General features: G+C 25.9%; 4 protein-coding genes across 4 annotated transcripts; all 4 read right to left on the bottom strand.

Moving 5' to 3' along the window:
* Positions 1 to 2,816: 2,816 nt before the first annotated feature.
* On the bottom strand, positions 2,817 to 11,107 carry LOC145833301 (uncharacterized). The gene is made up of 15 exons (XM_082940489.1): positions 11,050 to 11,107; positions 10,857 to 10,978; positions 10,711 to 10,799; positions 10,232 to 10,379; positions 10,027 to 10,080; positions 9,309 to 9,449; positions 9,102 to 9,200; positions 8,745 to 8,792; positions 8,296 to 8,499; positions 7,735 to 7,944; positions 6,970 to 7,086; positions 5,012 to 5,104; positions 4,286 to 4,440; positions 3,797 to 3,903; positions 2,817 to 3,067 (listed from the first exon to the last, which is right to left on the bottom strand). The coding sequence occupies exons 2-15, from the start codon at positions 10,930 to 10,932 to the stop codon at positions 2,833 to 2,835; spliced, it is 1,776 nt and encodes a 591-aa protein (XP_082796615.1). The 5' UTR covers positions 10,933 to 10,978; positions 11,050 to 11,107; the 3' UTR covers positions 2,817 to 2,832.
* Positions 11,108 to 22,035: 10,928 nt separating this feature from the next.
* Positions 22,036 to 25,380, bottom strand: LOC145836997 (Fanconi anemia group J protein-like). The gene is made up of 2 exons (XM_082944768.1): positions 22,944 to 25,380; positions 22,036 to 22,637 (listed from the first exon to the last, which is right to left on the bottom strand). The coding sequence occupies exons 1-2, from the start codon at positions 25,378 to 25,380 to the stop codon at positions 22,036 to 22,038; spliced, it is 3,039 nt and encodes a 1,012-aa protein (XP_082800894.1).
* A 668-nt stretch (positions 25,381 to 26,048) lies between these two features.
* LOC145845851 (uncharacterized) lies at positions 26,049 to 26,853 on the bottom strand. The gene has a single exon (XM_082952878.1). It carries the CDS (start codon positions 26,851 to 26,853, stop codon positions 26,128 to 26,130), a length of 726 nt encoding a protein of 241 aa, XP_082809004.1. The 3' UTR covers positions 26,049 to 26,127.
* Positions 26,854 to 41,783: 14,930 nt separating this feature from the next.
* LOC145842983 (kelch-like protein 21) lies at positions 41,784 to 56,463 on the bottom strand. Its single transcript, XM_082950489.1, has 11 exons — positions 56,213 to 56,463; positions 52,185 to 52,350; positions 50,195 to 50,395; positions 49,896 to 50,002; positions 49,425 to 49,612; positions 49,092 to 49,265; positions 48,711 to 48,847; positions 47,959 to 48,136; positions 47,099 to 47,231; positions 45,926 to 46,153; positions 41,784 to 42,826 (listed from the first exon to the last, which is right to left on the bottom strand). The coding sequence occupies exons 1-11, from the start codon at positions 56,404 to 56,406 to the stop codon at positions 42,724 to 42,726; spliced, it is 1,809 nt and encodes a 602-aa protein (XP_082806615.1). The 5' UTR covers positions 56,407 to 56,463; the 3' UTR covers positions 41,784 to 42,723.
* Positions 56,464 to 72,089: the final 15,626 nt, after the last annotated feature.

Genomic DNA, 72,089 nt, shown 5'->3' with positions numbered 1-72,089 from the left:
TTATCATCAATTGAACTTGTAGTGTAAGTTTCAGATCTTGGCCTTATATCCCCCTATGGCCCCTTTACTAGTCACGCCCTCACTTTAGCCCCTATGCAGTTTATGGCTTACTTTGGAAAACCCTGGTGTAAATTATCTAACAATAAAGAAGTATTAAAAACATCAAATACTTTTATCAAAATGCATCAAGCAAAAATGATTTTAAATACAATTTGTCTAAATTATCATTTAACTATAATAACGACAATAAAAAGCAAAAAAAAGAAATTATATGTATTGAAACATCTTATAGTTAGTAAGTACAAACGAAATCTTTTAAAAAAATTCTAAAGTTATTAGAAAAGTTTTTAGCAAAATTAAATCATCTTATTTCAATCTTAAAATAATAATGCAATAAAATCTTTTATAGGTTTTACTCAAATGTTGTTGCACTCATAAATCATTAAATAAAGCAAATGAAAATGATCATCTAAAAACGTTTGAAGTTGAAAAGTTCATAGTTAACAACAAAATCCACTTACCTACTTAGTATGGTTTATCAAGTATATTTATTATATTTAGAAGCGACTACAAGGTTTACATAGTATTTAACAAAATAAGTTTAAAACAAGATACTATAAACAAAAAGCTTGGATACTATAAGAGTAGTAAAACATACCAAAACATTTTACTCAATCATTAAATAAATAATGGAACTTAAAAGAAAATAACACTACACTTAATTATTAAAAAGACCATTAATTTTTTAAAAACAATACCAATCATTTCAATTTATGTACTTAAAGACTCTATGTTGCAAAACCATATTTAGAAAAAACTTAGAATAAAAAAATCCGCATTTATATTCATTTTTACTTTTGCATAATTTTTTACACTGTTGTTGATAATAGTAATAAGATTATCTTTTTAGTTTTCTTTTTATCTACTAATTTATGTATCAACTTATCCAGAACATAATCTGTGTTGTTAAATTTCAAATAAGTCTTTTTAAATTAACAATTATAATAAACAATGAACTTCACCGCACGAACAGCATCCGAGAGAACCTACTACCGGTTTGCACTTAAGTCCGCTTAGTTAGTAAATTAGGACGAAAACGGTCGTAGGTTGTCTCGGATGCTGTTGTTGTTGATCATGCAGTGAAGTTCTTTGTTTATTATCGATGGCCGAAATAAATATTGAATAAACAATTGTAACAGTTATTAAGTCAACAGAAGTAGACAATTACCTACCTCAAGTTTAAACAAAGCTAAAAGTATTAAATACCTTTAATTAATACTATTATATACTTTTAATAACCTTTATTTTTGAGGGTAAAAACTTTACGAAACTTACAATAGTATTTGTTAATTTCTTTATTAACTTTTTAAAAAAGTAATAACATTTTTACTTACAATGTTTTATAATTGTTTCCATTAGTTTTGAAATTAAATTATTTATACTTTTCATATTAAATTATTTTGTTTATACAGCTTTTTAAGTTATAAAGATGAGATTCGCAGTGAAACCGGTAAACTAACAAAATCAAAAATAAAACATCCGTAAACTTATATATTTCTGTTGCAAAACCATTTTTTTGTTTGGATACTAATTATAAATATTTTTTTAGATTTATTGAAAAACTTTTCTGTATAAGTTTTAGATAAAAAACTTTTTTAAGTTTCTTATTTTTTTAGTACAGTTATTCTTATAAATCAATAAAGTTTCAAAGCTTCTGAATACAATTTAATTTTGTTAATAATAAAATACTTCAAGCTTTTTCTATAACAAATTGTAGTAATCTTTAAATAATTATTCAATTTCAACTAAGATGATTTTATATGTATTAACAATCATTTGAATAAAACTTTAAGATAAAAAAAAATTAATCAAAAATTTTAAATTTTAAAATTGATGAAAAAATTGTTTTTTATGTTTTATACAGAAATCTAAGACAAAATTCATTCAAAAACATCTTTATTAAAGCAACAAACAAGTAAAATCGATTTCGGCTAACGCTTTTCAATTACTTTAGTTAGCAACTAATTTTAAGATTAAATTTTGAGTATATAAATAGTTAGAGGTTACATCAGAAAAATCAATTAACACTAATTAGCATAATTGAGCAAAATTAATTAGACATTCACAATTCATAAATGCATATATAAAACAGTTTATCAGTAATTTAACTAAGATAAGCAACATTAAAAATAAAATAAAAATAAGCGACAAAATTCAAATAAAATCTATAACAACTTATAAAGATTAGATTTATAAACGTATTGTTGCTTACACAATTTAGATTTACATGTTTTTATAAATAGAGATTCTAAAACACTTAGGTGATAATCGTTACGAGCTTTACTTAAAATTGAAAAGTTACTATCACTATAGTTCTTTGCGCAATCTGAATTGTTTAATAAGTGTTCAGCTATCGCTGATGATCTATTAGATGGATTTATGTTTTAATGTTCTTAGCTGCTTTTAATACAATTTTAATTTCGTACATTAGACATGCGTAAATAAACTTTATAATCTGAACATCTTGTAACTAAGGATAAAAAACTACTTAGATATTGAATATTATTTTTAGACTCAACTTTGAACTCGAGTCTTACATATTAGAGTCGATCTAAGCTGGTACGTCTTTATCTAAGTACAGTAAACAAAAAAGTATTGTTTATTTCTTTTAAATTTTAGTTACTTATAAATTTAAGAAAAGAGAGCGGATTATTTTTAGTATAGTATTAAAACTAAGTATAAACAACAACCTAAATAACATAGCATAACTTTAAAAACTGTGAGTGTTGATAAATGGTTTTTTTTTGCTCAAAAAATATTTGAAAAATTTTATTACGTATACGAAAGACAAAAGTTACATAAACCAATTCCGCTAAGAAATAACGACTCAAATGTGTTTACATAAATAAAGAGCTTTCTTGTATTATTTAAAAACGAAGCATCGACTGTTTTGACTAATTCACTATTTTTTCTGATTTCAACTTCATTTTTAAGCTTGTTTAACACGAACGTAATCCTTCCACTACTATCGAACAAGTTTACTGATGGTCCATTGAATCCGTTGACGCTTGAAATTTAAAAATGTTTTAAAATGTAGCAATACGATGATTAGTTGTATTTAGTTGGGTTATAAAGATTTAAAAATGTACTATATTTTCATAAAAGTATAAATCAGATTATTTTGTAATTTTAAATCATAAATTATTGCTTTGTTTATAGTTAACTTAGCTCTAGTTAATTTTACAAAAGTTTTGCTGTTATATACTTTTATATGATTGTTTATTGAACGATAAAAAAGCGCTCAAAAAGTTTGGTCTAAGGACCTGGTGTACATAGGAAACTTTCGATTATTGAGTCGTACGCACATGCTTATGAAATTTCTTACGAGCTATTGCAAAAAAAATTAGCATCTAAGTATTTAAATCTTTAGTAATAAAACAATCAATTAAACGAAATGAAGTTATAGGGTATAAAATTTATCTGTAAATTATGTATTTAGAATTTGAAAAGTATTTAACAATTTAGTTTATTTCCTAAAAACCCAAAAGTTTTAAAAACAAAACAATTTTAGATAAAATTATAAGAATTTTACAAACTTTTATCATTTTACAAGTGATGTTTAGTTACTGAAAATTAATAATTACTTCTATAAAAATTAAAAGTTAGTTAAAGATATATTTTTTTTTGATATGCTTCAATTTTATTTTGAAAATTGCTATTTTTTTGTGTTTAGATTTCGAAAAAGTTAAATGTGTTTCTTTTCTACATATTCTTTCAAAGTATTAAGATCACTTACTATAAAATATTATTTGCTGCTGCTAAAACATACTCTCTGTTTTCGTTCACAACTGCAAAGTGGTATCCTATTCCTGGTGTTTCGTAAGTCGAAGACAATTTTAATCCCTGTAAAAATTAAATAATGTTTAAAAGCTGTGAGATAACATTTTGAAGCAACAATAATTAAAATCGTAGTCTAATTGCGTAAACTTACATCTTAATGTGAGTCTGGTCATACAATTTGTTAAAAAAAAAAAATGTTGTTATAATATAGCTATAAAGGTTTTTATGTGCTGAAATAAATTTATGACATAATAAAGGACATTTTCCTTGGCATTTGATATTATTTTTAATTGTCTTATTTGAATTATAAACATTTCAGTAAAAAAAAAACATATAAAAATGAAGATAATTAAGAATTTTTTTTTGTAATGATCAATGATCCGAGCAATTTATTTAGATAGAGTTCTACAAAATTTGATAACTATTAATAAAATAAAGTTATTACTCTAATATTTTTGAGATCAACTTCGAAAACTGATCTTTTTGTGCATCTTCCTTGATAGATATTTGGTAACTTGTTTGATTTCACAACACCCTTGACTTTGCTATTTTTTGAAAACTTTCCGCTAGTCGAGTCAAAACTATAACCACAAGATTCAACTGAAAGAAGAAAACACAACTGTTTTACTGATAATATTTTAAACTTGTAGGTAAATTTAATTTTAAGTGTTTTCATAGAACTTGAAATAATGAGAAAAATAATCTTTTTTTTTATTAAACTCATGTAAAAATATTAAACTTAGTTCTTTTACCAGGTGGTTACTTTTTTTAATCGGTGATTAATTATTGAGAATTAATTTAATGTTTCTTTTAAATAATTTGTCTAAGTTTAAAACATTTTACTAATTATAACCTTACAAAAGTGCAAATAGTACAAATTAAAAATAGTTTTTTGTAGTTTTGTGTAGACTCTTGTTTAAAAAAAATCGAAATAAATGTTTAAGTTAACATTTTAAATATTTAATAAAAAAGTAATTTTATTTGAAATGAAACAACAAAAGCAAAATAGAACAAGACAAGTCATTGAAATGTTTCATAAGAACAAACCACAGATAAAGCTGCTAAAAAAAAGTATTAGTTTTTTCGATACTTAATCGAAAAATTTTCAGAGCTAATAGTATCATTTGTTATAACTACAGTTTTGTATAGTTGTTTCATACTAGTAACTAACGATGGTAGCACTCCCTAAACTGTTGGTCGTAAGCACATCCTAACTGGGTACAGCTTCGTTCAGGTATACCACTCCATGAGTTTTTACAGTGTTCTTTCAAAATAAGTTAGTACATAAAACCTAATATAAGTAATCACAAAAATAGTTATAATTAAAACTGGTTAGTTATAGTTTATAGTTTATTCAACGACAAAAAAGCGACGTTAAAAGTCTGTCCTAGAAGCTGGTGCACGAAGAACCATTCGGTTATCGAGTCGCACACCAAGGATACCTTTATAAACATGAGAAAAGTTTTTCCTTAAAAAGATATAAATAAACAAAATACAAACTTTAGAAATAGTACCTAAAAATCAAACGCAATTGATTTTTAATGTCGCTTACAATGTATCAAAAGTATAGCAAGTTTAAACACACAATTTTATAAACTTTAAAGACTTGAATATATGTACTTCAAACAATTAGAATATAAAAATAACTTTTTACGGAGTTTCATTTACAGAAAAAAAGTATAAATAATGATGTTTAGAACATGAGATAGCTCACTCTGAACTTTTTTTTATAAAATAAATACATTTTAAGTTTTACTTTGTAAGAGAGTATGTGTATTTGTTTAGTTCGATAGTGTTAATTTTTAATTAATATTTTTGAATTTGTAGTAATTTGTATTTAGAAATGAAGTTTTTTTTTACATTGTTCAAAGTTTTGTATAAGTTTACATATATAATATAACATACTGTTTAGAGTTTTTTTGACTAATGTATTAAAAATAATGATAAATTAAAAAAATACTTTGGAAAATGTTTCAAAAAACCAAATCTAACTAAATTTTCCGATAACTATACATTTATTATCTTTGAATTTTGTAAAAAAGGTTAATATTTTTTACTAACACAAAAACAAAAAAAGTGAATTGCAAACTAACAAAGCAGTACTTAAAGAAACAAATATTATGTCATATTTTATAATTGTTTTTCGTATGCAAATGAATATTTCGACTTGACGACGAGCTTTTTTTATATGTAGTGTAGGTTTTTTGCTTTGGTACTTGTTTTAGAAATATATATAAATATATATATAAAAAAAATTTGTTTAACATATATATATATATATATATATATGTTAAACAAAATTTTTTTTTAATGTTTTTGACTGTAAAAAAGTGGACATTAGCTTCATAAAAGAGCAAAAAATATTTTTAGTAGCTAAAATAGATTGTTTTTTAGTTGAAGTTTTTTTTTATAAATAGAATAACCTTAATGAAAAACAATATATAAAATACAAACAATTGTTCAAACAATGTTTTATTTACTGCGGAAAACAATAATTTAATGGTTTTCCACGACATCTTAAAGTAAATATTTGTTATATTTAAGATGTTAGTGTATCAAGTTTGTAATTGTTTATAAAACTTTTTTTTTTTAATTTTACAAATAGATTAATCACTTTTCAAAGATTTTCTGTATCTAATCAAGTTAATAAAAAACAAGTAATTATCAGTATACTTTATACTTAAGCTAACTATAAAAGTGTTTTTAATTTTTTTTTTTTGTTTAGTTTAACTTAGTTAGCAGTTATAGCTTTTTTTATAACTTGTCTTTAACAGAACTTAAAAACGAAGCATGTTATTTACAAAAATTACTTTAACAGTAAGTTTTTTTAATAAGTTATTGTTATACTATTATTAACGATACTTTAAGGTTATATTACAACATAATAATAGTAATAACATCTATGCATTTAAAAGTTTCGATGATACATTATTTATATTTGGTATTATAGTGATTGATACTTTAAAGATAAATTAACAAAAATAAAGTTTAAAATATGTAATAATACTTATGACATTTTAGTATTATTTTAGAAGATAATTTTACTTAATAATAGAATAAATGTTAATCTAAGTCAATAAAAAGTAATTAAGAATAAAATTGTTAATAATAACAATTAAAATAACTTACTTTCCATACATTTTGATGTTTGACTGTTCCAACAGCAGTTTATTTTTTCGCACATATTTTGACTGATGCCTCTAAAGGAGTTCAGGCAAGGCAAATTTGAACATGTATCAATTTTTTCTACAAACATTTTATAAACTTATTTTTATACCCTGCAATATCAATAATAAAAAAACTTTTGTTAAAGCAGTACTATTGTTTATTATGATTATCTAAAATTTTTCAAACAAAGTCTCTATAACACTATATGAAAAAAAGAGTACAATCAGTTTGGAAAATTATTTATTAATACTAAATACAAGTCAAAAATAAGTTTTGTTCTAATAAAGATTTATAGATTAGTTTTTTATAAAAATAGTATGTAGTGACAAAATTAAAACTAAGACAAGTATACAAATAGTAAGTAGTAATTAAACAAATTTACGACAGTAAAAAACTGTAACTAAGACTTTCATCGTGAATGCGATGTGCTGAATATACAAGTACTTGTACGTAAATAATAATGTTTAAAACAGCTAGCAATTCGGTTTAAATCTTAACGATAAAAAAGAAGTTTTTAATTTATCTAATTATATATTTTTGAAAGTTTAAGTATAAACTGCAAGATTTTACGAACCTGTTTTTAATTTGTGTGTTTACAAATTTTTTTTCCCACTAGTTTTATACCTTTACCATACTAAAAGAATTTTCTAACACTTATTCAAAAAAAAGTTTGAAGTTGATAAAAATCGATTTAAAAACAACTATAAGAAAAAAAAGGTAACTAACTTTCACAGTGGAAATTAGTGACATCGACATTTTTCGAGTTTTCAATACCCCAACGTTTAGCTTCACATGTTACTGATTCTTCACCTATGTACTTGAACTTTTGAGGATTTTTGCAAGAAAATGTACACTGTGATCCTAATTTTCTTCCATTTGTGCAATTTGTAACCAAGTTTTTGTCAAAGTTTTTTAATATAGGACATTTTGGAGGAGCTAAGATAAAAAAAGAGCTTCAAAATCATAAAAAATACTTTCTAATAGTTTATTTTTGTTTTGAACTTTATACTTTAAACTTGTTTAGACATTTTCGTTGTTAAAATTTAAGTATGATACAAAAAGAATTGCTACTTAAAAAAAAATCTTAAAATGTTTATTCAGATACAAAAAGAATTTTTATTTTATATTTCATAACCCCCGATTAAAACCAGTTGTATGAAAGGATACTGAATAAATAACTAACTAATCATATTTTAAGCTTCAACTAAACAGATTTCATTAACTTTTTTCTTTTAATTACATGAAAATTATAAAACAATATGCGAAAATTTATTTAGCAAAACTAACCTTCACAACGGAAATTAGTGACATCAATGTTTTTATCTGAAGTTATATCAATCCATTTTTCACGTAAGCAAAATATTAAACTTCTACCGATTAACTTGTGCTTGTTTTTACATGAAAATGTGCAAATTGATCCAGGTTTTTCCCCATTTGTACAGTTTTTAATCAAGTTTTTGTCATCGTTTTTCAAAGAAGGGCACTTTGAAGCTAATAAAAACATGTTAAAGACACCGTTAATTATTATGTTTATATTTAAAACTAGTATTCTAAACTTATTCTCAAATCAAATACGCTATTATCATCGGCGTCTAAAACTAAATTAAATAAATCAAAGTTTAATACTAAAAAGCTGTTATGCTTTAAAACATTCCTAGATATTTAGCAGGTGTTTCAACATTGCATATCGCTAAATAAAAGTTTTAAACAAAATTAACATAATAGATAAAACTAACTTTTTGAGAAAGATCTCGATAACTTAATGTTTTTAGTATCATCAGAATCTGTTTAAAATATTTAAAACATTAGTTGTATTCAAAAGATAAGCTTATACTTTTAATTAAGTTTCAAAACTTTTTTACTATTTATTACATATAATATTTAGAAAACAAAAGTTTAGAAACAGTGATAACTTTCAAGAATTTTAAATTTAGCTTCGAGTATGAAAAGTTTCATAAAAACAATTACTTTTTCGCTTGTTAATTCAAATCTATATCATAATCAGTTTTATTTTCTCCTATATAAAACAACTGCCAAAAATTAAACATAAATTATGATAATTGCAAACTAAAATAACAAAATTAAATATACACCTTTAATGTAACAGTCGTTAGAACTTGCATCATAAGCGCACCCGTAATTAATTTCGCACAGCGGCTGTTGTATTCCTTTGTAAGTGTTCTTACATCTAGCTGTTGAAATTTCATTATTTTAAAGTTTAAAGAATAAGTTTCAAGTACAACTCTCAAGTTCAATTAAACTGTTGAATGTTGAAGTCGTTGTAGCAAGATGTAACTCACTTTCACTGCAAGTATTAGTATCTTCGTTCCAACAGCATCCAATATTTTCACAATCCTTTGAAGAAATACCATTCCAGCTTTTACCACATTTTATTTTCGTACATACTTTTGCATCATTTTCATCAATTATATTTAGATCGCCTAAAGGAACATTACATTTTAGTTAAAATTTTATATATAAACATGTTCATAACTTTCTTATTTTTTAATTTTTACAATAACATCAATTTGTTTTAAATTTCTTAAAACTACTAGTTTTATATTATTAAAGTTTATTAATATAACTGAGTCTTTTAGTTATATTCTTAATTTTTTAGTTTCCGATAAAACTAAAATTTTAATAAACTTGTTTACTTTTTAAATGAATTTCTTGCTTGCATTTTTTTTGTAAACTTATTTAACTAGTAAAGCTTCACGAAATTTTATAAAAGCTATACATTTTCGATCGTAATAAATAATTTGTGAAGTTAATTATCAGAGTTTTAAATACATGTTATTTGTAACTAATATACTTAACACATGTTTACTTATTAAAAAAAAAAGATTGTATTTAATTTTAAAGGATGTTTAATTGAAATTTACAAAAAAATTTAAAGTTTTGCAGTTTTTTTTGTTTGTTTTTGTCGCTCGCTAAAATCTTTTAAAGTTATAAAAGTAATAAATAGCAGTGAAAATTTAACTAATATTTTTGATCATTATAAATTTTTTTTCAACTAACTTGATAGAATTCTACCTGAAATAATACCTCCAGAATCTTCTTCAATATTTGTACCTATGGTATTATAAACTTTTATGATTAAATTTACTTAGATTCTGTAAGGATGTTTTATTTTAATGTTAAAAATGATTAAAAGTATACATAAGAAAACTTTTTCAATAAACTATGTTCAACTTCAATAAAATTATATCTTTTAATTCAATACTTTCTATGCATTTTGTACTATCGTCATAAATGGAGCTTTGTATTAGTCCAATTTCTTCAACTTTAGTTTCGTTATACCACTCTCCATTATAACAGTACAAACTAACATATTTTTTTCTTGTATCTTTCTCATCAATGTCATAATTCTCCTGTTAATTTTTTTTAATATAAAACTATGTTTTTTTTTAAATGCGTGCTTGTTATAACAGTTTTTATTTAAAATTAATTAGTAATAAGTTTTAAGTACCACTTTTTTACAGAACTTAAAAACATAAGTTAAATTTTTTTAGACTGAAAATTGATTACTTGTTCTTCATACAAAGCAGTTAAGAAGCGTTAATAATTAAAAACACATTAAAAAACTTTAAGTGACAACAATGAAATTAGTAACTATTTCTTTTTTATTTCTAGTCTTTTCATTCTAAAACTTTTACTATTTTACAAGTTTATTGTATTTTCTAAATAAAAGGTTATTTTTACGTTGCATTTAATTTGGCAGCTTTCCATGTGATCTGAACCTTCTGAACATGTTAAATACCCGTTCCTTATTTGAAACGGTGGACATTTTTCTGAAAACAAATTGCGTTCAATCATCTCTTAAAAATAAAGTTTAATAATCAACTTACTTGATTGTTTTGCACTAATTAAATCTGACTTGAAAATAAACATGAATATGACTGAAGAAACAAACAAAAGGTTCATTTTGAAAACACAGCGTCGTTCGAAAAAATATATTTTGTTATATCAACTAGAAATAAATGTAATATAAACTTGTAAATGTAGAACACAATAAACAGTTTGAAAAAAATATTTTATTACCTCAAAAAAAATTTTTGTTAAAGTTTTTACATCTAGAAAATTAAAACTTCTTGTTTAATTATCAATAATTGTAATAATTGTTGTATTAATAATTATGATATTTTCAAAGCTTTTTCTGACCTAAATATAAGCTTTAAAACATTTTTCCTAACCTTTAAGCTGTAAGTGCTACATTTTTCCATAAAAGAGAATTGGTATTTAAAAGCAGACGAAGTAGTATATACGCCAAGCCTTAGGCGGAATTACGTAATAATTTGAAAACATTGAATATATTTCATTTGAAAAATTATAAGCTTTAAAAAAAACTTACCATCTACCCAATTTATAGTTATTTATCAAGTTTGTTCTTCATTTTTTTATTGTCCTCCCTAATTTTTTTATGTACTTGTTATATAAAATTTTTTACTAAAATTATAAATCAAAATAATTTCAAAATATAAGTAAAAATAAAATTGTAGTAATTTTAAAATATTTTTTATTTTTTAAGTGTTTTTATATACACATTTAAGTCTAAACTGTATTAAAAATAGTGTCATATTAAAAAAGATTTTTTTGTCAAAATCTGTTAATAAACACTTTTGGTGTCCAGGAAAATACGTTAAAAGGTATCCAATAGGACCTATCGGAATAGGTGTACGACTCAATAACAGAAATTGTTTTTCATACATCAGGTCCTTGGACCAAACTTGTTGAGCGATTGCTTGCCGTTCAGTAAACAGTAATTTGATATGAGCTTACTATAGTTTAATAATAGAAAAGATAAACACTTGTAAATTTTATTACATAATTTATTAGTTTTTTAAAATAGTTTTCAAAAATATAAAATTTAACAAAGTTGATCACGTATACACTTGTAAATTCAAAAGTTTATAATTGTATTTTTTTAGGTCTAAAATCTAAAACCAATAAATAATTGTTGACTAAATAAAACTTAACTTAGGATTTAGAAAAAAAAGTCTGATTACATAATTAATTCTTTAAATAGTCTGCGCACTTTCTTTTAGAGTTGTCTATATTAATGAAATTTATGTTGTAAAATAAGAAAGGATGTAAAATCAATTGAAATTTTTTGAAAGTGTTTGTTATAAAAAGTTATTTTTATATAGTATTATGTTTTTTTATGATATATAATGTATTAGTTTTATAAAAATAGAAAACTAACACTAATCAAATTTTAACTTAAATTTTTTTTTTTATTAAAAAGTTGTTTTAAGAACAAGTAATAATGTGCAGTGGTTTGTAATAAAAATTGTAGTTCTACACTATTTTAACAATTAAATATTTTATAGAAATACCCTTAAAAAAACTATTAGAGTTATTAGATATGTTTAATATATACTCTAAACATATCATAACATATAAAAATTCTCATTATGTTTTAATGAATTTATATTTTTGTAAAGTATAATAAATTTTTATATTGTATTTTCCGCAACAATTACTCTAAACTGTATCCAGGTACGGCTCGATAACCGAAAGGTTTTTTGTATACCCTAGGTCCTTAGACCAAATATTCTGAGGGCTTTTTTTTGTCGTTCAATAAACAATACCGTTGCCTGAAGGAAGAGAAAGTTTATGTTATTATATAAACTAAAAATTTAAATAAAATTTGTTTATAGAAAGATAAAAAAATAGCATAGGCTGACTATATTTAAAAACGATTGAATATATTACTACCTAAGTATTCTCAAAAATTTTACTTATCTATACTTGTATTTAATTTTTATTTACTTTTAAAATGTTTTAAAATATTGCTACAGTTATTGACTTTTTTAGTATCTTTTTTTCAAACTTTTTTTGCTTAAGATCGAAAAATCTTAAAAAGAATTGGTTTAAAGTTTTTTTTTCTACTATAATATTTGTAAATAAATGCAGCCCGCAGATGATAAAATTATATATAGTTAACCCTGCGTGCACTCTCTTTTAGAAATTCTGACCAACGACTTATAAAAGGCTGCCGACCTTTATTTCTAGTATGTTGCCATTACATTAGTTTTTGATTTACAAGAATTTTTTAATTTAAGTATTTATCAAAAAAATCAATCTAAATACTTTCATTTATATTTAAAGAAAGTTTGAGTACTATTTCATCCTTAATTATACTTTCTAGCAGTTTATTAGTTGATTACTTTTTTGGTTTTTTCATAAATATCTCAATAAGTTTAAAACAAAGCCACGATGAAAAATATAAAGTTAAATTGATTAATGCTAAAATGTATAATTATTTTAAGGCACTATTAAGCTTTGTACTTTTTATTTTAGCACTTTATAAACATTTGTAATTAAACCAAATAAATAAAATCATTTCAAGTATGTATAATATTAATTTGTTACAAAAATGTTATATAAGTTGAACTTCAACTTAAAAAGTTCACTTTAACTATTAAAGGCTCTACATAAAATTTAAAAGAGTTTTGCTATAAAAATATGTTCTACTTTTCAAGTCTATTTTAAAATACATAAATACAATTTTAGATTAGGTTGAATTTTTATTACACTGCTTTTTTGTTTAAAAACAAAATAGTTTCCATTTTCGTTTATTCTTTTGTTCTAGTTTATTTTTGATAATTTCATTCTCTTTTAATATAAGCTGATATTTTTCCTCTTGTTCTGCTATTTGATTTTTCAACGCCGACTTTGTAGTTTCATTATCTTCAGCTAATTTTTCAAAATCATTATTTGCGGCCTCCAACTTTTTAAGACTTTCTAGCAGGCCTTGCTTCTCAAACAAATTAACTTTTAAGTCATTACTTAAAATTTTCAACTTTTCAACAAAGTCTTTCTTCTCCTCTTTGACACAAGTTAGCTCTTGCTGAAGGCTTTCTACTACATTTTTCAACTGGCGACACTCTATTTCATAACGCTCATTTTCCTCCAGCAAATTATCAGTAACAGCGTTTTTTTTCATTACCTTCTGTCTTGTCCTCAGTTTTTTCTTTAAGTTATCGTTTTCCTGGGTCAGGTTCGCGTTATTGAGCTTTGTCAAAGACTTTAACTTTTTGTCAAAACCTGCTTGTTGTCCACTAACCGCAGACATAAGTTGCTCAAAGTTTACCATTGCATCCTTCATTTGTCCGCATTCTTTTCTAAAGAGGTCATTTTCCTTCAGCAAGTTTTCTGCAACAACCCTGTGTTTTTCATTTTCTTTTTCCAAAGAAGCCATTTTTATTTTCAAATTGCTCTTGGATTTTGTGATACTTTTTACTTTTATATTCAACAGCTTGTTTATATACTCAACCCGATCATTCTCCTTCAATAACTTATTAGCTTCGCTCTTCACCTGCAAACTCTCTCTTTCAAACTTATCGCACTTTTCAATCAAGAAGTCATTCTTCAATTCAATTTTTCTGTTTCTCCTCTCACTCTTCTCGTACATCTCCCTCAATTCTTTCACCTCTCTTTCCAACTTTTGAATTTTATCTTCGTCGCCTGCCGATGTATTCTTTGAACTAAGCATTTTTAGTGTTTTTTCACCAACAATTTTCTGTTGTTTAACTAGTTAATAAAAATATAAAATAAAAAAAGTTTAAATTTTAAAAATATCAAACGTCATAATTAAAAAGTTTGCATTAGTTGCCAAAGAAAAAAAACTTTTAAATGAAAAAACTGAGTAAATTTTTTTATACAAAAACTATTATAAAATCTTTATAAAACTATAAGATGTAACATTAAAAGGCGTTAAACTTTTATCTTTATAAAACTATTAAGATGTTTTATTATGTTTTTTGACAAAGATAGTACAACTTTTGAAAACGTTTGGAACTTTTATGAGCAAGAAAATTTGTAGATTTGTTTAAGAATCATTCAGCATTTTTCTAGAACTATTAAGCAAATTACCTGCCAAGTTTATACAATAATATCAACTTGATACTATCAAGTAGTAGTTTTTAAGAACTTTTTATTTTTTTTTTTACTAAAAAAACAACGTTTTTTTTTCAGAAATAATCTTATTAATTAATCCTACATAGGCGTTTAAAAATTTTTGTAGTATATATGTAACTGTTTGTGTTGTAGTTTTAAAACAAGATTTGTTAATAGTTTAAAATTTCAATTGTCCGAGTTTTAATTGTCATGTAACCCAGATGTCTATATCTTTTAGAAACTTCCTTTTTCAAATATAGCGGTTTAAAGGGAAAAAGGAAACAAATTGCTAAGAGAATCTGAATCAAACAAATGCAATATTTTAAAATAAGCTGTGAAACATTACATACGTTTCAATTTACTTTCATTGCTAAGTTAATTGAAAATATATTTTCCGGCATTTCAACTTTTCGATTCACCACTTTCCCAACAAAAATTATCACAAAGATTTACCTTCGTCAAAAACTTAAATCTGAAAGTTTTAACTATTGCATTAGAGCGAATAAATTAAATCAAGTTCAGTGATTGAGAAAGTTGAAGTAGAAAAATGTACGAGTTGTGTTGCAACAAATAGTCGCTTCAGAAGGCAAAGTGGTAATTTTTATGGTAATAAGTAAAAGCTATCTTACTTACAATACACATAAAATAGCTAACTTTAATTTTTAAATTATTTTTTTTATTACAACAATTATGTTACACTATAATACCATGATTTATACATATTTTTTTTGTTAAGTTGAGCGCATTTGTAATTGCTGTAACATATGTTAAAATATAAAATCTGCCTGCAGTTTTTGCTACCCATCTAATTGAAAGTATAAATCTAGAACTAAAGTTTATTATCCTGATCTGATTTTTTAGCTTTTATGTGCTGATCGAGTTTGAACTTTTGAATTATTGTGTTACACTTTTATAGTTTTTGGTGACGCTTTATGTACGAGCATGCAAACTATATACCTAAAGTAACTATTGCAAGTTCAAAATCATCTAGTTTCCAAAAATTAATAACTGTGCTGAAAAAATAATACGAACTATCAAAAACTCTTAAATTAAATGGTATGTTAATTTATTTCTATTTTGTTTTTTTCATTTTCCTGTCCTGGACAAGACGTTAAAAGGTATCCGTGGTGTGCGACGCGATTACCGAAAGGTTTTTTTGTGCACCAGGTTCTAGGAACAAATATTTTGCCGTTCGTTCCTTGTAATGTCTTTTTTAAATTTTTTTTATGTAACAAATTAATCGTTTTTTTGTTTCAAAGTTCATCAATAGTTTACCATTAAGATAATACAAGTATTACGCATTCTTTCTACTTAGTTTTTTACATTAACATTTTAATTATGTAGATTAGAGAGATTAACTGTCTCTATGAAAAGGTTTAAAATATAATTATAATACTTATAACACTTTGAAAAAAATCATAACTTTGTTTTTATAAGTATTTTATAGCAATCGGAAATTTTATAAAACACATGTTTTTAATTGTTTTACATTTCTCGTATAATAACCCAACTTACTGTTTAGATAATGTGTTTTAATATTTTCAACAGTACTTAAATTTTATAAAAGTGAATTTGTGTTTTTGTTGTTTATTTTTGTAATCGACTAAATACAAAGTTTATCGAATGTTTCTTGAACAGTTACTGTTATATTACTAAAATGAATAAGGTTCAAGTAAAGTAAAAATTTTATGTTGAACAAATTTGTTATAAATGTTGGTATTTAGTTTATTAATTCTCAATAATTTTAAAATCAGGCAGCATGTTGTTAAGCAATATATTAGTAAGTTCAAGAATCAATATTTAAAAGTTATTAAAACATCCAAGTTGTTAAACAACAACTATGATCTATTGTTTAGATCAGGGGTCGGCAGCCTTATATAAAATAGGCCAATATTTTTCACAATATTTTGCTCGCGGGCCGCTCTATTCAAAAAAAGTCTCTGCTGGCCGCAGTTTTTAGAAAATTATTGTAATAGTTAATACAAAAATACTATTTCAAACCAAAAAATGTGACAAAACAAGCTATAAAAGAGCACTATTAATGCGTAATTACTTGAAATAAACCCTAGTTGCCAGTTTTTACCACTAAAACTTTTTTTTTCTATTGTTTTAAAAAAGTATGCTTTAGCTGAAATGTACCTCGCAGGCAACAGATTTTGTCTTCGAGGGCCGCATTTGGACCGCGGGCCGCAGTTTGCCGACCCTTAGTTTAGATATATAATTTAAAGTTAATATATGTTATTCTGATTACACTTGGAGCCGATAATTTTTAACTTGGATCATTGCAAACTTGGTCATTTTAAATCAGATTGTTTTAAACTTGCTCGTGTCAAAACTTTAAAACTTAATAATTACAAATTTTTATTTTTTTAACTTAATAATTCCAGTTAGCATAAGTTATTTCTAAATAGTTTTCCAATAAAATCAACACTCAAAGCTATTGGTTTTTTTTTCTAGAGCAAGGATCGGCAAACCGATGCAGAAGAGTAAACCTGCAACTATCATTTTATAAACAGCCTGTAAAAAATGAAATACGGCACGCAAAAGAAAAATTTTAAGTCTAACCTAGATATTTTACAGTCTGTTATGAAGGCTAAAAACTACAACTGCTGCTCGCGAATATTTTTGTTTTGAAATATATCCTATAACCATTAAATGCCTGATGACCCCTGCTGTAAAGTAATTTTTAAATATTCTTAGAAGATATAAATTTGCACAAGTTGAACCATAAAAACTTCGATCACTTACATTATTTGGAAACTAAATACAAAAGGTTTAGAGTTTAAAATATTGCAATTTATGTTTATTAGTTTTTTAACTCAGTTGCTAAAAATTTTATCTATCAGTAGAATGCAACACTTGCTAACTAGGATATTAATAAAGGTGAAATAAAATTAACTAATGTGTATTTATATCCCTCAGAAAGTATAGTCTTTTTATTTAATTATTACAAAAAGTTCTATAAGCTCTGATTGTAGTTACCTCAGCCTTGTGCATTAAAAATATGTACATAAAGAGTTTAATGTAATTTTTTTTTAATTGTCCAAGTGGAGGTAAAGCTTATTTTGCAGTTTGGGAAAAATAGCAAACCTTGCAAACATATTAATCATAGATAATCAAAAAAAAGTACAACAAATAAACAGTTAAAAAATCGTTATTTTTAATATACAACTATATGTATGATTTTTAAATTAACATATCTATGTAATTGGTTTCAACTCAGTTTTTGTATAAGGTAGTGTTTTAAAAAGAATTTTCTATTAAAGGTAAAATTTTTATAGGGTGATTGGTTTAGTTTTACTATCGAAGTAGAAGCTAAAAAATATTCAATTACCAAGTACAAACTTTTTATATACAAATAGTAAAAGCATTACATATGGTTGTAAGTTATATTTGTAAAAAATAAGAAAACTTAATTAAAGCCACCTCTCGAGAATCTTTGTTCTCGTTAAGTTACGCATTTTAGATTTCTCAAGACACACTAAAAATAAAAATCTGAACAATTTTTAATATTGTAAAATTACAATGCATTTATTTTCTTGGTTTTTTGGCAAAAATAATATAAGAATAATTTCAAGAAAGTTTTAAGTAAATATTTTGAAAAAAATAGGTGATAGATTGTTAACAAAATTGAAATTCTGTTTTTTAGTTTGTGTCTTCATTAGGAGCCTATTAAACTCTTTATGTTTTAAAATTCCTAGCTACCCTTTATATCTTTAAGTCGAACAAGGTTCAATTTTCAAATCCTCACTGTATTTGAAACATAAAGTTGTATTTCAACCCAAACCCAAATTTTATTCAAATAAAACAATTAGGAAAGTCAACATTTGTATTTTATCAAATGTACTGTAAGAAAACAGCCTATAAAGTAGGTATATTTGCTACCTTACTTTTAGTTACGTTCTCAGTTTTAGTTATGTCCAGTTTGTTTAAATTAATTTGTCCTGGACATGACATTAAACTATATCCTGGTGCATGACTCGATAACCGAAAGGTTTTTTTGTACAACAGGTCCTTGCAAAAATTTTTGAGCGCTTTTTTTTTTGTTCAATAAACAATATATATGCACTTTTGCTGTGGACACCATGTTCGTAGATTCGCGAGAGGTTGTTGTAATAACAAATTTACACAGTACTCTTTCTTCATTAAACTAACATATGTTTCTGTGTGTTAACAACTTAACACATTTCAACAGAGCTATGCAAGTCCAAGAGAGTATTTTAATTATATACCATCAAGAATTATCTTATGCAAAAGAGTCATTAGCACCTTATTTTAATAATAAATAGTTACTAGTATTATGCTATAGATATATATTCTTAAATACATCTGAGCGTGGTCAAAAATTATTTATATTTTTGTTTATTTTTTAAAAACTACTAATAAATTGTACTTATTTATTGTTATAATGGATAAACCATTGTTTCAATATTTATTAAATTATAAAAGGGTACAAAATTCAACAGAACAGACATGACAATAAATATTATGTTTTTAAGTAAAGTTTAGAAAATATGTCTTCATATACCGACTAGTTTAGTTGGGATGATTTATTGACAACGAACGTAATTTCTAATCTTTCTTCATAACACAGGGTGTATACCCTACCTATTTTGCTTTGATTGACTTTATATATTATCTCCCATTAAATATTGTTTTTCATCTTATGCTCGTTGAAGTTGTAAATATGAGTAAAAGAGCTTAGCCTTGTAGATTTCATCAGGTTTTTGATTCTAAAAATTTGCATATTCTCCTTATATCTGGTTATGAAATCTTTTGCAGTTGCTTTATAGAGTCTTTTAAATGTGATCATTGCCTAAGCGCATGAAACACTGTGTTAAGTAGTAAACTCAAAGTTTTAAATAGTCTTATTGTAGAATTTTTAAAAGTATTAGTCTTTTATTTGTTTATAATTATCATAATTAATGCTTTCTATGGTTTTATATCTTAAATACATGTTTAACTGCTATTCTATAACTGGTGATTGTGGCAACAGTAATGCAGTATATTATATCTTAAATAGTACGAGCTAAACAAATTTATATAGGCTTTTACCAGTAAATTAAAAAACTAATAAAAAAGAAGAAAGTAGAACTGAAAATAAATAACTTTACATCAAAACTAGTTGAAACCATATTCTTTGAGGCCAAGTTTATAAAAATAAATAAATTAGTGTAGTTCGTTAACGTATTCTTTAAGCAAAATTATTAGAAATCTTTTTGAATTAACTACGAATTTTCTATCATACTTAAGTTTAAAAACTTTCATGTTTGTTATAGAAGCTCTTATTGTATTTAACTTGTTTAGTCTAAATTTAAACATTTTTTTGTTCAAATAAAGTAATACAAGATTCAAAGTTTACTTTTTACAAAATACTGCAGTAGCTGTTGAATTTATTGTCTTTACTTAGTAAGGATTTTTTAGCAGTTTCATTTTATAACAAATTTCTTTTGATCAATTTGTTTACATAAAAAACTTTAGGAACTGTTTGGTAAAAAAGGGTACATAAAAATTTTTTTCAGACAAATACTTTTTAATATAAAGATAATTACAGATAAAATAAAAGTAGTTATGAAATTAACATGCTGTTGAGAAAAAATTTAAAGTTTACAATTTTAAACTAATTTTGAATTATACTATTAATATCACATATAAAAATTGAAAAATAAATTTATTAAATAAAATTAGATTAAAAAGCAACTTTAAACTTGTTTTTAATTAATATCAGGGTGCCAAATGCTCTTTGAGAAATTTATCCAGGTTTTCAAAAGTAGAAGTTTTTGTATAAAATTGAATTTAAGTTTGAAAAAAATGTATTTAATAGTATAACAATATTAGAAAAGATACTGTAAAACTACTTTAAATGTAGTTTTTTATTTAAAAAAAACTAATGATGACACAAATTTTTCATTTTTATGATAGATTTTTTGTGTCAAATCGAAATTTCACTATTTAAACATGTAGAAATTGCAAGTTGTTTCAATTTTCTCAAATTCAAAGTTTTTTAGCTTAATGTGTAAAATTCCAGGCTTTGCAGGACTCCCAGATTTTTTGGCAACCCTGAAATATACAACAACATTTAATATTTTGCGTGTTACACTTTTATGTATTTTTTTTACAAAACTGCCATTTAACCATCAACTTAGTGTCAGGATCACCAAAAAAAAATTTATTGTTACAAAACTACCACTTTGTGTTGTCAACACAATAAGTTACAAAAAAAACAGATCAGTTGTCGGAAGACTACGGCCCGCATACCAAGTATAGTCCCCCAAGAAAAAAAACTGCGTACTGCGACGTACTTTTTAGCTTTATAAAAAATAGTTTGAATAAACAAGTATTGACCTTTTTGTAGTAATAGTTTTATGTTCTCAAATTAATATTTGATAAACAGTTAAGATAATTAAATTGTCATTTAATAGCAACTATGCTTAGGAAGTATTTTTTTAATTAGACTTATAAAAATTACGACGGTTTGCAAATACTTTTCTAGTTTATCTGGCACGTTACTTATAAGTTACTTATACTGGCACGTTCTAGTCGAGCTCTAACACAGATTAATAATAGAGTTAAGTTAAAGTGCCATTTTAAGAATTAGTTGCTTTTATTAACCAATAAATTCAATGATTATACAAAGCTGTGTTTTTAAAAAGAACTTACGAAAATAAGTAAACTTAGGATATGATTAGCTTTTAAAGTTTTTCTATTCAAAAACTACTTTAATACTGTTTAAAAATAAATAATTATCAAAACTATGTAATAAATTTTCTAAAAAAATTAATAAAAATAAAATATGGAAAATTAAATGTCTAAAGTTCATATTCAAATTTGAAAAAAAAAACAAAGCAGCTTCTTATTCTATAAACAATCACACAGTTAAAGTCTACAACAATCCTAACATAAGGCGACTTTTTATACAACTCTTAGAAATAAACTGTAGTAAGGTTTAATTAAACATAAATCACTAACTAAAATGACTTAATAAACTTTAAACGACGTATGAAAATTTGAAAATGAATACAACATGTAAAATAATCATGATTGCTTATTTTGTGAATTATTACTACATAAGAAAAATATATTTAGTATTAAGTAAGCTCAAGACATACAGTTGATACTTAAACTTTAAGATCTCGAGCAAACAGAGTTGAAAACTATGAGCTTGTCTGGATTTAAATTGTTTAGATTTTTTACTTGAAAACCAATTATTTTGTCGCAGCTAGGGCAGCAGTGGAACTGGTACGCGAAATTATCAACCTCACACCATACACAGTCAAAGCTTAGTTTAGAGTTATACTTTTTTAAGGCTTCGGCCGTAACTTTTACAAAGGATTTGGCATCACAGGTTTTCAACTTGTCGGATTCGCCGGGGAAGTTTTGTGAAATGTAATTGAATTTGAGGTTGCAGCTTTCCAAATCACCTACGCTTTGGCAGCAAACTCGGTAAGCTTTTCTTGTTTTCTTCTTCTTTTTCGGCGTAAACCCATCATCTTCTTCAAATCCAAGTTTCTTGCTGCAGTTTTGATTCTTTACTAAAGCTTCACTGTTTTTCCTTTTCGACCGTTTGCGCTTGGTGAAGGGCGTAAAGTCGTCGTCATCACTGAATTGGTTTTGTTTAGAGGCGCTGTCAGTAACTATATCCGGTAAACTACTGTTAATAACCTCCTCAGGAGACTCTGGAACCATGGTTATATGAAGATCTTTATTAGGAGTTGTTTTCTCATTTTCTATACAAGTTGTTTGGTCACTATTTTCTGTTTTTATCTCTTTCTTAACATGTGCGTTTATGGAACCTTTTACATCATACTTCGCAGTATATTTAGTGGGACTGTTTGGTTCTTTTTTGATGATCACTTGGTTTGGAACTTTACTTTTTAAACTGTAGTCTTGTTTTGGTTCTTTTTTAGATACTATTTTACTTTTTAAAGAAGTTGGCAAAATAGACCTTTCTGTATTAGATACATTATTGTAATTAAAACTACTTTTATTAAAATAAGCTGAAGTAACTTTCTTGTTTAAACTTTGATTCTTACTTTCTTCCTGATCTTCTTCATCAAATATTGATTTTTTCTCAACTTTTACCTGGTCTATTTTCGACTGTAAGTTTTCCTTTCTGTCATCATAAAAGCTATGTAATTTAGTTTCAACATTGTTAAAGTGATGACTATTTGAGCGCGAAATAAGAGGACCTACTTCTTGTTTCATTTTTGGTGAAAAAAATTTGTTGACTATGGGCTTTTTAGAGCTTCTCTGTTTCGTTCTATTTAACTTGCTAACTTTGTGCTCGGATTTAGTCAACTTCATCTGGTCGCAAAATTCCTGCAGCGATGCAATTGCAGTGTCAAAGCGACTGTGTATTTTAAGCTTATCACGGATCCACTTGGAAAGTCCTGAGCAATACCTTTGAGGATTGGTTACAAAACGTTTGTCAACCATAATAAGAGCTCCCCAGTCATTTCGGTGACGAATGCACCTACCAAGCGCCTGGTTAATTGCTCGGTACGCTTGAATTTCATACCACTTGTCCCCAGTAAGTAAACCTCGCATTGTATTAGCGTTGTTGTATTGCTTCTTCAGCGAAACTTGCCTGTCTTTGAAGTTAGGAAAGGGGATTCCTACGGTTATCACAGCGCGAGCGTTGTCATCAGAGAAGTCTAACCCTTCACTGATCTTACCTCTGCATACTGCCAGCAGCAATGCGCCAAAATGCTCCACAGACGAGTAGAAATCCGAGATGAGCTCATCAAAGCTTGCACTGTTCTTTCCAGAAGTTTCATTAAAAATGTGTTTATTTTCAGATATAGCTTCCCACAAACCAGTGCTCTTCCAACGTTCGGCCATAAGATTCATTGTACTGTAACTTGTAAAAAAACAAAGCACACCTTTAGGTGTGACGTCACAAACATTCTTGACAATACTTCCCAGCTCGTCTTGGAACTGCAAAGTGTGAACGTTCTTATATGTAGCCTGTAGTTCCACCTGAGTAGGACCGCAACCTACACTACCAACCCAGACTTGTGAAGAGGGGATGACATGGGAAGCTTCGAGTTTGATTGGAAAAGGGACACCAAGTTCTGACTCAAAAGAAGACATAGGAGAAAGGGTTCCGGATGTCAATATTATAGAATGACTGCTGCTCATTTTTTTAAAAGAAACAGCTGGATTTAGGCACCAAAAATGCAAGTTAAGTACTTTTTGCTTCACTGGTTTCCTGTGAATACGAACAAAACCTCTAGTTGGATCTGGTCTTTGAGTGACATATTCTTTGGTTTCTATCAGCGCTACTTTATAGTCATGTTTATACATGTGGTCTAAGTGAAACATATTATCTATAACAAAAAATATGCCTTCGAGTACAGCTATTGAAGTAGAATTTAAAAAGGTTTCAAACTTTTCTTGTTTACTTATGTCTTCCTCTCCATCTTCTTCATTAAACTCTTCATCTTCTCTTTTTTTTGCTTCATCAAAACTTTCTCTTAGCTTTGGCAATGTACTATTATTCACTCCCCATTCTTCAAGCACATTAAGAAAAGCATCTCCACTCCAGACTTTGTTTCTTACCTCATATTCAATTTGTACAAGTTGTTCTACTTGACTTTTTATCCAGGCTCCAATTTTTCTACACAAATACAGCATATCTTGCATGGCTTCAACCCTAAATTCTTTATTTATGAGTCTATCTATATCTTCAATAGTAGCTGTCAAGTTTCCTTCATTGAGAGTGTAACTAGCTGCTTGACGAGAGTTGTCTTCTATGTTGTGACCCTCATCTAGAATGACTATTTGGTCTTTCAGGTCAAGCGACATGGAACTGCGGATAAGTGGATCTGTCAAATAGTTGTAGGGACAAAAAACAATGTTTGCACCAACTAAAAGTTCTTTACTGACAAAGTAGGGACAGCTAGAATTTCTTCTGCCTACCTCTACTAAATCTTCCAAGTCCCACACCCCTGATAAACCTACTTTTTTTAAAGAAGAGTGAGTTCGAAAAGCTTTTACATTGTGCTTGTAACTACAAGTGTCACCTAAGCTGTTAGGGTGAAGTCCATGTACTAGCTTTCTGCAACCATCATTCAGAGAACCGGAAGCTAAGTTTACTGGATGCACACAAGAGTGATTTCTGCTGGATAAAACGGTCATTCGGACATTCTTGTACGCAGTTGTCTTCAGTTCATTTATTACTTGTGCTATTTGCTTGTGTGTACGAGAACCATAGTAAATCTTAGGGACCCTCAAACCTTTTGTGTTCTGGTTATATTCTGGATCCATTTTTATTGACATCAGCTCTTCTCTTCGTTTTTCTTGCCACGCAAGAGCAGCACAGAGCAAGGCTAATGTCTTGCCACTGCCAGTGGGGCTTTCAAGAAGACAGTTCTTTTCCTGCTGCAGTCCCCTTATTACCATGCTCATCATTTGAAGCTGAGATGGATAGGGTTTGAAGGGAAACTTAACATCAACTCCTCCAATCATTATACTTTTTTTATCCATTTTTCAGCATGTCTTTTAACTTTACAAATTGCAAACAATTGAAGCGCTAACCAAAGATGAAAATATAGTATTAAATTTTAAACAAACTTTTAAGAAGATATACCTGTAAACATTATCAACAATATTGACATATAATTGTATTTTTAAAATATAAATAAAAAACTGCTTTATTTTCAAATTAATAAAAACTTAAAAAAACATTAAAAAATTTGTTCACATTTATTGACTAAAGTTTTCAATTGGAACAAAATCACAAATAATATTGTTCAATTATGAAATATTATTTTTCAAAAATCAATAATAACAAAAAATTAGATTAAGTATAAACTTATAATTTTAAAATAATTTGTTTTTGAAAAACTTTGAAAACAAATGCAACTTTAATTTTTTTAATGTACTTTAAAAATAGAAATATAAAAAGATTTTTATAATGATATTCATATAATAAATTTATTTTTACATTAGTAGAACAGAAAAAGTATAGTCATTTTTAGTCTTTATAAAATTTAAATTAAAACATATTATAACTGAATAAATCTCCAGCATAACGTAACCTAATATACTTTATAAAGTCTAAAATGTATACTTCCACTTTTATCTTATAATGAAAACGTTTAAAAATGTCATATTATTACAATAATCCTGCTAACTGTAATAAGAAAACTGTATTATTAATCACACCAGAAGTATTTTTTACCATGTTTAAAAATAATATAACATTTCAAACCTTTAAATATAAAGAGAAGTTTTGTGTAAAAATTTACTTAAACTTTCCATATCCATATTCAATACTGATGTCACATCATCATTTTTTACAACTTTCATCATTGAACTGACATCAAAAATTTCACCAGCATTGTTAAACGACAAAAATACAGTACAGTTAACAGACTTAAGCAAAGAGTATGTTAGAAGTGCAGCAGAAACACCTTTTACCATGTTAGGTTGTTCTAACATATAATTTTTATTTGCAGACGTCTGTTTATTAGTGGTACTTATCATTTTAAGCAATGGAGTTTCTATTTCGTTATACTTATTATTGGTGTAGCAGGATTTTGGAAGAGCTTCAAACACAAACACCTTAGTAGCAGCATTTAATCTGCAAGATTCTTCTATTACATCTTTAATTTTCCATGCAGAGCTTAAGCTTACAAAGTCATCAATTACTACTATGAAACTGTCTTTTGCTGATTTTTGCTTGTGATACACTTTACCCAAACACTGTTCTTCATTGCTTTCTGAGAATAATTTTTGCATTATTTTAAAATGCAAAGTGAAACCCTCAGTATTTGCTATTTCTGAGCAATTTATAAAAACAAAAATGTTTGAAGCTGACATGCATTCTACTTCTTGAATCAATTTAGTGCTTATAATTTGCTCTGGATTTTCAGATGTTTCATCTTCATCTATTGCTCTAGAAACTACAGGAAGAGTTTCACCAAAAAAAGATGCCATTTTTATACCTGTTAAAAACATAAAACTTAATTATATTGAAAAATACATATATATTCAAAAATTTATAACTAAAAAAATGTTTTATTGTACACAACAATCTTTTCATAAATGTTTATACAGCCATCTTTCAGATATTTAGAATGATTTAAGCTAAACATTCTAAAGGCAATTTAGAAGTATGTAAAAAACTTATTTTCAAAGTTAACTGGAAATTTTAAGGTCAATTTAATTTACATGGTTTAAAAAAGTTTAAACATAAGTTTGTGATTGGATGTATCATAACAAAAAATATATTAAAGTATAGAAGTTCAACATACTCTACAGAATTATTATTACAACAAAAAACAACAATGAATAAGAGTTTAAAGATTAACATAAAAATATTGGCATTTACACATTTCCAGAAAAAAAATTATATCTTAACATAATTGCATATTTTCAAAAAAATATTTTTTTCATAAAAAACAGGGTTGCCACTCTTTAATCAAAGAGTCAGCATGACTCATAAAAAACTACCCTGAGTTTCATCTAACATAAGTTACATAAGTAAACCTGAGTCTAATTAAACTTGAAGAAAAAAGTAGTAAAACCTAAACCTGAAAATGATCAAACTTAAATACTTAAAAACAAAGTAATAATAATCACAAAATGACTTAATATCAAGGAAAAAAATCTTTATAATTAAGCTTACTTTAAAATCATAAATTTAGCCAGGCTTTTAGAAAAGAAATTCTGTTTGACGTGAGATTTGCAAAACAAGCCAATTAAAAAAAAATTGTAACTAGCCTGTAAAAACATCAAGATTAAAAACTTGCCTTTCTATGAAAACTTCAATCAAAGTAGTATAATAAGATTTTTAGACACAGCAGCTAATTTGGCAAAAAAAAAACAATTACTTGTTAAAATCAATTTTACTTAGGCTTTGAATATAATGACTTTCGTTTGTATTTATTATAACCTTGATTCCTCTTTATTCAAATTATAATGGTGTATTTAATTAATTAATAAGAATGAGTGGAGTTTGCTCAAATACTTAAAACTTGAAAAACTCTAAAATAATATTGCTTTAATGTATGATAATTAGCTAAGAAATTAAAAAATAAATAAAACACAGAGCTTAAATTTTCTATTTTTTAATATCCTGGATAACACATTAAAAGCTATCCGTAGTGTGCAACCAGATAACTGTAAGGTTCTTCGTGCACCAGGTCCTAGAACTAAATATTTTGAGCGTTTTTTTTATAGCTAAATTAACTGTATATATATGACCAAAGTTAACATGTTTGCTTGTCAATTTTTCTATAAATTGCTTATAAATTGTTACCTTTGAATTTTGAGGTCAGAAAATTTTATAAAGTTCAAATTAATTAATAAAAACAACTTTTGTGAAAATTTCGCTGTTAAAAAAGAAATTTCATGGAGATGTTTCTCAATTTTCAGAATATATAAATAAAATGACCAAAAAATTATCTCTTTTGTACATTTTAGAACAATTAATCACAACAGAGTTCTTTTATTTTTGGTTACATGACAATTCAAACTAAAAAAAAAGTTAAAGGGCCACAACTATAAAAGTAATTTGTAATTGAATAAATAAAAAAATGCATATGTAGGTCTAATTGATGCCAACAAATACTTTTTTGTTTTTGAAAAAAAAAAAACCTTATTCAAAACAAATTTTATATATTATTTGTTATAGTAGGAAAATCTCAGCCTTACTCTTTCCTCTACAATAATAATTGCTATTTAAAGGTCAACCAAGCAAGTTGTCATCACCAGTAGTTTTATCTGCCTAATTAAAATTTAACTACTCAAAAAAGTTTATAAAAACTAAATTTATATAAAGAATCTATAGTAGGGGTAGGGAGTACAGCACATTTTTGGTCATAAAATAAAATTCATATGAGTACATATGATTTAGATGTGTTTTTGTTTCATTAAAAAGAATCTAAAAAAATAAAGATTGCAAAAAATAATAGTATGCCGCTTAAAAAACTAATTTCAACCCCAAAATCACATGTTTTTCAATTTTTTGACTTGAACAGTAATAAAATCACTTATACATGACCTATACTTATAATTTATATCTTAAATGAAAACTAAAAATTATAGCCATACATTTAAAAACATTTCAAATGCTTTTAATGTAATATGACGTCATTATTACACAAAATATTCAAATTTTGTCTATAAAATTGTACTTTTTTTCTAATATATGAGACAAATTCTTCTCTTGTTTTTACAGATAGTTTTTTTTATTTTGAAATGACATTACATTTTACATTAATAATTAAAAAAAAAAACTAAAATGTGTGCAGTCAGCTAGCCAGAAAGATATTACTGGTGTAATGTCATTTCCATTGCATTGTAATGAACTGCTGCAACTACTTACATCATTCATTATTGAAGTCTGTTGAACTTTAAGGAATATTTAGATCTTGCTGCAGTTATGAGGAAAAAGGCATGATATCAATGATGCAACATTTTATCAAAAACATAACAAAATACATTTTTATGTGTGCACTTAAAGTTTTGTGTAGCTGATAGAAGGACTTATGGACTTATCTTGAACTTATTTATATTTGCTTATTTTAGGTCACCAAACAGGTAGATAATATGAATTTGAAAACTTTTGTTTGTCAAATCACGTGCTACTGAGCTCCACTTATTAACTAATAGATAACTGGCAGGACTCCCAACCAATAACTTAGAATCTGAAAGGCTGGATTTGGAAAGCAAGCAGCAGTGGGAAACTTAAGGAACCAACTTTTCACAGCAAACAGGATAAGAAATGACTGTACATTACTTATTTCTGATTCTTTTCAAACTAAACATGAAAAAAAAAAATTGTAAAATTTCTGAATGAGATGGAGTAAACGGGTAGCAGAACAAAAAGTTTAAGCATAAACAGAAAAAAAATTAAAAGGGGAAGAAAAGGGATCAATACGTGCAGAAGTGTCTCTGAAACTGTGTAAAAGCTGGGGTGGGTCTGTAGTGAGCGTGGGTACTATTTAAAAATCCCAACATGATCAAAATGAAGTTATTTTCCGTACTGAGTTAATTTACTTCAGAGTCACACAAATCTGAAGCTTATACAAAACATTCCAGAACTTTTCAAAGTTAATAGTAATACCCACAAGGAAAGACAAGATTTTAAACTTATGTGCTCATGTTGCAGAAGATGATGAGTGCTCTCATTCTCTGTGTTCATTACCAACAAACGCTGATGCAGCATTAATTGTAGGGTTTTTTTACCTATATACAGAACAAAAAAAACTAAAATATTTTGGTAGGGCATCATTATGTCACAGTAACTAGTGAAGGATCATCAGAAACATGGTATATTGCTACTTGTGAATATAAAAATAATGATGGACTTACAAGATGGACCACCTAATGAGAGTTTGAGATGAAAAAAACTTGAAGTGGAAACACCACCTGAACATGTTTTCTGAACTTGCATATAGATTCTGGTCTTGATTGTAAAATTGAAGGAAATGGAATATTTCTAATATAATATATTTTACTTTTTTACTGAGAAACCGTATCCAAATAGATTTTTTAGTAAAAACAGATGTCTTTTACATAAAGTTAAATTATAGTTTTTTATATCTTTAAGAGTATTATGTTTACCTAGATATTTTAAACAGACAGTCCATTAGATTTTATCAATCATGTGACAGTTTTTTTATACTAAAATTTCTAAAAGCATCAGTAATTTTGTAACAATGTTAAGTGTTAATACTAAATGATACAGTGCAATGTTCATTTTATTTTGCAATTTTCTTTATTTCTTTGTAAAAGTCTTTATTTTGCAATCATTAACTTAATGTTCAATGCCATACAACTTTATCTTGCCTATAATAAACTATAACTTTTTGATATTTTGTTAATTAGTTGTAATGCTAATTAAATAATTAATTAAGGTTTTTCTAAAGCTAAATGAACTAAAGCATCAAATATCCAACTAACATACACACCACATCACCTAATTTTTTAAAGGTAAGTAAGTGTACTTAAAAAGTTTTGTTTTACAATATTTTTTTTTAATCACTAACAAGCTATGGTTTTTAATTTTCTAAAAAGCACCATTTAACAGACAAAATTTGCATATTTAGGGTGTTTATGAGGTAAAAATACATCAAAAGCAGTTAATATGTCTTTAAATCTATGTCAATAAGTATAAGCTTTCATTTAAGATATAAAACATAAGTCTCAGACAAGCATAAGTGATTTTATTACTGTTTAATTCAAAAAAGTAAAAATATGTGATTTTTGAGGTTGAAATTAGTTTTTAAGGGGCATGCTATTTTTTTTCAAAGCTTTTTTTTTCAGATTCTTCTTAATGAATCAAAAGCAGGTCCAAATCATATTTCTATGGGTCTCGGACATGTATAAGTGATTTTATTACTGCTTAATTCAAAAAATTTAAAAATATGTGATTTTTTGGGTTGAAATTAGTTTTTTGGTTTGAAATAGTTTGAAATTATAAGTTCAGCAAACATCACCAAAGTACTCCCCTATAATAGAAAATACAATACTTAGAATTATGAATAATAGAATATAATATGTAGAATGTATAATATGTATTTATTTTTGTTATGATAAAATCTTTAAGGGGCAGGTAAAATTACATGGGATGTAGCTCATAAGCTAAAAACTAGAAAAAACTTAATGTTGTAAAGGCTAAGGTTGATACTGATGTTTCTTATTTTGAAATAGGTTAAGAAAATAAAAATGTGAACACTAACAATTATGGTTAATAGATTGGTGAAGAGAAAGACCTTTTGGTCATAAGGGTGGTAAAAAAACATCAGTCTCAAACTCTACCCCTTGCAACGATAAACGTTTTCTGGGGAGTTTTCTGGGTGAACATAAATCCTCTTTGTTAACAGATAAACTTTCTCCACACCAATTTACTGACTAAAGCTGTCAGCATTCACTTTGTTTTTCTTTCATTTTTTCAAAAACTTCTTGTTAACCAACTTAATTTATTATTTTTCTCTTTAACTTGATATTTTTTAATTATTCATTAAGAATACACAATACTTACAGCCTGTTAATTATTAAAATGACTGTAAAAAGTAGCAGATATTTTTTTAATGTATTTTTTGTGGATTAAAAAACAAAATACGCCTACATTTCCTACTTCTATTTTTTTAATTCGCATAAGATTTATACAAAAGTTTCATTCTTCTTTAAGCTATTCATATAGAAATTTATACAAGTCAATGCTAGAACTTCTATAAAAATGTGAAAGTTTGAAAAATATGGATCGGTCAAAATGGGCTTTAAAGTTAGGTACAGAGTTTATAAATTCAGCAAAACAAATAAAGTAAAACTTAAAACATAGTAAACATTTTGCAGTAAAATACTTCTTTAAAATATAAAAAAATAAGTTTTTCTTTTAGTTTGTGTTAAGTACTGTATTAGGTTTAGACAATGAAACGTTTAACTCGAAAGTTTTAAAAACCTTCAATTCAACAGGACCTTTACGTCATTCAAAGTTTATTAAAAATACATAAAAAAATATCGAAAAAACATAATTCTATAATAAAATTCGCAAGTAGTTATTATACAAGTGTGAATTTTTGTTTGCAATGTCTTTAAAAACCTTCCTAGTTGTACCAGCAAATCGGTGATCAATTGAACCAATGCCTTGTTTTAAACCCATAAAAAAAAAGTAATAAATAAGCAATCGGACATGGTTTTCTTTTTAAAAAATTTACTAAAAATTCTCATTCATATGTAAAATTTTTGATATCAAGAAATTTTTAGTTTATATTTTTTTAATTGTTAAAATTGACGTATTTTTATAAGTTGTTTTTGTAGAAAATAAGAGTATTATAAATTATAAAAAAGATAAAAAAATTAACGAAGTGGGTTAGATAAAGGAAATATAATTTAATAAAATTAGCCAATCAAAAGTGTTTGAAACATTTTTTAAATGATTCTGCAACTCGAAAGGTTTAATTTTAAACTAAAAAACTGTTGACTAAACCACATTTTGTTTTTACTTTTAGAACATTTGTAAAACCCTAGTTTTACAATTTTTTTCATTAAGTTGTAAAATACTTGTTAGAGTCTGTATAAGTTTGTTTATATAAACATAATTTGTTTTATATTTAGATTTGATTTTTAGCCGAATTATTTTAACTGAAACAGTTTGACTAAGTAACTTGTTTATACATCATTATTTATACATTATTAAGAAAAATAATTACTATTTTAGTAAGTACTTATTTTTAGTTTTCAAATATAAGGCAAAATTTGTCATTGTCAATATTAGCATGACAAAAGTTTATAACTAAGTTATTGTACTAAAAAATAAAGAAACAAATTAATTATTAAAGTTTTTTAATCTGTTTTAGTAATGTTTTAAAATATTTAAAGGTAAAAGGTTTTTATTCACCTGATGAGTTTGAGAAATTTATGCAATTTTAAATAGTGTATTAATAGAAGCTACTATAAAAATACTCTTCTATTGAACAAAAAAAACTGTCCAACTGAATAAGTCTACACACGTCCTTATAAACATAAAAACATCATCCCTGTTAATCTCATACCTTCCAAGATTGCATTGGTATTTCAAATCGTTAGCTAAATCTGTTCATAACTTACTGCCTTGATAAGCTTGTGATTTATGACCATATTTGTTATTAAGTCTTGATAAGAAAAATTTAATTATTTAAAACTTTGTTATTTTGCTATGTACATACTTTATCTATACTTAAAATCTTTTTTTTAATTTACTAGTATAAAACTATTACTACATCTTGAAATAAAAACTCAAAAATTGTATTTGAACAAGTTTTCAACAATTAATAATTTTTGTTTTTTTTAAGAAAATACACTCTTGTTGTATTTATAAAGTTTAATTTGTCGTTTATTGATCAAAAAAAAGCTCTTATAATTGGTCCTAACAACTGGTCTACGAGAAAAAAACTTTTCGGTTGAGTCGTAAACCACTTGGATACAGTAGAGCTTCTTATCCAGCACAGTAATAAATGCACCTAAGTTCTTAATTTATAAGTAAATTGATTTCATTAGCTTTTCTTTTATCAGATCTGCCCGAGCAAAACAGATCATTACTCATATAACTTATGTCAAGTGAATAAAAAATTAAACTAAGAGTATTAACATTAAATACCATTAAAAAGAAAATGACTTAAAAAAAAGTATTAATTGCCCTTAATGATTATCATTTTACTATTTCACTTCTGACCACTTTAGACTACAAATTTTTATTACTACTAAATACTTGTAACATTTTACCTTTTTTGATTTCATAATTTACGTTTTTCCAAAAAAAATCTGGATGAAATATTACGCTTTTACTTTTATCTATGTTTAACTAAAGTTTTTTCAAAGCCAAATTGAGACTTATTGAAGTTCAAAGTTAAGGTAAATGAGCCATTATCATAATTTATTAAGTTTTTATTTAAACTTTATTTCTATAAAAACATTGTATCATTATCTTTATTTTTTTATGAAGATGTCACATGTACTTGAAGATATTTTATGCTTAAGTTTTGTTTTAAATAACATTAAATACTTGCATCTGAGCTACGAAGTGGCGTTATAAAAAAAATTGAATAAGGTTTACCATATAGTAATTTTTTTTTACTAGTTTTTAGAAGAAAAACAGTATCCATGTTTTTAAACCTTCTAACGTAATTGCCGAAAAGTGATATTTGCAATTAACTTAGTAATGAAGGTAAAATGAGAAATGTGTTATGTAGTACAACTCTTTTGCAAACATTGAATTTCTTTGATTTAGCTTCTCTTAGCAACTTTATTAGTATCACCTTAAAACCGCAGTATTTAAAAAAGAAAGGTTTTTAAATGACGTAAACATCTGGGTTACATGACAGTTCAAATTTTAAAGTATTAAAAATATTGTTCACAACACAGACAGTTATATATATTTTTTTTAAATACGTGTGACACTGTGTAGGTCTAATCAATAAAAATTTTATAGTAAAAAAAGATATATATTTTTTGATTAAACAAGTGTTTTTTAAACTATACTGGTATTGCAATTGCATACTGGTATTGATAAAAAAAAGCGCTAAAAAAGTTTGGTCCAAGGACCTGGTGTACAAAGGAACCTTTCGGTTATCGAGTCGTACGCCACATATACTACATATACATACGTATACTTGATATTATTGTATAAAAATGGCAGGTAGTTTGCTTAATAGCTCTAGAAAAAAAAGCGAATGATTGTTTAAAAAAAATCTACAAATTTTATTGCGCTGTAAAGTTCAAAACGTTAAAGTCAGCAGATACTGATGGCTCAGTACCTGCAAGACCCGTTAACTTATTTTTTTGTTTTAAGCTCATCTTACACTTAACTATTTTACTTAGTATAGTATAGAGACAACTAAATCAATAACTTTAATGAAAATTCGAACTTAAAACAACTGGTTACAAGTTACAACAGCAAAGTTTGGTATACAGTATTTAATAAAAAAATGCTTTTTTTAAAAGACGTAATAAATCTAGTGAAACTGTACAAAAGGTTAATAAAGCTAAAAGAATAGTTTAATAATTTGGTACTTTCTTTAATAAGCAACAAAGTTTAATAACAGTCTATTATTTGGTACTTTATTTTAAAGCAACAAAGTTTGATAACAGTTTAACCGCTTAACTGAGTTCTACTCCAAGATACATTCAATTGAAAGTAGCAGGAATGATGTGTCATCCACCAGAGTTCATCTGTAAACTGACCGTTGCTACAACAAAAAACAGCATTTGTATTAAAAATTGGTCGTTAAGCAAACATCATAATGCTTATAGCAAATTTAAACTTCGCAGTGCTCCTAAATAATTAATTTGTAAACTTAATGAGTACACTTATTTACAAATCAGGGATAATTAGCGGTTTCAGCACAACGTTTTAATAAGTTGTACTACTTTTGTCAATATATATTGTTTAGTTAACGATAAAAAAAGCGCTCAAAAAGTTTGGTCTAAGGACCTGGTATATGAAAAAACCTTTTGGTTACACCACATGCTTTTACAATTTCATACAAACTAAAAAGTTATTTTTTTAATCTAAACTTTTAAACCTTAAAAAATAAAACAATCAATAAAATGAAAGGTAGAAAAGAAAATTAAACGAAAAATGCCATCTGTTTATTTAAGAAAGTTTTATTCATAATGTACTCAAAAACTTGTTTAATAAGATAACAATGAAAATACAGTCTAAGATTAAATTAGAAAAATAAATACAGAATTAGAGACCAGTTTTAGGCTTAAAAAATTAACAATAATTAAGTTCATAAAATTACAAAAACCATACAAATAGCACACATGAAAATACTTTAAAAATAGGTTACAACTTTTTTAAAGAAAGTTAAATTGTATTAAGTTGAAATAATTTTATATTGAATTTTATCAGTGTTTTATGCTAAAAGTTTAACTTTTTTTAAATAATTGATTGAAATACTTGAAGAAGTTTTTATTTGAATAAATAAAAGAAACTTTATATAAATAAAATATATCAATAAACTTAACATAACAACTTGGTAGTTCCATAAATATTTAGAAATAAATTTAGTATGAAAACTTTTATTTAATTTTTTCATTAAAAAGTTATTTTTGTTTTCATTAGCAACTAATGCAAACATTTTAATTATGACGTTTTTGTTTTTTTTTAATTTGAACTTTTTTTATTTTATATTTTTACTTAATTAGTTATACAACAAAAAAATGTTGGTGATAAAATACTAAAAATGCTTAGCTCAAAGAACACATTGGCAGGCGACGAAGATAAAATTCAAAAGTTGGAAAGAGAGATGAAAAAATTGAGGGAGAAGTACGAGAATAGTGAGAGGAGAAGCAGAAAAATTAAATTGAAGAATGACTTTTTGATTAAAAAGTGCAATAAGTTTGAAAAGGAGAGTATGCGGGCGAAGATTGAAGCTAATAAGTTATTGAAGGAGAATGATCGGGTTGGGTATATAAACAAGTTGTTGAATATAAAAGTAAAAAGTATCACAAAATCCAAGAGCAATTTGAAAATAAAAATGGCTTTTTTGGAAAAAGAAAATGAAAAACACAAGGTTGTTGCAGAAAACTTGCTGAAGGAAAATGACCTCTTTAGAAAAGAATGCGGACAAATGAAGGATGCAATGGTAAACTTTGAGCAACTAATGTCTGCGGTTAGTGGACAACAAGCAGGCTTTGACAAAAAGTTGAAGTCTTTGACAAAGCTCAATAACGCGAACCTGACCCAGGAAAACGATATTTTAAAGAAAAAAACTGAGGACGAGACAGAAGGTAATGAAAAAAAAAAGGCTGTTACTGATAATTTGCTGGAGGAAAATGAGCGTTATGAAATAGAGTGTCGCCAGTTGAAAAATGTAGTAGAAAGCCTTCAGCAAGAGCTAACTGGTGTCAAAGAGGAGAAGAAAGACTTTGTTGAAAAGTTGAAAATTTTAAGTAATGACTTAAAAATTATTTTGTTTGAGAAGCAAGGCCTGCTAGAAAGTCTTAAAAAGTTGGAGGCCGAAAATAATGATTTTGAAAAATTGGCAGAAGATAATGAAACTACAAAGTTGGTGTTGAAAAATCAAATAGCAGAACAAGAAGAAGACTTTCAGATTTTATTAAAAGAGAATGAAGTTATTAAAAATAAATTAGAACAAAAGAATAAACGAAAATGGAAACTATTTTGTTTTTAAACAAAAAAGCAGTGTAATAAAAATTCAACCTAATCTAAAATTGTATTTATGTATTTTAAAGTATACTTAAAAAGTAGAGCATATTTTTATAGTAAAACTCTTTTAAATTTTATGTAGAGCCTTTAATAGTTAAAGTGAACTTTTTAAGTTGAAGTTTAATTAATATAACATTTTTGTAACAAATTAATATTATACATACTTGAAATGATTTTATTAATTTGGTTTAATTACAAATGTTTATAAAGTGCTATAATAAAAAGTACAAAGCTTAATAGTGACTTAAAATAATTATACATTTTAGCATTAATTAACTTAACTTATATTTTTCATCGTGGCTTTGTTTTTAAATTTATTGAGATATTTATGAAAAAATCAAAAAAATAATCAACTAATAAACTGTTAGAAAGTATAATTAAAATTGTAATAGTACTCAAACTTTCTTTAAATTAAAATGTCAGTTTTTAGATTGACTTTTTGATCATGACGTTTGATTTTTTTTTAAATCTGAACTTTTTTTATTTTATATTTTTACTTGACTAGTTATAAAACAAAAAATTGTTGGTGATAAAATACTAAAAATGCTTAGTTCAAAGAACACATTGGCAGGTGACGAAGATAAAACTCAAAAGTTGGAAAGAGAGATAGATGAAAGAATTGAGGGAGATGTACGAGAAGAGTGTGAGAGAAGCAGAAAAATTGATTAAGAATGACTTCTTGCTTAAAAAGTGCGATAAGTTTGAAAAGGAGAGTATGCGGGCGAAGAGTGAAGCTAATAAGTTATTAAAGGAGAATGATCGGGTTGGGTATATAAATAAGTTGTTGAATATAAAAGTAAAGAGTTCGCTGAAATCTAAAGGTAGTATAACAATTAACAACTTAAATAGCTTCAATGGAGGAAGAAAATGCAAAGCATAGGGCTGTTGTTAAAAATTTAATGGAGGAAAATGACCTCTTATAGAAAAGAATGCAGTCAAATGAAAGAGCAAATGGCAAATTTCAAACAATTAATGTCTGTTATCAATAAACAACAAGCAGATTTTGACAAGTTAAAACCTTTGACTAAGCTCAATAACGCGAACAGTGAAAATAAAAATTTGAAGAAAAACATCGAGGACATGACAGAACAAAATGAAAAACAAAGGTCTGTTGCTAAAAATTTAGCGGAAGAAAATGAGCGTTATGAAATAGAGTGTGGCAAAATAAAAGTGGTCATTGAAAACCTCCAGCAAAAACTTCTACTATTAATAAGGGGAAGACAGACTTCGATGAAAAGTTGAAAATTTTAAGTGACGACTTTGAAAGTGTTTTAGTTGAGAAACAAGGCTTGCTGGAAAGCTTTGAAAAGTTGGAGGCTGAAAATTATAGTTTTAAAAAATTGGCTGAAGACAATGAAGTTACAAAGTCAGTGTTGAAAAAGCAAATAGCAGAACAAGAGGAAAAATTTCAGCTTATACTAAAAGAGAACGAAGTTCTTAAGAATAAAGTGGAAAGTAAGTTAAGAAGGAAATATAAACTATTTTGCTTCTAACCAAAGAATGCAGTGTATTTAAAATTCAGTCTAATTTGATCTTTGTAATTGTTTATGTATTTTAAAAAACACTTAAACAGCTGAGTACTTTTAAAACTAAACTGTATGTAAAGACTTTTTAATTTAAATGAATTAGTTGAAGTTCAAATTATATAACATTCATGTAACAAGTCATTATTATACATACTTTAAAATTAATCAGTTTTTACGGTTAAGTAAAAAGAAACTTATAAATTGTTATTAACTGCAGCTACTTTTGAGCTTAATTAAATCAAAAAATAATAGAAAAAATTAGCATTAATAGTTTTAACTTTGTACTTTTCTTCGCGGCTCAGATTTTAGTTTTATTGAGGTATTAAAAAAACAATTAATAAACGGCTAGGAAGTGTAATAAATTATGAGATAGCACTACAATTTTTTGTTTGAATATATTGATTTTATTAGTATTGGAAAACAGTTATTATTTGTAAACTATAAACAAACATAATGGCAACATACTAGAATTAAGGTCGGTAACCTATTATAAATTGCTGGTCAAACTCTAAAAAGGGCGCATGCAGGGCTATATATATGACTTAATCTTTCGCGGGCTCTAACATTTACAAGTTTGTAGTAATCAGTATAAAAAAATACTTTAAACGAAAAATTTGATAATCTAAGTATACTGACAACTAGTAATCAGTACTAATAACTAGTAGTTATCAAATTAAGAGGCTAGCTGTAAGCTTTTATCACAAAAAATATTTTTGATGTTATAGAAGTTTTTAGCTAAAAAGTACATTGCGGGCTCCAGTTAAAACCAATTACAAAGATATGCTATTAGTTCACAAAGTATCACAAGTAGTTGTATGTTTGAAATAAATAACTTTTGTTTTTACTGTTTGATTGTTAACTTTCGGTTATCAATAATTGTAAAAGGTTGTGAGGTTTGATAAAAAAATCACAAATTGCAAAATATAAAAGCTCAAAGCTGCGTAACCACAAGAAGAGCTAAAACAACATATTTCTTTTTTAATAAATGAAAAAAGTATACTTTCTGAGAGATGTAGATAAACACTAGTTGCTTTTAATTCATCTTAACTATTATCCTAGCTAGTAAGCGTTGCATGCTACACGTAGATAAAAATTTAAAGCACTATTGAGTAAAAAATTAACAAAAATAAATTGCAATAAATTAAAATATTAGTTTTCTATTTCTTAAAGTTTAAGTGGATGAAATTTTTATGGTTTAACTGATACAAAATGATAAGTTTTAGAAATATTTTAAAAAGTCATTGAACTACTTTAGAACAGGGGTCAGCAAGCAATTAATGGTCGCAAGACAAGTATAGAAATAAAAATATTCCCGTTAGCAGTTGTAGTTTTAAACCTTCATATGAGACTCCGAAATATCTAGGTTGAGTTAAGCTTCAATTTTTTTGCAGCCTGCTTATTTACTCTTCGCAAGCCGCAGTTCGCCGATCCCTGCTATAGAGCTTCCGGCAAACATAAAAAAAAACCAATAGCTTTGAGTGTTTTTTTATTTAAAAATAGTTTAAAATAACTTAAGCTAACTGAAATTATCAAACTAGAAAACTAAAAGTTTAAAATAATTAAGTTTTAGGTGATTAAGTTTGAAATGGGCAAGTTTAAAATGATCTGTTTTAAAATGACCGAGTTTAAAATCATCGGCTCCCGGTGTTATCAAAAGTACGTATGTTTAATTTCAAATTATATATCTAAACATTAGCTCATAGTTGTTGTTTAACAACTTGGACATTATCATAACTTTTAAATATTGATTCTTGAACTTACTAATATATTGCTTAACAACATGCTGCCTGATTTTAAAATTATTTAGAATTAAAAAGCTAAATTTATACACTCACGTTTTCTAATGTTTAAGCTTTTGGGTTTATTTTTAGTATAAAATTAAGTTTATAGTATAAAACCTGTGGTGTACGACTTGATAACAGAAAGGTTCTTTTGTACACCAGGTCCTTAGACCAAACTTTTTGAGCGCTTTTTTATCGTTCAATAAACAATATATATAACTGTTTTAATTTTAATAAAACATTAAAACTATATTGTAAATGTTTTTTCTTTTTTTTTTTGATTCATAAAAACAAAATAAATTTATCTATATGCGGATTTTTTGTGTCAAATCAAAGTTTCATTTCATTACTTGTAAAAACTGTTGATAAATTCAGGTTTTTCCTGGTATTTTAGTGATTTTTTGGTCAATATTTTTTTCAAATTACAGTTCTTTTCAGGTATTATTAGCCTAATTTTCAAATTCCAGGTTATTCCTGATTTCAAGGTTTTTTTTTTTTGGCAACCCTTTAAATAAAAAAATTTAAACCAAAATAATTAGATATAAAAATTGCGCTTAAATTGTAACTTATTAATTTTAGTAATATGTAGTTTATTGTATAGTTATTTGCCTTAACTAAAAAAGAATGCTCAATTTACTGGGATGTAAAGAGCTTATATAAATAGATTTATGCAAATTTTATATTTTATTCGCGACCGGTTTATGTAGTCGTACATATTTTAACTACATATGTAATATGTAGTTTAAAAAAACGCCGGGAAAAGTTTGTATTTAGTCGATTACAAAAATAAATAAGAAAAAAACAAATTCACTTTTATTTAATTTTCAAAATATAATGATATATTCATAAGATGATTAAAACATATTATTAAAACAGTTAGTTAGGTTGTAATATTAAAAATGTAAACTACTTAGAAACAGTAATTTATTAAAGTTCCAATTGCTATAAAAGGACATACAAAAAAACCAAAATGTGAATTTTTTCAAAGTTTTAAGTATTAAAATTAATTTTTTAAACGTTTCTGAGAAACAGTTATTCTCTGTAATCTACAGAATAAAAATTTTAATGTAAAACAAAGAGTGCGTATTCCTTGTATAAGCTTGACGAATTTTAAAACAAAAATTTTCAATTTCTTACAGAAAGAATAGATTAATAAAAGACATGATATGGAAAACGAAGTAACAATATAAAATAAAGACAAAATATTACACCTTATAATATAAGAGTTTTTGATAGTTCGTATTACTTTTTCAGCACAGTTATTGATTTTTGGAAACTAGATGATTTTGAACTTGCAATAGTTACTTAAGGTATATATTTCGCATGTTCGTACATAAAGCGGCACCAGAAGTTATAAAATTGTAACACAATAAGTCAAAAGTTCAAACTCGATCAGTACATAAAAACTAAAAAAGCAAAAAAAGATAGTGAAATATAGCATTAGCTAGATTTATATTCTCAATAAGATGGGTAGCAAAAATTGCAGGCAGATTTTATGTTTTAACATATGTTACAGCAAATTAATACTTACAGCAAACAATTACAAATGCAGTCAACTTAATAAAAATACATTTTTTCATAAATCATGGTATTATAGAGTAACATAATTGTTGTAACAAAAAAAATGTTTAAAAATGAAAGTTAACTATTTTATGTGTATTGTGAGTAACTAAAAACAAAAGGATATCTTTTACACATTACCATAACAATTACCATTTAGCCCACTGAAGCGACTATTTGTTGCAACACAACTCGTACATTTTTCTATTTCAACGTTCTCAATCACTGAACTTCATATAATTTATTCGCTCTAATGCGATAGTTAAAACTTTCAGATTTAAGTTTTTGACAAAGGTAAATCTTTGTGATAATTTTTGTTGGGAAAGTGGTGAATCGAAGCGTCTGTTTTGAATGATTGGCCTCTAGGTGGCTCAACATATCTGAAAAATTATTTACTTTATGGTCTTAAAAAGTTCTTTCAATATATAGGATTGAAAAATTGTTGGAAACTTATTATTGACATCATATATAACTACAAAACCTGCTAAAAGTATTGTTAGAAAATAATCTTATAAAGTAATACATACTTTTTTCAAATCAATCAGTTTAAAAGCTAAAAAGTTTTTATTTTAACTTTTGTCAAAAATGTAAGTAACAAAAATTAAATTATTAATATAACATTATGTTTTAATAAAAATGTGAAACACTTTCATTGTAGTGATTACATGAAATTAAATAAATTAATCAAGTTAAAAAAAAAAATCTATATAAACCAGATGAATTATCTCTTTTGGATAAGTAAAACAATATCTGATTACAAAAGAGATAAAAAATAGATAATAAATTGATAATTTTTATCCTACCGTTTTCAACACAGACTTTAAGTAGAAATAACTTTTATTTCAGCAGTGATATGTAATAAGCTTTATGAGCATAACTTCCAGGGGATAAAATTTAGTTTATATAGCAAATAAATAAAACAAGTTAGAGTTATATAAATAGAAACACGTTAGTAAATCTAGCCAAACTTAAAGCAGTTGAGCCCTAATTTTAGTTGTGAAAATTAACTATGTTAAAATAATAATGAATTAATTTATAAATAAATTACTTGGAGTTAAAATCAAGTAAATATTTAAAAAACTTACGAGTAAAAACTTGTATAGGTTGTATTTGTTTTTCAAGAAGCAATCTAACAAGCTTTTAAAACTACAAAAAGCTGTTTGCAAAAATAACAGGAGTAAACAAAAATTAATTTATAGATTTTTACAAAACTAATTCTGAGAAATTTATTTTTTAATTAAGTTTTATTAAGTATGCAACTTTAATACTACTAATATAATCATTCATTTGTCAAACAAGTGTCCTAGGTAAAATAGTATTTGCGATTTAAGTATACATCAGATAGTCAAAATCTTTTTTTTTTAACCCCTACGTTTGTTGCAAAGTGAACACATACAAGTAGACAGTTTTAACACTGCCAAAAATAATAGAAATTAACTTATCTATGTAAAAAACTGCAAAAATTATTATAGAAAGTATATACTCTAGTGCTTTTAAATTTAAAAATTAATTTTTTCCTAATACTTTTAAACTATGTAATAAAAAACACAGATTAAAATACTTGAAATTTTATGAGTTTTAGTTTAGCGACTATTAAAAACTAATGAAACATACCTGTAATTATAAATGTAACTAGTAACTAGCTAGTAAATCAAACTACTTGCTTGTATAAAAGCATTTGACAAAAACATAGTGTTCAGATTAAAATTATACTGAAGTTATTATAACTGCCAAGCTTCGAGTTTTCTTAGGTTAAATCATTACTTGAAGTTATTACTTTGTAAAAATAAACAAATGGATAAAACAATTCTTAGTTGACATCGATAAAAAGGTTAAGTACCAAACAAACTTAATCAATATATAACTAAGTAGTATATATAAGTTTTGTTTTGTTTTTGAAATTTAAAAATGTACAAAATTAAATTTTCAATACCTTAAAAGTAAATAATACTTTTTATCAAGTACTGTTCTACTACAAAATAGTTAATAAAATGTTTTCTTAAATAAAAAATAATATAAAACAACAGCTAATTATTTTTCTATGTCATACACAAGCTAAAAATAAGTTTACAATAATGCTAAATTGATTTACATAATTTAAACAGTTTTAGCTTTAAAACAATAATAATATTTATAAAAAGGATAATAACTTTATTTCAAATATTCATGTTTCAAATTAACAACAACATTTTTGAAACAAAGAAATTTTTTTTTTTTTTTTCAAATTTGTTTAAGTGTTTAAAATTTAATTTTTTGCAGTTTCTAGCTTCAGAATCGCATATAGATCAAAATACATTAAATTTATTAATATTGAGAATGAAACACGTTTTTAAAGTTAAATAGTCCGAAATAGATATCAATTAGTCTGCAGGTAAACCATTGGCTCATGACTTTTATTTATTTTTACACTACACCAGTGCAAAACACTCTTAAGGAGCCTGTTTAAGGCTATATAAGTTAGTAGTTTAAGTTATAAATTCCTTTTGAAAATACTTTTATTTAGAGTAGTTCGAAGAGTTTGTTTAAATTGAAAAAAAAAACTATGGCTAGTTCATGTGATTTAAAAATAGAAATGACAAACATAAGTCACGCGTATGTTATAAAGGCGGCAATTCAATATAGTAGTTTTTAACAAATCATAAAAGTTTCTGTTAAAAAACATTTTAAACAAAGTACGTATAAGCTTTTTTATATTAATTTGAGAAAGCTAAAGAAAGTAAACCTTTCTCTGTATATTACTATAAATAAACCGAACAATGTGTTAGGTAGAAGTATACTTCATAACAAGGCTGTCTAAACAAAAGAAAAAACAGGAAAATTACATAAACAACAGTTTCTCAGTAACTTTTTCCTTACTTAAAAAAAAAATCATAAAATTTAATACTTGATTTATAATAAACTTTCTAGGAGTTGGAAACATATACTTAATTAAAAATAGTAAAGGATTAAAAAATATATAAGCAGAAATTAGTATTAAATAATAGAGCTTGTATTAATTTTTAATTTTAAAATAAACCGTTTCAGAGCTAACACATACACTAAAAAAAATTTTTGGAATGAGTTAAGAGGTTAAGTTATTGCAGGTAATACAATTAGGAAAATAATTATAACTAACTTAGTACTTGAAAAAAAAAGTGAATCATTTCAACTATTTTTTGTTGTATAATTTTTCTTTTACATGATTAGATTTTAAATGCTGCTATAGAAAATGGTCAAGATGTTATGAACTTTTTTTTGAGGTCATGATGTTATGCAGCGACTTACATCAGTATTATTTGCAACTTAAAATTTAGTATTAAAACAAATTAAAAAAAAGCTCAAAATACAATATCTTAGACATTATAGGGTTGTTTTTGTAGCAAAGTATACCTGGTACTTTAGAATGAAAATCTTAGCTTTTCAATACAAAACCCGATCGCTTAACACTACAACTAATTACCAACAATGTTGAAACGCAAAAAAAAAACTTTTATTTTGACCTGTACACGGAAGAGGTCTGATGCCAGAAAGTAGGTTGAGGTATCTCGCTACCCACCACCTCCCACCTGTTGCCTTCCACCCGGTACACCTCCATCCTGCCCGTCAACTTGTACCTGTCCTCCAACCGGTCGTACCCGCCCGAAACCACCAGGTTGCCGTCGTAAGTGGAAATGGCCCCGCCCATGTGGACCATGTTCATGTCGGCCGTGTCGTGCCGCCATTTCAACCTGTCCATGGTTTTTGTCGTGATAGAATTTACTAATGGAAAAAAAAAGTTTAAACTTTTAGATGTTTTTGGTTGTATGGGTTATTTTTTGTTTATTTAATTTTTTATATTTTGCATTAAAAAAAATAAAAAAAAATTTTTAAACTACCTATTTTGCCGTGCCTATTTTTATCAAATATTTTAAACTTCTTTTTAATTTTTTTATTAATAAAAATAATGTGATGTATTATTATAAAAGTAAAAGTAGCATAGAAAAGAACAAAAAAAAAACAACACAAAGATAAAATAGAAAACTTAAAATAAACTTTTAAACAAAGCAAAACAAAAAATAACAAGAAAGTTCACAACAAAACACTTTTTAAATGTCATCACGAGCTAAGAGCAGGCTTTGTAAAAATAAGCTTATATGCACTTAATTGAAAATAAACAAGATTATATATATATCTATGAATTAAAAATTGTTAAGATTTACATAAAAAATTGGCTTCTTGGTAATTTGTTATCTATATCAGTTACTTTTATTATGGTGTTTAAACATAAGATTGTAGATGTATATTATAACTGACAATAGATTTTTCATTAAAATCATTAGTCAAAAAAAAAATTAGTTTTGTCAAAATGCTTGCATTGTAAAATGTAAAATTAGTTTCCACGCTTCAAAATAAAAAAATGTGTTTTTAAAACATAACTTATATCATAACCATAAAACCTTAGCGGTTTCAAGACGTATTTCAACTATTTACTAAAACATATAGTACGAACAAGTAAATATCAGTAAAACTGTTTTCCATTAAAGGTGATAGCATTTTCCGTTAAAGGTGATAGCAAAAGTAACAAATTGTATAAAACCAATTTGAAAAAACACACACCATGTTTTTGCTTGTTTACAAAATGATATATGTAATTTAAAATTAACATACTTTTAAAAATTTATCACAAAACTAACGTTTTAGGATCTAAAGTAAGAACTTTCTTAGAGTCTTCTCTTATAAAGTACAAGAGTTGCTGAAGGGAAATGATCTGGGGAGCAAATAAGCTCATGTCGGCTGGAAATTGAACGGGTAACAATTCCCATTTATCTGCAATTTAAATAAACATCTGTGCTAATCAACCAACTTATTTATGGTTATAAAAGTAAAACAATGCATTCAGATATATTAGTAGCAACAAAAATAATATTTAGCGTATTAAGAAATCTATGTAATTAAACTATGTTGCTTTTAAACCTATAAACATTAAAACAAAAGCATAAATTTTATTTAAAATTTTAATGTAGATCGAATTTTATTACTAATGGTCCAAAAAATATATTATATTCTAAACGTTTTGAACATTTACAAACTTAAAACAATTGAAAACCATTTTGTTGATTTTAAATATTTCAAAAAACCTTATAAAAATATTAAAGCGTTTTATTTGTTCATTTTTTTTGTAAAAAGTTTACATGGTAAAAAAAAAACATATATGTAGAACGAAATAAAATATTTCAAAAAGTCAAAAATTCAAACAAATAAAATCAAAACTTGGTTGATAAAAAAAATTCAAATTCTGTTGTTTGTAGCAAAACTAAAGTTTTTTAAAAGTTCAACTTCACGTGATATCAATAAATGTAAGCTATTTATGCAACGTAATTGATTACAGTATAACGGCTCCAAATTCATCTTATACTCACGTCTAAAAAATGAAGCAAAACCATATATATATAGTTTAAGCGTAAGCAACTGTTGTGTTATAAAACAAAGAAGCTATATAACAAAACTAAACAGTACTCGTTTGAAAACAACTTTAAATTATTACAATACCAACTTATAGCAGGGCTATACATTTGAAGGATAATGTCATTGGTGGGAACTGAAGAACCGACACAGTACAAATGACTGCCGCATGCTGCCAATGATATGTTGGACGCTTGGACGCACATGGGCGAAAGTGGCGTCCACCTGTCCAATAAGAAGTCGTAGCACTCACAACCCTCATTACCCACCTAAAAATTTAGTTGATAGTTTTTATTGTTTATTTTTTCACTTGTGGGTGCTTTAAAACCGAATTTAATTGCAATAAAAAAAACATTAATAAAACTATTTAGAAGTATATATCAAACGATTTTATTAATTTACTTTTTACAAGTGTTGTGTATATTCAGAAGTATAAAACTTTTGAAAATATTTTTGACTTTTTACTCAAACTACCATAAAAATTCAAAAAAAAAACATCAGTTATTTACATAATTTACTGCACTTAAAATTATTATACATAAAACAATATGTTATAAAAAAGAGAGTAATTTTTAGTTTATCAAACAAGAGCACCTAAACTAATCTCTACTTTATTAACTAAAAACTTTAATGTAGTATTTTATAAAACTTAATTTTAATTGTTTAGAAGTTAGAATTGTAAAATGTTTGTTTTATCATAAAAATACCTTACCTCTAACAAATACTGGTTATAATATTTGATGAAAGTTTTAAACTAGATAACAGTAATGACACTGATTGTACATAATAACATTTATTTTATACAGACATACAAACTATTAGTGATAAATATATTTAACTAACAACAAATATAAGAGAATTTAGGACTGCAGAAGCGTGATAATCACGTGGTCTCAACATAGGGGAAAGTTTTTGCCATTCGTTCAACTGGGTTCTGTACCTCCACAGGCTGTTAGAAACCACTGATCCATCAGACCCACCTTTACAAGTTGTAAATAGTTTTAAACATTATTTTTTGTTGTTGTTGTAATTATAGCAACAACTAAAGTTTAGTTTGGGGAATTTGATTGTTATAAAATAAAATGCCAATGGAATGAATCTAAGTAAATATTTTATAAACTACAAACATTTAACCGTTTGTAATAAATCACAAAAACAATTGAATTTGCGTAATTATACTACTTTAAAAAACAAAAAGTCATATTTCTTATTGTAGTTACTAACCAGTCACATAGAGGTCATTTCCCAGCCCGACCAATGAGAAGCCTCCACACAGGTGCTCGTTCCACGTGGCAAGCACCCTCCACTGTCCTGTCGCCTTGTTGTAACTTCTCACCATCCCTGTTGCGTCACAATCGTCGTCACAACCTCCCACAACTATCAGCAACTCTCCAATACCTGTTACATAGGATACAAAATATAGTTAACTATCTTAGACCATAACATACCAAAATTACACAAGGAGTAAGGCTAAAGTTACATAAAATTAAAACTTTTCTTATTATTATAGAAACTGAAAAAACTTTAAGAACTTATCTTTTTATTTTATTAACTTACCAGTGGAAGGTCTAGGTTGTAATTTTACAGAAACTTTGTCTTGTGGTCCAATCATACATGAATGAAATAATTTTGTTTCTCTAATCAGGGATTGGCAAGATAAAGACTTTCTGATGTATGGATTAGTTTCTATTTTTGACAACATGTATATTCTTCTTATAAATGGTAGTCTGATGCATTTTAACAACCTAGAAAAACCTAAGTGTCAACTTAAACTTGCTTTTTGAAAGTAATGTTGAAGTTTTTTGAGTAAAAGTAAAAAGAATAAAAACAAATGAATTGTCAAATTAAACAATAAAATAGGCTAACTCATAGCTTAATTTAATCTAAATAAATTATAAATTTGTGTATAAACAAAATACAATATCACTTTAATTTGTTGAACTGTATACACGAAAAAAAAAAGTTTATTAGAAACAAAGCTTTATATAATTTAAAAAAACTACGCTCAAATAATCAATCAAAACAAACTTGCAAAACGAGTTTCTTCGTGCGATAAGGTCCACGCGAAACCATGTTAGTAGTAATTCATAAGCTGTTTCTTCTTTGTCAACATTTAACTCACTACTAGACAAAACCTGTTTGTATTTTAAATCAATAAAACATCTACCATCGTGTAAACAAGAAACATAGTTAAGTAAACTAAGCTAAATGAAGATTCATAAATCAATATTTTTATAAAAACTATTAATTAAAGATATTATAAACTGCTTGTATAATTGTTTCTAAATTATAACTTACATAAGTATTTTACAGTTCTATAAACTTACGTCAGACATTTGATCAGATGATAAATTTTCAAGATCTCCATTATAAGCAATGTCGACAATGCATTTTATTGCATACTTTACACATTCACGGATCAAAGTCTTAAAATTCATGCTAATTGAAAAGTTCCATATTCCAACACAGTTAGAAGGATGCAAATGTTTAGACATAAATCTACAGCAAGCTTCTACAATTTTACTGAACTGTAAAGAATTGAAATATGTTAAAACATTTTAGCATTTAAACAATTTAAAATCTTACAGACAACTTTTTTTGTTAAAATTTTAATTAGCTAGTTATTAAACAAACTTAGCTTGTAATATTAACGTTGGTAAAAACATGTAATTGATCGTTTAACTTCAAAATAAATACTATAATACTTTTGTTTTGTAGCATCAAATTGATTTGCAACTGCATTTTTAATAAAATATTATTCGTAAGAATAGTTAAATAATATTACTCTTAGATGAAAAATTTTAGTTTGTTTCTAATATAATTATTTTAGCTACAAATTAAATAGAGTATACCATACACCTTAAATAAACTTATTAATTGATTGTTTTTTTTGTAGTTTACTCTTATATTTGGTGCTTGACTAATTAGTTTTGTGAGTATTAAGTTTGTTTTGATACGAACAAGTTTAATTTTTAAAGCATTGCTCTCAGTTTCTCTACTCTGAAAGTTTGAAAAATGCATGATTGGAACCGAAATGAGATTATCACATATTGTTTTTTATTATTACAAGTTTATCAATTAAAAAAAAAAGTTATACTAAACGTACCGTTTAATATCATAAAACTAGTACAAGAAAAAAACTAACGGAGATAAATCACAACTTTATAAAAAACTTATTTTACTTTATAAAATATGTGCAAAGAAGTCTTTTTTTACTTTGGTATTAAAAAATAACATACTCTAAAACAAAGAAAAAGAAGTAAAGATTTATATGACCAAATTAAATATTTATCATTTAGATAAAGTAATTATTTATAAAAGTTCATAACACAAGATAAAAACTAAATAAGAGCTTATGTACCTTCTTATGAAAAAGTTAATAAAGTATTTTTACAATAGTTAATGTTTATCAATTTAAACTATTTACATTTTATGAAAAAATAAACAGTTTATTGTTTGGCAAGCTGGCTAAAATATTAATAGTTTGACAATATAATTCCAAATAAATGGAGTAGTTCAAAACTAAAAATACCTAAACTAACTTGTTGTCTTTGTAAATGTTAAACTAGTCTGAAAAACACTTTGTACACAGTGTAACCTTACTATTTTTAGGTTAATATACTTATACCTTTAAAAAATACTAAAATCTTAATTACACTTCAAATTTATTTAAAACTATACATTTTTTTAAATTTGTTTTAACTTGAGTGTAAATTTCCTTATGACTGTTTAAAACGGATATTTGTATTCAACTCATTAAACTTTGTTCACTTTTAATTATTGTGAAAACAATAGCATTAAAAACCATACATACGATTTTCAAACTTTACATACAATATTATCAAAATTCTACTGTATTAATACATTATAAAGTCTTGACGTATATTTAAGAGATTTATCACCCATTTTAAGCAATTAATATACTTAAATAACACTAAGTTTTATTTGTTAATAAAATTCAAAGTTGTGAGTTCAATATGACGAATTAATTCAACAATAAGATTTTAATTTTTCTTGTATTTATCAAGCATCATAACTTTTTTATGTGAAAGTTAGTAACTTTTGTATGGTAAAGATTAAAAGCAAGTTGATTTTTTTAAAATGTCAACTTTAATGTGATAATGCAAAATTTGTTTTCATAATTTAGAATATGTTGATACTTTTTATCAATAATTTGCTTTAGTTTTATGGTTTTGACAATAAATTTATGTCTATTTACATTTATTTTAGAACAAATACATCAAAACTAACTCTACAAAATTAAACTTATGAGCATTTAACATTTCTATGACTACATCTAAAAGAATTAGTTTAAACCTGAAACAAGTCTGCAGATTTGATCAATGAAACAACATTGTCTTCCGTTATAAGAATAGTGCCAGTATAACAGTAATCAATGAGAGATTTCAAAATTGAGGGTTGAACATCGTGCATTGTCACTTTGTTCACCCAACTTTCCTTCATGCATCCAGTGAACATTGTTCTGCAAAAAATAAACATGCTAGAAAGAGTAAAACAAAACTTTTATCATTGGTTTATTTCACCATTAGTCAATAAAGTTTATATAGTAAATAATAAATTTAAGCAGCTTAAGAAGCTAAGTTAAAGTTAATGCTAGCTGATGTTAATTACTATATCAACTATGCAAAAAAAAACTTTACACTTTCAGTTGAAAACAGATACTTAATAGTTTTCTTTCTCAAGAACAAAAAATAACTTTACACATATATCTAAAACTAGAAAAACATAAAAGTAAACAAATAAAATACTGTTCAAAGAAATGGATATTTCAACTAGGTTACAACTAAGAAGTTTTTTAAGAAATATATAAAAAAATAATAATAACAAATTATACAGTATCCTTTTTTAATGACACTAACACATGATTCTGTGTGTTAAAGGATTAACACACTTCAACGGAGCTATGAAGTTAAGGAAGTACTCTTATTATATGTTCCAGTAAACTTGTTTCGCTATTATATCTTGTTAACAAACGCTTAAATCTATACTTTTGAATATTTATATAAAATATACTTAGCTTTTTTTTAATTGATCATTTTCAGAGTGCTTCAATGCAACTTACTAGTACAGAACTAAATATTTTTGAATAAAATGCAACTATTTTTAAAACTTACTGAATATTTGTTGGTACTACATGCACCAACTATTAAAGAAAATTAAAGTGAAGTTTCAGAATAAACAAAACCATTAAAAATAGGAAATAGTTTGCACATACAAAACAAAAACATAACAAAACGTGAAACTTATGCAGCTTAAAAAATATGAAACTGAGACAAGTAAAAAGAAATTATCACTTTACAAAAGAAAAGAAAGACAAGTAGTATGTTTTCACAACCAAAATATTCACTTCAATATATCTAAAACCAATAATTTGAAATAAGAGCAAACAAAACAAAAAAGAACAACAAAAAGTATAAAAAGCTTGTATGTTATTATTTTTTAAATTGAATAACTAAAATGGATTTTGTTTAATACTTCATAAAACGAGAATAAAGTTAATTTTATAGACAAATTTATCAAAAAACATAAAACTTTAATGTCAATTATTTTCCTTATCTTAAAAGCTATCTAAAAATAGTTTTTTTTATCTAAGAGAACGCACCTTTGTCTTTAATTTAAGAAAAAAAAAATTTGTTTGGGGTTTGAATTATTTCATGGGGTTCCTCCAAAAATAAAGTTTTTTTTTTGTTTTTTCTATTAAAATTGCTTTATAACCAAAAATATTTTTTTTTTTAATTTTTTTTTTTTGAGTTCCCTTAGTTTGCATGTTATTTAAACTCTTAAATAGTTATTTTATAAATAATGTTTATATCTTTTACGATTTAGCCCCGAAACAAAATGATGTATATTACACTATCATTTGCCTTGGCCATTTCCTAGATAAAAAATTGATAAAAGGAAAAAAACAATTAATAAGAATGTGAATTACAACAAATGTAATTAAATTATTATAGTTTAATTAAATTTGTTGTAATTTACATTCTTATTAATTGTTTTTTTCCTTTTATCAATTTTTTATCTAGGAAATGGCCAATGCAAATGATAGTGTAATATACATCATTTTGTTTTGGGGCTAAATTGTAAAAGATATTAACATTATTTATAAAATAACTATTTAAGAGTTTAAATAACATGCAAACTAAGGGAACTCAAAAAAAAAAAAAATTAAAAAAAAAATTATTTTTGGTTACAAAGCAATTTTAATAGAAAAAACAAAAATAAAACCTTTATTTTTGGAGGGACCCCATGAAATATTTCAAACCCCAAACAAAATTTTTTTTTTCTTTAATTAAAGACAAAGGTGCGTTCTCTAAGATAAAAAAAAATATTTTTAGATAGCTTTTAAGATAAGGAAAATAATTGACATTAAAGTTTTATGTTTTTTGATAAATTTGCCTATAAAATTAACTTTATGCTTGTCTTCATAAAGTGTATATTTGTAAAATTTTAAAGATTACACAAACAAAACTCACCTTGTTTTTATTTGACAAATGGTATGAGCATGAGTTTGTAAAGTTAATATTAAAACTAAGACAAATTAATCTTATTTCAGTTAAATTATATTTTTTTAACTAAAATAAGTTCATAGAAAACCTTTTTTAAATATACAATGTATATTGTAATAACTACATACTTTTCTAATACAAACTCAACAGACAAAATTAAAAAATAAAATAAAAATTAATTAAAGTATACAAAAAAGAATCATCTATACCTATTTGCAAATCAGCAAAGTAATTACTTTAATAGAAAAACTTAATAAATATTTGTTTTTACTATAAAAAAACTTAGATAATGCAGTAAAATTGACAAAAAAAACATTACTAGAAGTAAAAAATAATTCCAAGTATTCAATAAATAACACATAAAAATACAAATTTTAGAATAAGAAATGTCTTTTACAGTAAAAATTGAATAATTAAATCTTGATTCTTATATCTTAACTAACTAAAAAGTGTTAGTAGAAATTTAAAATGTATTACTCATTACTAATAATAATCAAAATTGCATACAAAGGATTATTAAAATGATAATTACAAAATTAAATGAATAAATTGACAAATATAAAATTGAATTTTCAGGCTTCAATACACATTTTTCTGTTTATTTAATTAAACTAACAAAATGAAAAGTTTAACATGTCTATTAATTATTAGAAATTTTTAAAACGAGTAAATCTACGTTTATACTTTTTACTTAATTTAAAGCAACTAAATGTCGATACACTTCTTATAAGAAGACAGTTAGAGTGAAGTTCTGAAAAAGAAACTTAATTTTCATAAAGATACTGCAAATATGGTTATGAAAGTTGATATGCATAATTTTTAAGACCATTTTAATTTCATAATTATCAGTTCAGTAATAATGAAACTTGTTTAAGTCTTATTTTTAGTTCAATTAAAAAAATGTTGTGACATCATAAATAACTTGTAGAAACACTTAGAAAAAGTTAAGTGTTTAAAAGGTTCCTTTAGTAGTTGTATAATTTTTTTTTTGTAACTAAATATTCAGCAACTCTACTAAAAAATTAGTTTTTAGTCTTGAAACTGCATTTGAACAGCCCAAAAAAGTATCTAAAATTTGTAAAACTCAGGGTTGCCACTGTTTGAGTCAAAAAATCTTCCCTGAGTGACCAGAAACTTCCCTGAGTAACCTTAAACTTCCCTGAGTTTCCCTGATTTTTTTTCAAATCATTAAAAATTTTATTTTTTATTTTTTAAATTATAATGTTAATTATAAGAATATTAAAAAACTAGCCGCAAGGCTAAAAAAAATTTAAATAAGTCTTTAGAAATAATTAAAATAATCTTTTTTGAACAAAATATTAAAGCTGGATTAACTAAATCTCATTCTAGATTTAGAAAAAAAATTCCCTGAGATTTTTTGAAATATCTTAGAGTTTCCCTAAATTTTTTGGAAAAAACCAAAACTGCCCTAAGTTTCCCTGAGTTAAAAAAAAGAATCACAATTCCCTGAGTCTTCCTGAGTATTCATGAGATTTTCCATAACTTGAAAATTCCCTGAGTTTCCCTGAATTCCCTGAGTGTGTGGCAGTCCTGAAAACTATGAGATGATGCTCTTTTTTTAACTTGGTCAAACAAGATAAAACTTTAAAAAAATATTACAGTTTAAGTATATAACTTATGTTACCAAAATCAAATTATAAGCATTTAAATAAGATACATTTACATTTTATTTTCAAAAAAGTTTGAGATAATATCATTTGGTAGATTAATAAGTTTAAAAATTAAGGATATCAGAAATCAAAATCATAAACTTCATTAAATTAAGATAACTGTTAGAATAAACTAAGATTTTAGTACCTAAAATAATAACTTGAAGATGCAAGTACAACTTTATGACATGAAATGCTGAAATCTTGTACTTGAATAACAACATCAAAAAACTTTTTATTTGCTCTTAAATGGTTGAGTTGCTGAATAAATTCACAAGAAAATGAACTATTTGTGTAGACTTCGGAACAAACTGATTTTTCTTCTGGAAAATTTAATGTCATTGTTGTTTCTTTTAGTTGTTTGTTCCATTGATTTTATCTATACATTAAGTTTAACAGTTGAGTTGAACTCTTATCATTTTGAAAACCAGATGTTTTAGCTTCGCCTGAAAAAATTACCTAGGCTGAGAAATTTCCTAGAAATTTTTATTCAATGAAATTTTATAAGAATTTTTTTTATTGAACGAAAAAAGCGCTCAAATATTTGGTCCAAGGACCTGGTGTACGAAAAAACCTTTCGGTTATCGATTCATACACCAGGATACAGTTTTAAAGTCATGTCCAGAACATTAAATGTGTCCAGGAAAAGTGGATTATTTTTATTGAACAGTATAAATAAAGCTTAATATTTTTGGAAAGTTTTTATTTAAAAAGTGCAATAAAACTAACATTTAAAAAATACATTATAACAAATTTCTTCAACAAAACTAATTAAACTTTAGTTTCAAAAACATTTGTTTTAAACTGTATAAAAAATAAAAAGTTCACCGAAGCAAATTATAAGAAATCACCTTAATTTAAGCAGATTTGTTTGTAAAAAAATTTTTTTAGAAGTAAATGAAGTCATAAGGCTTTTTAGCTTTCATTTTGATGACTACTAATTATACTTAGAATATTTTTAATTTACTAATTAGAAAAATAATTTAGCTTCTAAAATTAGAATTATTTTCAAAAAAAAAATATTCATCAATAGCTGAAAAATGCATAACTTTTTAGACTGAATCAAAAGAAACTAGTTTTAAACTAGGTGTTATAAACGCTTTTATAATAATTATTGTTTTTTGAACGACAAAAAAACGCTCAAAACATTTGGTCCTAGGACCTAGTGCACGAACAACCTTTTTAGTTGTCGAGTTGCAACACTTGAATACCCTTTAACGTCTTGTAAAGGACAAATTTAATAACTTGTATAATATACAGCGAATTATTCCCTTTTCAAATATTTTTTGAATGTTAAAAATGTTTTGCTTAAAGATTAATAATTTATATAATTTAAGTAGAATTAAAAAGCTTTTATTTTGTTTTAAATGTTTGTAACAATAAATATCTACTTTAGTGGTCTTTAAAAAGTGCACCGGTGCAAAATTGTGTACACGAAATTTATTTTGGGGTGTATGAATCCTAATTAATGAAAAATATCTTTAATTTTAAAGTTTACACTAGAAATTATAGATTTCGTGATAAAAATCAATAAAATGTATCAGGTATTTTTAAAGCTAATTTTTATAGTTTTACAAGATAGTACAAAAATATTTAAAACATATACTACATGTTTTAAAGTTTGTGATGAAGAGTACAGTGGGATGCACAGAATTTTTATTTCATGATTTAAGGCGCACATACTTTTTTTAGCTTGAAGACTTCAGCTCTACTATATTAAATTTAATTATTAGCTTTTTAGATTTAAAAAAAATTTGAATAATAAAAAAACTTTAACAGTTTTTTTTACAAAATCTTCATTTATTACACCAAACATGTTCAAGTTTTTAAAGCTTATTATAAATATATTTTTTTATACTCCGATTATTAGATAACGTAGAAAAAAATTCAATAATAATAAAAACAAAGCAATCTTAAATAAGCTTGTATGCATTAGTATTATAAAAAATTAGCTTTTATAGTTTTTAAATACATAATTAAAATTTTCAAATATTTTTTTTTTAATTTGAGTTTGTTTGAAAGTTTTCAAGTTACTACTTTTTAAAATCTATACTATTATCTAAGTTGTTTTCTAAAATTTAAGTTAGTACAATACTTTTGTTTTACTTAGCAGTAAGTAAAAACAAGCTCACCATTTTGCATAACTATAAAAATTAGCTATAAAAATATTTAATACATGTTATTGATTTTTATCACGAAGTCTATAATTTTTAGTGTAAGCTTTGAAATTAAATATATTTTTTTATTAATTAGGATTCATACACCCCAAAATAAATTTCGTGTACACAATTTTGCACCGGTGCACTTTTTAAAGACCACTAAAGTAGATATTTATTGTTACAAACATTTAAAACAAAATAAAAGCTTTTTAATTCTACTTAAATTATATAAATTATTAATCTTTAAGCAAAACATTTTTAACATTCAAAAAATATTTGAAAAGGGAATAATTCGCTGTATATTATACAAGTTATTAAATTTGTCCTTTACAAGACGTTAAAGGGTATTCAAGTGTTGCAACTCGACAACTAAAAGGGTTGTTCGTGCACTAGGTCCTAGGACCAAATGTTTTGAGCGTTTTTTTGTAGTTCAAAAAACAATAACTATTATAAAAGCGTTTATAACACCTAGTTTAAAACTAGTTTCTTTTGATTCAGTCTAAAAAGTTATGCATTTTTCAGCTATTGATGAATATTTTTTTTTTGAAAATAATTCTAATTTTAGAAGCTAAATTATTTTTCTAATTAGTAAATTAAAAATATTCTAAGTATAATTAGTAGTCATCAAAATGAAAGCTAAAAAGCCTTATGACTTCATTTACTTCTAAAAAAATTTTTTTTACAAACAAATCTGCTTAAATTAAGCTGATTTCTTATAATTTGCTTCGGTAAACTATTTTTATTTTTTATACAGTTTAAAACAAATGTTTTTAAAACTAAAGTTTAATTAGTAGTATGTATGTATTACTTGTTTTAAGTAACAGACATACTACTTGGTCACAGTTTAAGGTTTTAAAGCAAAACTGTAATAAATAATGCTTATTAAGTATATAGAAAGTTTAAAAATCTGATGTATTTGCACGTATTAGTCAAGGCCAGATGCATGTAAATCTAAAACTCATAACATTTACAACAGCAGTTGTAGTAATAAACACACTATTTATTTAGATTCTAATCCGCTTAGATTTTTTCGAGTTTTAAATAGTAAAAAACTTCAAAGATATAAAATGTAAAGTTTAGTTTTTACTCTTAATTCTGTATATAAGGTTAAGATAAAAATATTGCAACAAGATTAAACAATTTACTTTAGATTATGTTTCTAAAGTTAAGCTGATCTTAATATTTACTTTCACTCTGACACTGTCACAGTTGCAAAAAAAATATATTTTACATATTTTACATAATCTGTTACGTTTGAACTCTAAATTCTATTGGCTGCTGCTTAAAAACTTTTCAAATGTTCTACAAATTTTTGCACAGTAAAATCAGTGCATTGCATAATACTGATGTACTCCGGACTACTAGGGTCTCTAGCTTTGTGTGAAACCGCTTTAGGGGCCATCTTTATCTTCAGTTGCTATCTCGGTCTGCGACCGAGTGTGAGAGGATTTAAGTACTAAATCCCTATTCATTTTACTTTTAATTTAAGTTTAAATACAGACTAACAAATATCTATATGCTTTATTATACAATAAAATGAAAGAACAATAAGAAAGGTTTACTACTTGAGAAGGCTTCTTGCAGTTCACAATTCTAGTTGAACTGTAACAAATGGTTTCTCGTACAGTTAACTGGTTCAGAATGTAGGGACTTATACTTCCTCGTTGACACCGGATGTAGAGCGCGCAAGATAAAAACATACAATAATTAAATAAAGTAAATTAAAGATAAAAGTAATAAGTTATGCCACCGAAAGCGTGGGCTTATGCGTGGAGTTCAATGTTCAAATTGATCCAAGGAAGTTGTCTGTTACAGTATGCGTAGGCTTATGAGTATGGCACGTTTACAACTCAAATCGAGTTGTTCGCCCCGTCGACGTTGTTGAATAAGAAAGTTTTCCCGGAGGTCATCTAGCTTTTCCAAGATGGCGACTTACGTTCAGAGCGGCAAGAGAAGGTTTTCCAGGAGATCATTTAACTTTTTCCAAGATGGCGGATAACGCTCAAATTTGCTAGCAGCAGAGTGTCGCTTCGTGCTTGTTTCGAGGTAAATGACCTAATTCACGCTCTGATTGGGCGTATTTATAGTTTTTCGATTCTCTTTCTGGAATTTTCGATGGAATTTGGACATCTAGATCACGCGATCTCTCATTTAATTCTCTCATTTCCCTTAGCTAACAAGTTATTTCCAGTTCAATCAAGAAATCAGAAACAAACTCATTATAAATTAACACTTATTTTGTTTGTGAAAAATAGTTTTGTTAGGAATTAGTTTTACTATATTTATTTGTTGTTTTTTTAAAGGAAAAACATAATATCAAGTGTAAAACATTAATTTCTTTAAATTATCAAAATTTGGACACATAAGGGAAAACAAAATTTTGCATAAGCGTCCAACAAAACTATACAGAAAATCTACTTCAGGCATTTGTTTTAAAAGTATTTAACCAAAAGTAAATCATTTTAAGCGTCAAGAAACTTATGCAGTTTTTAATGTACAAGTACTTTTTATTGTGAGAAATCCATAACGGTCGATGTCATTAAAAACGAATTGAAATCCTATGAGTTCCTCAATTTTTTTACTGCAACTTTACAAACAGTTTTTGAATTCTAGTTCAACCTAGTTTTCTATCTAGAAGGAACATTAATTTTAACTGCACGTCCTCTCTCTAGTGGCTTAAAAAATTGAAATCTGATGCAACTAGGCCAAAACAGTATTGCATCTTTATTACAGCTAGCAGCCCTAGAAAGCACTAAAATAAGGTAATGAGAAGCACAATGTACGTGTTAAGCGTTTTCATACACTTATTGTGCTTTATCATCAACTTCTCCTCTACTTTCCCTCATAACCGAAGCACAGTCATAAGTCTAAATAATATCACTGCGAGATTTTGGTAACCTCTGTTAAAACAACTTTTGAAATGCATTCTGCATTTACTTTTTCGGTCTAAAAAACCCAAAAATCTTTCAACGACACTGCCATGATCGATGTATGTTATAACTATATACAACTAATTTTGCACTTTTACATATGTTGTGTCATCCGCAACTACTGCTATTTAGAACGCCTGTCGTCTTATGATATAACCTCCTTCCTGTAAACTTCTTGTAAATTTTATTTTGTGTTGTGGAAACTGCTCCTAAAATAGCTCTACTTGTTTCAAAAAGTATTTTAAAAAAATTTGCACAAACTTAAAAAAAAAAGAAAATAACACAAGTGATTATGGATGACAAAACAAAATAATGATTTTGGCAAAACGAAAAAAAATTAGCATAAACAAAAATCACGCAAAAAAGTCTCAAAAAAAATACTTCGGCGCCTTCATACAAAAAGTCTTTAATCTTCTTTTATGTTTAACCCTAATTAAATTGCTTATTACTTACAAAGTAAAACATTTTAACCATCTTTTTTTATTTTCTACACTCTAAAGCTAATATCACAGTGCTTAGATCATATAATCATCTTTTTATTTAAAATATTCACACAACTGTGACGTCAGGAAGGTAATTTCCCTTTTGCAGAACTTTGCTGGTTTCCTAATTTCATTGCTTTCTCTTGTCGCCGTCGCCGTATTGTTGGATATTGCTCCTGCACTGTTACTCGCGGAACTTAAAGCTACCAATAAGTTCGCCCCTCTTTACTAAAAAGTCCCTTATGTAAAAGTATGGGCATTACGAAGGGAACTATTGACTCCTAAGTGGTTATTTGGGGCCTGGTAACTAAATTACTGCGACAAACTATTGGTTTTTTGGATACTTTCGGAGAATTTACGCTCGTATTATAGTTTTTTTATTGTTCTTTTTCGTACTTTTATTTTTGAATAACTATTCACATCTCAAGCTGTTTATGTTCAGTCCTATGCTTAAAAACACAATGACGAACTTTCATAAGGTTAGAGATGTTAGAACGTCTGCAGTATCTCAACAAACTGTTGTTTTTTTATTTTGAGTTTTTGATATATATCAAAAATATCGAGTATTTATTTATCAATTCAATTTTAGCTTAGTCTAATAAGACCACAGATCAGTAATCCCAGATTTCTATTTTGGTCAAAGGCATCTATTTCAGCATTACTTTAAGAAGCAGGGTAAAACACATTATTTAAAGTTACTAAAAGTTTATCCTTTTGAAAGTTTTAAATATGCTTTCTTTGGTAATATTAAAAAAAAATTGTTAGAAAGTATTTGGTTTGTTTAAACAAACAAAATAGTAGTCAAAACTTGATTGAAATAAAATGTCCGAACTGTTTCTTTAAAAATCTGTAAAAAATATATAATTAAGTAGTAAAAAGTGTGTAGTTTTACTTTTTTACTTCCACATCTTTTAATTCGAAGGAATATTTTTTTTTAATACTTAAATATTAACTTAACAAATATTAGTTTAAATATGTTTTTCATGATTGGTCTTGTTTCAAATTTACAATTTTTAGGTTATATTTCAATTTTTTTTACGAGAATAAATAGAATTTGGACTAAATTATTTTTGTTTTTTGTTTAATCATTGTAAAACTACTTGATTTGTAATCTTCAGTAAAAACTTGTTTTATCTGGAGTATACAAACAAAAAGCACTATTTTGTGTTTTAAAACTAGAACCTTGTTTTTTATTTTTGTTATTTAATTTTCTTTTGTTTCATATATACACAGCAAGCTTATAAAACTTACATTGACAAAAAACAAAGTGTTATATCAGAAGTTTAATATTTTTTTCAATTTATTTTTAACTATAACGTTGTTAGTTATTAAAACCTTTGATGATACTACTAAGGCTTTTCAAAATTTAACTTAAACTTTCTTTTAATCGCATTTTTACATTTGTTATATATAAATTGTTTTGTTCTTTTGTTTTGATTTCTTTGACGAATAATATACATAACAAAGCTCAGAAATTTTCAAAAGTGAATAATAAAATTAACTATATTAATTTTAAGAAATTTTAAAGGAAAAACTACAACAAATAAAGCTTGAGTAAATTGTTTTAAGGTGACTCTACTGCTAAAAAAACAAATGTTTTCAAATAACTGTTTACATTTTTTTGTATACTTATGAGCTTTACTCTTCATTCATTCTATGAGTTAAAAGAGAGTAAATAGATATCAAAAAACGAAAGAATTTTATATTTCGATTTAAAGCAAACTCCGGACTTGCTCATTTATATTGTTTTACTTTTTATTGATATTATATATATATTAGGTAAATACAATATAGTAGAAAAATTTATAAAAGTTTAAAAAATGTCAAATAGACTTTCAGTTTATGTTTAACTATTTTAACTGAAAAAACCTAATAAAAGTAATTACATGTGTTAACTGAAACGTTTGGACATTAAAAAGAAACAAGGCTGTATAGACTAGTTAACTTGTTTATGAGAATATAAAAATATAAGACAAAATTTATGATATTTTACTGTTAAATCGAACGTACTTCATTGAAAGAATATAAACTGTATAAATGTTAAAACGTACAACTTGAGCAAAAACTTGTAAGGTCAAAGTTATCTATTTGTCTTTTTTATAAAGTATCAAATGAGTGTAAATATCAAAAGCCTTGTCATTATTGTCGCGGTTTTAAAATATATAACACGTTTCTGCTTTTGGAAGTCATAAGTATTTGATTAAGTTATAGGAAGTTTCCGCAAAAATAAAAATTTCTACCGAGAGAAAATCCAATTCTCTTGAATCAATTTTGCACATAAGCATTACTTTTGCTTAATGCGGGAGCTTTTGTATTGTACGAGTCAAAGATGGCCCGGATTTCTTATAACAAAAAGTTACGAAGTTACAAAGTTATAAAGAAATAACGTATTTGGGTTGTTTCTCATAAAAAAAAGTTACGAAGTTACAAAGAATTAACTTATTTTGGTTGTTTCTTATGAAAAAAGGTTATTATTACACACATCTTTGGTTTTCTTTATGATATAAGGTTCCAAAGTTTGTCATTTGTTACGTCATATTAGTCGAAGTTACTTCATTTTGTGATTCTCATCAAGTTAGAAGCTCAGTCAAAAGAAGCCCTAAAAGTCGGACAGTGAACCCTTCGCCCGCTTCAAGCAGTTTATCAATCTTAAATCTGGAGGAAGTCGCCTTAGTTTACTCCCCAATTTAATTTGTCCGAGCTGTCTCACTAAACGGAGTTTTCCCGAAATATAAAATCGATTTTTTTAAGTTATGCTGGTTTTTCAATAAAAATAATCGTTGGTTTAACTTCTTAAAAAAAAAAAGATACACAAATTTAAAAAATATTCAAAACCAATTAGTTTTATAATTTTATAATATTTACACATAACTTTTGTAAATACTGATCACTTGTTCTAACTTTTTAGTTTCAGACAGAAAACTTTCAAAATAATACGGGTTTAGAAACTGTTTTAAAACAAGCTACTACATAACTAGAAAAATTTAAAGATATATTTTTGTATATATTTAGTGGTAAAAGTTTTGAAATATTAACACAAAAACTAACAGCACATACACTATGAACAGTAAATGTGTTTTGCATTTACAAAGTAAAATGTAGATTATAGTTAATTAACATGTTAAGTTAAAACATCAATTTTTGTAATATGTACATATATATATATATTACTCCCTTAAGAACATACCAACAAAGAAATCAGAATACATAGTTTTAATGTACCAACAAGGATATACATATTTATATATTTATCTAATTATTTAAAAACTATAATTTGTACAGCTGTTTCACACACGAAATGTAAAATTTCATGTGATCCTCAGTAAGTTACAGTTTATTATAATAGTAAACAGAAATTTAGATTTTAACATTTTTATAATAATTGTGAGGTAGTAATGGTACAGTTTATTGTACGATTAGCTGAGTTTGAAATAATACGCTGTGATTGTTAATTTATGCTTTTTTAGGAAAGTTTAGAAAGGTTATTTTGGAAAATGTTTTAAGCTATTAGAAAATTTTTTTAGACTGTTGGAAAAATGTTATAAAATACTCGTGTTCACTTTTATTTTGTTTTAATATTTAGTTGGTTTTAATTTTGTTAAAAAAGTATTTTTGATAATGGATGCATATGTTTTGTCTTTCGCTTTTTTTGTTTAGTGTTACATTCTTGTCTGATTTTTCAATTTCTATTTTTTTTAAGTTACAAAGTTTGCAACCGAATTTAGTATTGAATTTTGATTTTGTCCTGTTTAATATTTCTCATTTAATTTTGTAGTCTGTATTGTTATCTTTTAAGTTCCATATGTAGTTCGCTAGTTCTGTCGTGTGTCTTTTGTTAATATTGTTAAATGATGATTTGTGGTTTCTGTATCTTTGTTTAAAAGTATTTCCTGTGGATCCTATATACTGTTTTGTTGTTTTATTTGATGTTACTGTTGCTTTATATATTATATTTGACACTAAGCATTCTTTATTTAAAGGGCAAGGTTATTTACGGCAATTACAAAAATTATTTTTGTGGTGCTTTTATAGTCTATATTGCTTTTGTTTAATATTTTGTTGTTGTGACTTGTGAGCTATTATTTTACTTCTGAAATTATTTGTGCAACTGTAAGATATTTTAATTGTGTTTCGGTTGAATATTTTATGGAATGGGTGGTTTCCCATAAAACATTTTTCCAAAATAACCTTTCTAAACTTTCCTAAAAAAGCATAAATTAACAATCACAGCGTATTATTTCAAATTCAGCTAATCGTACAATAAACTGTACCATTACTACCTCACAATTATTATAAAAACTTACTATAAATATATATATATATATATATATATAATAAACTGTAACTTACTAAGGATCAAATGAAACTTTACATTTCATGTGTGAAACAGCTGTATAAGTTATAGTTTTTATATAATTAGATAAATATTTAGCTCCAATTTAATTTGTCGAGCACTATCGACCAGAACTTTTTATAAAACCTTTAATACGTATATATATATATATAGTTAGTTTTAACATTTTAATATTATTTTAAACATAAATTTAAGTATTCAATGAACAAAAGGCCAGTAATTTGCTTCGTATTCAACAATAAGCCCAAATTTATTAGTTTAAATTCTAATTTATGACACTTTTCACTTAAATTATATATATATTTTTTGTAAAATATTTAATACTATATTTAAACTAAAAGCGGCTATACACTCTTAACCTGGTGAAAAACAGGCAACTTTCCTTTATACAAAGGCAGAAACGGAAATTTGATGTTTTATAACGAAGTTACTAGTTTACAAAATTTGTTTTGTTTTCAGCTCTTATATTGATTGCTACATTTGCTTACTGAAAAGTTGCATTTATAAAGTCAAGCAATGAAAAAATTTACCATAATTACTTTGTAAAAGTTATTATTATGGATTAATTACAGACCGTGTTAGTACGACTATCAAACAATTCTTAAAACCAACTTTTATTAAAACTAGATGTTTATTAAAAATTTTTAATCACTTTAAGTCTGCTATACCAACAAAATTACTATTGATTTTGTTGATGAATATGACATAGAACACCAGTAACTCGCAAAACTAATATAACTAAAAAGTACTTTCGACTTACAGTTAATATGTAAACGTTCTATAAAACAACTGCATAAAACGTATTTTTTAAAAACTTTTTAATTGTAACAAGTATAAAAATGAATCTTGTGACTTTTTATAGACACAATGTTATTACAAAAAAAAGTTCTTTTACACCCAAACGTATGTATATGTATATGTAATTCTTATTTATGTAAAACTTATGTAGAAGTGTGCACATGTTTGTGTTTTTTAAATCGATGGTTAGAAAAAGTTTTATTTACGGTTGAAAAACTAGATTATTTCTGATTTAAATGATTGTTAGGCTTTAGTTACAACCCCTTAAGAAAAAAAGTTTTTATTATTTCTGGATACATAAGTGTGTTTGAAGTCTCTAAAACGTAAGCTTTTAAAAACTAAATAGATTTATATATTCTAAAATACATATTTTATATACTCACTTGCTATGTTTTTTTACCATTTAAGTCATCCACCCTCAAATTATTTTTAACATTCATAACAATCTTGCTTATAAAAATATAACTTTTAAAGTTTCCATGAGAGTTTTTTTACTCAAAATTGTAGCCAAAAGTATGATTTTAAGGCAATAATGGTCTTAATTTTAGAGGATGCAGACTAGAGTTTGTAAGATGCTAATAATTGTCATACCAATCGAGAACTGTAGCGTAAATCTTTTATGTTTGTCTTATGTTTGTAATTTTACGTTTGAGTAACTCTGTTTTTTAATAAGACTGTTGCTGGTACATGGTTTAGTATTTAAAAAGCTGTGTATCAGCCGCTTTTACCTTTTAATTTCGCCCTTGAAGAAATTTTTCCCGCTTCTCATGAAAGGTTGCCACCCATGCTTTAACGTTGTCTCTTGAAACTTTTAGTACAGTCTTCTATTCTTACTACTAAATTAAACCTTGATCTCTAACCAATTACTCTTAGGCTTTATATAAAGTTGAATCAAAATTGACAGTTGTAGAAATAACCTTTCCCGTAAATCCGCACTTTTTAAACTGATATTTACAAAGCTCACACCTGTGCGTGAGTAAATCACGGACTGGATTAAAAAAAAAGGAAAAGTTGTTACAGTAATTATGACTAAACTAGGAGACCTTCTTTATCTGTATTAATTAATGAAAATAATTTTCCAATAATATCAGAACTTGATAAAGCCTCTTTTTTTAACAAGTCCTTTCAAAAGCTATTTATTAAAGATTTTGATGACAAAAATTTTAAACTTGTTAGTAAAAAGTGTTTGGAAATGAAAAACTTCTTCATAAGCAATGATGAAATAATTAAGTCTATTAATCATTTAAAAGATAAAACAATCAGAACGCCTGAAAACATTCCTTCATATTTTATTAAACGTACTATTTATTCCCTTATTCTTCCAATTTCACTAATTTCTTATTGTTCACTAGCTACATCCTCTGTACCAAACCAGTGGAAAGTCTCATATGTCATACCAGTGCACAAAAAAGGTAGTAAGTACAACCCTTTAAACTACAGACCCATTTCTTTGACAAGCAGTTTTTGTTGAATTTTCGATCATATAATTTCTCTAAAAATACTTGATCATCTTTTTTAAATAAGCTAATTTCACATAAACAGTTTGGTTTTCTACCTAATCGATCATCTAGTTATCAACTGTTGAATTGCTTGCACTCATGGTTGGTTTCATTTCTAAGCAATAAGTCAACTAAAGTTATTTACACAGACATTCAAAAGGCTTTTGACTCTGTATCCCATTTTAAACTAATAAAGACTTTAACTCAATACAAAATTCATAAAAGTTTAGTTAGCTGGTTCAAAGAGTTTCTTGAAAACAGAACCCAAAAAGTAGTTATTGGTAACACTTTTTCAGAGTCTTTACCTGTTTTCAGTGGAGTGCCTCAAGGAGGGGTTATTGGCCCACTTTTATTTATAATTTACATCAATGATATAGCTTTAGAAGTAGATGTTGATAGCAACATAAATTTCTTTGCAGACGATACAAAAAATTTTAGCCATTCTAACACAATTCTACAAAAATCTTTTGATAAAATTTATCATCGGCTAAAAGAAAGAAAACTAGTTTTAAATCCTAGTAAATTTCAGGTTCTAAACATTCAAAAAAATACATCTAGTATCACTTCTGAATTTAGAATAAACAACATAAGGTTACCTTCAACTAAAGTGTTTAAAGATCTGGGAATTTTTATTGCTGAAAACCTAAAATGGAACCACAATATAAATTACGTTTATCAAATTGCATCAATTATTTCTTTTCAAGTTTTAAAGAGTTTCAAATCTACACATATAAACATTCTAAAAAAAAATTATCTCGTTTACATTCGTCCTAAGCTAGAATACAACACACCAATTTGGTCTCCATACTTGAAGAAAGATATTAACCATCTTGAATCCATTCAAAGAAAATATACAAGAATAGTCTTTAACCGTTGCAACATTTCATACACATCTTATTTTGATAGACTCTCAAAACTTGGTATTAAGTCTTTAGAGTATAGAAGGATTGAGTTTGACTTAATTACTTTTTTCAAACTAATTAATAGTGAAACTACAATTAATTTACAGTCTATTTTTAAACCTCATAAATGTACTTATTTACTGAGAGGTAACAACAGAACATTTACATGCATACATAATTTCAATAATAATGTTTAGCATAATTTTTTTTTATCGTTCAGTTGAATTATGGAACAAGCTTCCGAACGAATTAGTTTCTTGTAAAAAAGTTGAGCATTTTCGGTTAAGGTTAAAAAAGTTTGATTTAAATAAATATTTTGTCAGCAAAATTCATAAGTAATTTTTTTTGTTATTTCTTCATTAACCACTGGTTGTATTTGTCTAGTTTGGTTTAACCTATAGCTTTATTTTATTAGCGGCGCCTTTCCTCTGTGTATAACAAAACCTGTTCCTTAATACATAGTTAATAGGCCTGTTAAAGTGCTTGGGGCCTTGGGTTTTTAAGTTTTGTTTATAGTCAGTGTTCTCAACATTTATCAGCTACTACGAAAGTCCAACAAACGCTAAGTTATCTGAGTATTAAAGATTTGAAAGTAAATATAAAGCAGGCCCTCCTAACAAAAGTGAAACACGTTGTTCAGATAAAAGCGGTTCTAGTTATACGAATAAAAGTGAAACAAGTTGTATAGATAAAAGTTAAACCAGTTACTCAAATGAAAGCTGAACCAGTTGTTCAAATAATGTGAAGCCAGTTGTTCGAATGAAAGTGAAACCATTTGTTCGGGTGAAGTTGGAGTAGGATATTGTTGTTCTCTTTTCGGAAGCACCGGAATTATAAATTTTGTGTTATAATTTTTGTGTTTTTATGTTAATTTTAAACTTTAATTACTTAAACTCAGTTTTTTTTCATTTTTAATGTACAATTTTGGTTTATTTTTGTCTTTTTGTTGTATGTCTTTCTGTATAAGTGGCCTAGGTTTTAATGCCTGGGTCCTTCGTATGACAATAAACTTACAATAATAAAATAAAATAGTTATAATTAAAAAAGTTAAAATGAACAAATTGAATAATAAACAAAAATCTATCAAAAAAAGTTTATATAAATAAAAATAAAAACTAGATTATAGAATTAGATTCTAACAATTAGAATATAATTACCAAAAAGAGTTTTATTAATATTTATTTTATTTTATTTTGTTAAAAACAGAAGTTAAATAATTGTAGCTGTTGTATTATTTTGTTTGTTTAATTTTGGTCAAAAACTTGTATCTCCTTTTTCTTCTAAAAAAGTAAGAAAAAAATTGCTTCTGTTAGTGCTTTTTCGCAATTCTGGGTTAAATAAAGAGAAAAAACAGAGCAGAAGAAACTTGAGAGCTAATTAGAGTAAAACGCGTGCAAATAGTGATGCAACTAAGATAAAGTTTAAAAAAAAAAGAAAATAATGATATATAAGTTATGTTTAAAACTTTTATATAAAACAAAAAAAAACTAAGTTTAATTTATGGAAGTACACAGCCATAAAGAACTTTCCGAACAATGCACAATAAAAATTTCATCAGACGGATTTTCTCCTTTCTAAATTTATTTAATTGTCTCACTATTTTGCATGCTCGTTTTTTTCTGTGCAAAAGTATCTTCGTGCAATTTTGTACGCTCGTGCAATTTTAACAACTACGCATGTAAATATTATTATTATTTTTTTTTTATAATCTTCTTTTATTTCATATTGACGTTTAGTATAATTTATTTTAATTTAAGTTTATATTAATACATGTTTATTCTTTAAAAAGGGATATTTGTATTAAAATTAAATTCTAGTTTTATTTTTATTGAAAATTTTTTAAACTTATATTAGTCTTTAAACACAATAATTTAGTTTCAATTGAAAAAAGCTAAATAAAAAAAAAAAAAAAAATAATATTAACCTAATTAAATTAAAATTAATAACATTAATACATGCTTATTGTTTTTTTTTTTTTAATATAAAGGTTTTAATATATTTTTTATTTAGTTATTTCAAGTAAGTATTTTTTGTGCAAAATTGACCCTCCGTGCAAAATTGTCTGTCGTGCGAAATTGACCTTCCGTGCTAAATTGTAACTCGTGCAAAATTGAGCTTCCGTGCAAAATAACCTTCGTGCAATTTTGTCCCCTCGTGCAATTTTGTGCCCGCGTGCAAACTAGTCTTCGTGCAAAAGTATCTTCGTGCAACTTTGTTCTCGTGCAATTTAGTCCCCAAGTGCAATTTAGTAACCTCGTGCAATGTTGTCTTCGCGCAATTTAGACCCGTTCGCTATACACCTAGTGCTACAAACCTTATATTAAATTCAATAATTTTATAAAAACAGTTTTTAAATTTAAAATAGTCGCTGATTTTGCAGTTACAAATTAAATTTAGTTTATTTACAAAACAAGATCAACGATTCAAGTGTTTATTAAATATTTAATTATCAATTTTTATTTTAGAAACGAAAAATGTGTAACACAAATAAAACAAAATATAAATGAAAATTTTACAATTAATACTATTTGGTAACAGGAGATGTTACTTTGGTTTGAGAAAAAAAAGTGTTAATTTATATGTAAAGTGTTTATATTTAGAAAGACTTTATTTAAAAACCAAATATAATTTGGCCAACGAATTAATGCAAGAAAAAACGGAGCTTGACAATTAATAAAAATTCTAAAATAAAAGAAATTACTTTATATCATAATTTAGTGCTTTACATAAAATGTTATGTAACTTTACATACTTAAAGTTTTTATTTCACAAAGATGTATTATTAATAAATTATCTATTTTATTTTCCTATATTAAAAGAAGTTTGAACAAAGAAAGCACAAACGAAATAACAACCAATAAAAGTAGAAATTTAAAAAATACTAATTACTTATTGGTTGTT

This window comes from Thalia democratica, chromosome 1 (assembly GCF_965202585.1).
Source record: "Thalia democratica chromosome 1, ktThaDemo2.hap1.1, whole genome shotgun sequence".
NCBI classification, from domain to species: Eukaryota; Metazoa; Chordata; class Thaliacea; order Salpida; family Salpidae; genus Thalia; species Thalia democratica.
This window is presented reverse-complemented; position numbering and strand designations above follow the sequence as displayed.

Bases quoted from the DNA above. Each gene is read 5' to 3' on its own strand.
- LOC145833301 (XM_082940489.1), bottom strand. From the start codon at position 10,932: ATGAACCTTTTGTTTGTTTCTTCAGTCATATTCATGTTTATTTTCAAG. The intron at 9,201-9,308 runs GTGAGTTACATC...AAATTTCAACAG, and splicing joins TACTAATACTTGCAGTGAAA to CTAGATGTAAGAACACTTAC. The intron at 3,904-4,285 runs GTAATAACTTTA...TAATTTTTACAG, and splicing joins TTGATCTCAAAAATATTAGA to GGATTAAAATTGTCTTCGAC.
- LOC145836997 (XM_082944768.1), bottom strand. From the start codon at position 25,380: ATGATTGGAGGAGTTGATGTTAAGTTTCCCTTCAAACCCTATCCATCT. The intron at 22,638-22,943 runs GTAAGAATCAAA...CAACTTGTATAG, and splicing joins TGAAGAAGATCAGGAAGAAA to AAAATGAGAAAACAACTCCT.
- LOC145845851 (XM_082952878.1), bottom strand. From the start codon at position 26,853: ATGGCATCTTTTTTTGGTGAAACTCTTCCTGTAGTTTCTAGAGCAATA.
- LOC145842983 (XM_082950489.1), bottom strand. From the start codon at position 56,406: ATGACATTAAATTTTCCAGAAGAAAAATCAGTTTGTTCCGAAGTCTAC. The intron at 52,351-56,212 runs GTACTAAAATCT...TATTTTTTGCAG, and splicing joins TCTTCAAGTTATTATTTTAG to AACAATGTTCACTGGATGCA. The intron at 49,613-49,895 runs GTTTGTTTTGAT...AGGTTTTTCTAG, and splicing joins CGAAGAAACTCGTTTTGCAA to GTTGTTAAAATGCATCAGAC.